Raw genomic sequence first — 72089 nt, forward strand, 5'->3', positions numbered from 1 at the left:
CATAGGGGTTGGCACACGTTCTTGACTCTCCGGTAGAAACTTTGGTGCACTCTTTGAAGTACTTTGTGTTGGTTGAATAGATGAATCTGAGATTGTGTGATGCATATCGTATAATCATGCCCACGGATACTTGAGGTGACAATGGAGTATCTAGGTGACATTAGGGTTTTGGTTGATTTGTGTCTTAAGGTGTTATTCTAGTACGGACTCTTGAATAGATTGATCCGAAAGAATAACTTTGAGGTGGTTTCGTACCCTACTGTAATCTCTTTGTTTGTTCTCCGCTATTAGTGGCTTTGGAGTGACTCTTTGTTGCATGTTGAGGGATTGTTATAAGATCTATCTATGTTATTATTGTTAAGAGAACTTGCACTAGTGAAAGTATGAACCTTAGGCCTTGTTTCCTACCATTGCAATACCGTTTACGCTCACTTTTATCATTAGTTACCTTGCTGTTTTTATAATTTCAGATTACAAATACCTTTATCTACCATCCATTTTGCACTTGTATCACCATCTCTTCGCCGAACTAGTGCACCTATACAATTTACCATTGTATTGGGTGTGTTGGGGACACAAGAGACTCTTTGTTATTTGGTTGCAGGGTTTTTTGAGAGAGACCATCTTCATCCTACGCCTCCCACGGATTGATAAACCTTAGGTCATCCACTTGAGGGAGATTTGCTACTGTCCTACAAACCTGTGCACTTGCAGGCCCAACAACGTCTACAAGAAGAAGGTTGTGTAGTAGACATCAAGCTCTTTTCTGGCGCCGTTGTCGGGGAGGCTAGGTAAACGGCACTCACACCCCGTCAACTAAGCTCTTTTTTGGCGCCGTTGCCGGGGAGGTGAGTGCTTGAAGGTATATCTTTAGATCTTGCAATCGAGTCTTTTAGTTTCTTCTTTTATCACTAGTTTAGTCTATAAAAGAAAACAACAACAAAAATGGAATTGAGTTTGTCTCATACGCTTCATCTTTTTAATATCTTTCGTGAGAATGATGGTAAGGAAAATTGTGCTCAAGTGCTAGAAGAAGAAATCTATAAAATGTTTGTCACTAAATCTTTGAATGATGAGCATGATTGCAATGTTGTTAGTATGAGTTCTTTGAATATCCATCATGCTAATGATATGCAAAGCCACAAGCTTGGGGAAGCTATGTTTGATGAATATGATATTTTTTGTCCCCCAAGTTTTGATGAGAATATTTATTATGATGAAAGCATGCCTCCTATTTATGATGATTATATTGATGAAAGTGGGTTTGGAAGAGTGTCAACTTTAGGTACTTTAGGTAGTATTGATCCCACTATTTTGGAGGATATTGAATCTTATTGTGATGAATACGAAAGTGGATTTGGAAGAGTGTCAAGTTTATTTAGTGATGATTCCACTATTTCGGAAGAGGTTCCAATTGATTATGAGAACGAAGTTGCTATCTATGATGATTATTGTGATGACTTGTATGCTATTAAGAATAATGGTAACCATGAAACTTGTCATCATGATTTTAGTTTTAAATTGGATTATGCCTCACATGATAGTTATTTTGTTGAGTTTGCTCCCACTAATACTCATGAGAAGAAATTTGCTTATGTGGAGAGTAGTAAATTTTCTATGCAAGTAGATCATGAAAAGAATGCTTTAGGTGCTGGTTATATTGTTAAATTCATTCATGATGCTACTGAAAATTATTATGAGGGGGGAATATATGCTTGTAGGAATTGCAATAATATCAAGTTTCCTCCTTATGTGCTTAAAATTTTGAAGTTATGCTTGTTTTGCCCTCCTATGCTAGTTGATTATTGTTCCCACAAGTTGTTTGCTCACAAAATCCCTATACATAGGAAGTGGGTTAGACTTAAATGTGCTAGTCATATTATTCATGATGCTCCTGTTATGTTCCAATTCTTATCCTTTATGTGAGAATCATTGAAATCATCATGCCTAGCTAGGAAGGCATTAAAGAAAAGCGCTTGTTGGGAGGCAACCCAATTTTAGTTTTGTTTCTTACTTTTTGTTCCTGCTTAGTAATAAATAATTAATCTAGCCTCTGGTTAGATGTGGTTTTATGTTTTATTTAGTGTTTGTGCCGAGTAGAACCTTTGGGAAGACTTGGGTGAAGTCTTTATGATCTTGTTGTAAAAAACAGAAACTTTTGCGCTCACGAGATTAGCTGCCATTTTTTTACTGGAGAGTTCTTTTAGGTTGATTCTTTTTGCAGATGATTAATAGACAAATTCCTCAGGTCCACCGTTTTATTTCATAATTTTTGGGGTTCCATAAGTATACGTTTGATACAGATTACTACAGGCTGTTCTGTTTTTAACAGATTCTGTTTTCATTGTGTTGTTTGCTTATTTTGATGAATCTATGGCTAGTATGTAAGGGTATGAACCATAGAAAAGTTAGAATACAGGACATATTACACCAATATGAATTTAGAATGAGTTCATTACAGTACCTAAGTGGTGATTTATTTTCTTATACTAACGGAGCTTACGAGTTTTGTGTTGAGTTTTGTGTGGTTGAAGTTTTCAAGTTTTGGGTAAGGATACGATGGACTATGGAATAAGGAGTGGCAGGAGCCTATGATTGGGGATTCCCAAGGCACCCCAAGGTAATATTCAAGGACAACCAAGCAACTAAGCTTGGGGATGCCCCGGAAGGCATCCCCTCTTTCGTCTTCGTTCATCGGTAACTTTACTTGGAGCTATATTTTTATTCACCACATGATATGTGTTTTGCTTGGAACATCAATTTATTTTGTTAGTATTTGCTTGCTGTTATTTATAAAAATGTTTTACTTCTATATTTTCAATAAAAATGTCAAGGATATCCTTTACCATGCTTATTTTGCTAGTATACATGTTGCTGTTTGAAAATAGAAAGTTTACCGCTGTTGCAAAAATTCCCTAGAAAAGTCAGAGAGTGATACAATGTTGAATCTTTTTTCATAATGAGCTCTGATAAATCTTTTACATCTTAGTATTTTTATTATAATTTTTGTAGTTAGGGAAGTATGATGAAACTTGCATTGTTTACAGACTATACTGTTTTGGCAGATTGCTGTTATCTTTGCATTGTTTGCCTATGCTTGCTTGTTTAATGATTCTATTTGAGGATAGGAGTATTAGATATGCAGAGACATTTAGTATTCAATGTTGAATAATAATGTTAGTAATTTGTTACAGTAGGAAATGATAAGGTTTTGCATTGTTTTATACTAACCTATCTCACGAGTTGTTGAGTTTGGTGTGGATGAAGCTTTTGATAAGAAGAGAAACCATGATATAAGACGAATTAAGGAGACACAAAAGTTCAAGCTTGGGGATGCCCAAGGCACCCCAAGATAATATTTCAAGAAGTATCAAGCATCTAGGCTTGGGGATGCCTCGGTAGGCATCCCACCTTTCTTGTTCAACAATTATCGGTTAGTATCGGTTGAGCCTAAGTTTTTGCTTCTTCACTTGAGTTGTGCTATCCTTGCAATGTAGTTTTATTTTGTTTTGCTTGCTGTTTGAATAAAATACCAAGATCTGAAATTCTTAAATGGGAGAAAGTCTTCACATAGTTGCATAATTATTTAGCTACTCATTGGTCTTCACTTATATCTTTTTGGAGTAGTTTTTCATTTACTCTTGTGCATCACTTATATCCTATGAGTAAATGGTTGAATGAGTTGAATGTCATAAATCTGAAATTATATATGTTTCATTTTCTTATCCCATGGGGAGTAATGACTTCACATCTAAGAAGTAGAGGTAGTAAATTTATCGAAGGTTAGCAAGCATTGTATTGGTCATTTGAACAATTCATGAAAGAATATTGAAGGAAGAGAGATTTCACATATAAATATACTATCATAGACATCTTTTATAATTGTGAGCACTCATTAAGTATGGCATGCTAAAGAGTTGATGTTGGACAAGGAAGACAACATAATGGGTTATGTTTTCTCGCATCTCAGTTAAAGTATATTGTCATGGATCATTCAAACATGTTGAGCTTGCCTTTCCCCCTCATGCTAGCCAAAATTCCTAGCACCAAGTAGAGATACTACTTGTGCTTCCAAATATCCTTAAACCCAGTTTTGTCATGAGAGTCCACCATACCTACCTATGGATTGAGTAAGATCCTTCAAGTAAGTTATCATCGGTGCAAGCAATAAAAATTGCTCTCTAAATATGCATGACTTATTAGTGCGGAGAAAATAAGCTTTGTACGATCTTGTTATGGAAGCAATAAAAGCGACAGACTGCATAATAAAGGTCCATATACAAGGGGCAATATAAAGTGACGTTCTTTCGCATTAAGATTTTGTGTATCCAACCCTAAAAGTGCATGACAACCTCTGCTTCCCTCTGCGAAGGGCCTATCTTTTGCTTTATGTCTTTTACTTTATGCAAGCGTCAAGGTGATCTTCACCTTTCCCTTTTTCATTTTATCCTTTGGCAAGCACTTTGTGTTAGGGTGATCCTGATATATATATCCAATTGGATGTACGTTAGCATGAACTATTATTGTTGACATCACCCAAAGGTGAATACGTTTGGAGGCAACATTATAAGCCCCTATCTTTCTCTGTGTCTGATTAAAACTCCATAACCACAAGTATTGCGTGAGTGTTAGCAATTGTAGAAGACTATATGATAGTTGAGTATGTGAAGTTTGCTAAATTAAAGCTCTCACATAGACCCTTCCTAAAAATAAGATGAATTGCAATTGTTTGATGACTAAGAATGAAGTTTGCTAGTTTTCAAGAAAGTTTATAGTCTATGCTTTAACATGTGAATTGTTAGTTACTTGATCGTGAGAAGTTTTATGAGATGAACTATTGTCATGACATATAATTATGCTAGAAAAGGTGATTGAAATTATCATTGATCAAACTTGTGCACCTTCTAGCATTCACACTTCATAAATTATTTCTTTTATCATTTACCTACTCGAGGACGAGCAGGAATTAAGCTTGGGGATGCTGATACGTCTCCAACGTATCTATAATTTATGATGCATTCATGCTATTTTATTATCTGTTTTGAATGATTACGGGCTTTGTTATACACTTTTATATTACTTTTGGGACTAAACTATTAACCGAAGGCCCTGCCCATATTGTTGTTTTATTGCCTGTTTCAGTATTTCGAAGAAAAGGAATATCAAACGGAGTCCAAACGTAATGAAACCTTCGGCAACGTGATTTTTGGAAAGATTATGATCCATGAGACTTGGAGTGCAAGCCGGGGGGCATTGAGGAAGCCACGAGACAGGGGGCGCGCCCACCCCCTAGGCCCGCCCTACCCTCTCGTGGGCCCCTCAAGGCTCCCCGACCGACTTCTTCCGCCTATATATTCCCTCGTACCCTAAAAACATCGAATATCAAGATAGATCGGGAGTTCCGCCGCCGCAAGCCTCTGTAGCCACCAGATACCTCTCGGGAGCCCTTCCCGGCACCCTGCCGGAGGGGGAACCCATCACCGGTGGCCATCTTCATCATCCCGGCGCTATCCATGACGAGGAGGGAGTAGTTCACCCTCGAGGCTGAGGGTATGTACCAGTAGCTATGTTTTGATCTCTCTCTCTCTCTCTCTCGTGTTCCCTCTATGGCACAATCTTGATGTATCCCGAGCTTTGCTATTGTAGTTGGATCTTATGATTTTCTCCCCCTCTACTCTCTTGTGATTAATTGAGTTTTCCCTTTGAAGTTATCTTATCGGATTGAGTCTTTTATGACAGCACTTGATGTATGTCTTGATGTGCTTATCTGTGATGACAATGGGATATCATGTGCCACTTGTTGTATGTTTTGGTGACCAACTTGCGGGTTCCGCCCATGAACCTATGCATAGGGGTTGGCACACGTTCTTGACTCTCCGGTAGAAACTTTGGGGCACTCTTTGAAGTACTTTGTGTTGGTTGAATAGATGAATCTGAGATTGTGTGATGCATATCGTATAATCATGCCCACGGATACTTGAGGTGACAATGGAGTATCTAGGTGACATTAGGGTTTTGGTTGATTTGTGTCTTAAGGTGTTATTCTAGTATGAACTCTTGAATACACTACAAGAAATATGTTAATCCATGACGGATTACTGTTGACGGTTTCAAAAACTATCATCGATGGCCCGGTGCAGCCCGCCAAGCCCGCTAAAGCCCGCCTAGTCACTCCCGTATAAAACCTAACCCTAAGATCTTGTTCCTCGGCCCGTGGCCAGACCCTCCTCCCGATTCCCCATCGTCTCCCACGCATCGCCGCCACCCACAACCTGTTCGCCTCCGTCCTCCCACAGCTCGCCACCGGCCCTCCCACTTCTCTTCTCCCACCTCGCAACTTTGGCAGCTGTCAGATCCGCTGGATCTCCCACCCAACCATCCCTTCGGCAACCCATCTGTCTCTCTCTCATGCGACTACTCACACCGCGACAAACGGCCGCCGATTCCAGCGACGTCGGCCACCACGTAACAGACTCACGACCTGGTCTCCGACCTCCGTCCTCCTGACCGGCTGGATCAACCGATCCTGGTCTCCAGTGCTCGCCCACGGTCCCTATCCCATGGCTAGGGTTTTGGCTGCGGCGTCGCATCCATCGACGGCGTGTCTCCGGCGGCTCCTCTCCGTCGCACACTGCACCCCCTAGCGCGCTCTCTGCCTCCTGGATGGTGCCCCTTAGCTCGGTATGCCCGCGCGTGTTGGGCTCGACGGCAGAGACCCCGGCCTCCTCTTTTGCGTCTCCTACGCGGCCGCGCATCCTACGACGACCTCCTCTTCCGCGCGACGCTGGTGGCTGACCTGCACTGCGACAGCTGCTTCATCTACAAGCCTCTTTGGTGAGCTGCGTCCCTCCTCTGTTTTGAGCCCGTGACTGGGCTATACTCTGTTACCTGTAGATTACTACATGTATGCGCCTGAATAATGGAATAAATTGGCTGGTAGGAATTCTAGTCTTTCTTGTAGGACTCGTTGGACCTCTAGTTGGTTCTACTATGTGTTGGATAGTGTGGAAAACCTGTTAATCTGATGGCTTGCATGATGTTTCGTAGGTGCTTTTTGCATAACCATTTGAGTGGATGCACTATCGTTGTTTTGTAGGTGCTTTTTGCATAATGAGTTGAGTGGATGTTCTATTTTCTAAGATCATCATTCAGGTATAGCTGATGTTGCTAAAGTTAATGGTTTGCATACTGTTTTTTATAGTGCACAACCAATTTTGTGCATGATTTGCTTCCTAATAAGTCCATGATGTATTCAATAACAACTCTTGGAAAACCAATACCATTAGAAGCTAGACACTTGAGAAGGTATGCTAATTTTTTCACAAATTCTGAATTAGTTATAACTTAACAATGACGTTGTGGCAGATTTTGAAATAAGGCTCTACAGTATCAATAATAGATTGTGTTTGGTGCAACGTACTACATGTGCAAAGAGCAAGCATTCTGGTTCTTATGATACTGTTAGATGCTTGCATTCATGTGTAGTGATTTTAATATATGAAAGTAAAATAAGATCAATGGAATGGATTGTAGTAAAAATATTTGCATCTTACACCCAATTAAGTTCAGAGATGAGCTGGCCTGGTCGCCTTATCTAGTTATATCGTGCACCTTCTCCTTTCCTTGAGATGCTCTTAATTGTCAGTGTATTTCTTCTGCCTTGTTTTTATCTTCTGAATTAGATGCAAGTACTGCCGCTTGTTCCTCCTCTATAGCTGGTGTGTGGACTAACAAAGCTAAGGAAAGATGGAATCTGTATGACATAATGGAAGAAATAAAATGAATAGATGGAGCAGTAACTCGAACAAATTCATGTATGCAATATAAACTAAGTAAGGATATATGAGGATAAACTGACAGAAGGATAATTATGTTGTGTACTAATTCCTGTATTTACATTATGCTACATAAGATAAACTGCCATAAGTATGCTAGTCTGAAGGGTCGATAACTCACATCTGTTTTTGAATTCGGTTGTTTTATCTATTTAGGGTCCTCAATGAATTAAATGAATCAATATATAAAATCAACAAATGTTCAACATTTCAGTTTTACCATGTTCAATCAACCTCCTTGATACCTTCATGTGTGTTTAGGCTCAAAGCATGTGTTGTCAGTGGCAGCAAATGTGCAGTTTAGCTACTGCTTGCTGGACCTGCAGAGGTTTATAGTGTGACAGCAAAAGGTATTTCATTTTAGTTGCCACATTTCAAGGACTAGTAATTTGGTGTCTGATATGCATATTTTTTGTCTCACCAATGCAAAGATGGAAAATATGTTACTTTTATTAGTATCCAAAGGATGGTTAGTGTTGCACAACTTCAGGTTTCTGATGCTAATTCATTAATTCCAAGTAATAAATAGATACTTGTTACTTTATGCATGACAAACCTCATGTACATCATGAAGAAAGGGAAAGTAATGTGCGGCTACCTATTTTTGATTGTTCCTTTTTAGTTCAGTTAGTATGCAATTAAATCAATTCTTTAAGAATTCAGTTAGTAAATTTAGACATTTGGGAAGGCATAGTTCTTTAAGAAGTCGGTTCAGTTGAGACAACATTTGCATTTCAGTAATAATGAAATGAAACCACATTCCAATTGTCACACTAATATCTTTGCTTTGTACATTATAGTCGGTACATCTCCCACCTGATCGACGCCGACGACACCATCCTCGAGCGGGGAGCTTGATACCCTTCCATTCTTCATGTGAATTATTCCAGCTGTAGATTTTGAGTTGTTCGAGGTGCGGACTGTTGTGAGTTGTTCAACATGTGGACTGTTGTGTGGTTCCGGTAAAGTTCTAACTGTGCAGATATTTCCGTGTGCATAAAATTTGCACTGGACAGTGTCCCTGATATCATGCATTGTATCCATACTATACTAGACTTTCCTAACTATTAGTTCACCGTTTATCAAGTATTTTCTTGTTTCATAGTTTACTAGAGTACACATTTAAATTTTTTCATGTAATAACAAGTACACAGCTTAGTACTCCACAAACAAACTATTTAGTGTGGGAGATCTCTTGATGAAACTGTATCATATTCTTTGTTAATATTTTGCATGCCATTTGAAGTTCACTTGGGAAGCAAGTATTTTTTAGTACTATATTTGTTAGGGCTTTGAGATGAACTTGCAGCATAAACATCGAGTTAGATGAAACATCCTTCGGTGCCAATTTTGATTTGAACATTGAGTAAGTATAGTCCAGAACATTCCATATTTTGATTTGAACTTGGCCTATTTTTATGCCCAGTTTGCGTTAATTATCTTCAAGTTAGTCTGTCACTTCTTTCCTATCATTCTTGTTTGTTAAGGAATGGTGTGGTACAGTGTCTATGCTGGCAGAATTTTCTTTACGTAATTTTCAGCTAATCTCTGTACAAAAAATTTTGATCCAGGTAATTTAAGTCCTTGTACAGGCGCACACAGCTTACTCTCACAAAAAAACTAAGTGCCTGTCTCTCTCACTTTTGTTTTCATTTCTTTTAGAGTACAGAAACGGTTGATCACGATAAACTAAATACATTTACAGGCGCACAACTTCCTCTTAGAAAAAAACTAATTTCATGTTTCTATCACATTTGTTTGCTTCTCTGAGAAATCTATGTTTGTTTGCTAGGCCAAAAAATAGACAGCTCCTAGCCTGGTTAGCTCTGTGCACTTACTGTCTGTTCGGTCCAGAACTGGTGACCGGGTCAACGGCTGCTTCTACTGTACTTTTAGTTCTGTGATGTGTGCTTGTTACTTGTCACTTGTAGTTTAACTTAGATTATACTTTCATTTGACACGCTTTTTTTGGGACTAATTTTTTGAACTTGTAACTAGTCTGATTGTTTTCACGTGTGTTGCCCACATTTGCTTGTACCATAATATTGTAGTGGCATTTCCAGGATGTTATTACTCTCTGTATTAATTTGGAAGCTCGCTTTTATAACTCATTATAATTTTGTATGTGTGTTGATTCTATGTAGGTTTGGAGATTGAAGTTTTTTAGCGGGAATTCCTTCGGCCTGGATAGTCGGCTTGAATTGGTGTACTGTGAAGATTAAAACCAGCTAGTAGTGCATTTTCTTTGAAGTCATGTTATCCAAATTTTTTAAAGGTGCTTCTAGCGCTTTCTAGATATGCTTGTGATTGATATTAAGCTTTATTTTTTCAAATCAGACTAGATTGTTGGAACTCTGTATTGTCATGTAAACAATTGCTATTTTTGAATGAATAAAATTTGGTTGTCCTGTTATAAACTGTGTTTCATCGTGAAAATCGGCTATGCAAAAAATAAATAGCTAATTGGTTGGATCATCCACCAAAATTATTGGGCCAAATCCCTAATTGGGCTGGTTACAACATGGGTTGTTATCCTCCACGTCAGATCCACGCAGACGACTTGTTAGGTCCACGTTGCATCCACGTCATGGAAATCGGTGACGGTTTGTTCCGTCACAGCCTAGTTTGGGCTTGGCGGGCCTAGGGTAGATCCATGACGGCCAAGATTCGTCACGGAAGGTACGGTGTAAAATTATGACGCGATATACGTGACGGATTTTAAATCTGTCATGCATTTGGACGCATGACATATTTTGGCTGGTCTGTGACGGACTAGGACTGTCATGTATTAACAAGTTTCTTGTAGTGATAGATTGATCCGAAAGAATAACTTTGAGGTGGTTTCGTACCCTACCATAATCTCTTCGTTTGTTCTCCGCTATTAGTGGCTTTAGAGTGACTCTTTATTGCATGTTGAGGGATTATTATATGATCTATCTATGTTATTATTGTTAAGAGAACTTGCACCAGTGAAAGTATGAACCTTAGGCCTTGTTTCCTACCATTGCAATACCGTTTACGCTCACTTTTATCATTAGTTACCTTGTTGTTTTTATAATTTCAGATTACAAATACCTTTATCTACCATCCATATTGCACTTGTATCACCATCTCTTTGCCGAACTAGTGCACCTATACAATTTACCATTGTATTGGGTGTGTTGGGGACACAAGAGACTCTTTGTTATTTGGTTGCAGGGTTGTTTGAGAGAGACCATCTTCATCCTACGCCTCCCACGGATTGATAAACCTTAGGTCATCCACTTGAGGGAAATTTGCTACTGTCTTACAAACCTGTGCACTTGCAGGCCCAACAACGTCTACAAGAAGAAGGTTGTGTAGTAGACATCAGGCATCGTTCTTGGAGTGGTCACCGGCTGGAGGGACCAATGGATGCGTGAGGATGTATGGAGTTGCTGTGGTGGTGGCCAGTGATGATGGTGTCGAGCCATTTGTGGCAACAACGGTGGTGGTGGGCGATGTCGGGGACGTGGCATTAGTTGGGGTAGTCGGCTCTTCTTCGGCGTGTCTGTGACGGCTGATTATTGCTCTGAAGTCGAAGTTGCGGCGATGGGCCACAGGTGGCGTACGATGACAGGCAACAGGTGGTCCGTTCGTTGATCTTTCGTGGGCCAGCTTGCCTCGTTCTCCTTCGTAGCTCTTTATCAGAGTTGGAGCTGCGTCATCTTGTCGTGCGTGGATGGCGATCCGCCATGAAGGTGTAGTGTTGATCTGCAGCCAAACAGGTCCACTGTTTTTTTTTCTTTGTATTCAATCTTCGGATCCTCCCCAAGTTGTTTTTTCGCTGCTTACTGCTAAATTGAAATCAAGCCGGCAACTTGTTGGATCTTTTAGAAGAAAAAAAAACATTTATACCGCATAGGTGAACTCACTACTCTGAAATAATTGTAAGCATGTCGTAGAACCAAAAATTACAGATTGACATTGGACAATGCACCCTCTCAAAAATGGAACATGTAGTGACAATCGAGTAGAACAACCTCCTCTCCATCTATCTTAGCTCTGCTCTTCAATGTCGTCCCGTTTTTGTGTATTGTGGGGGTGTCAGAACAAATGAAAAGTGTCATTGTTGCCTTTTGGAGAGCCCCCCTCACCCTCTCGTTGTACTTGGCAAAACCCACTATCGAACATGACTACCGGGTATGGTGTAGCGGTAGATGCCATAGCCGGCTCCTGATGTCTGCTAGGAGAACCAGCTGCTAGGGTGGCGACTCCCTAGTTGGTTGTCCTCTAGGAAGAAGACATTCACATTTGCTCATAACACCAGAAGTCGGCCATCGCACGACCTGCTTTCAAGATGACATGCGGTCAATTGTGTACACTTTATAAGCTTTCAAGATGACATGCGGTCAATTGTGTACACTTTAATGTTGTTAGTCATCGGCTACGACCGCAAGGAGAGAGCCATCAGCGCATCACATGATTGACTCAAGGTGTTTGGTTTATAAGCTTATTTCTGGCTTTTGCACTGAAAGCTTATAAGCCAAAAAAAAAATCATTTACGTGTACGGGCATGGTTGTTTTTTTCTCTTGACTTTTTGGTTGAGAGAGTTTATCTTTGTTGAATTCACTGGCCGAGCCAATGAAACCATTCAAAAATGGGAACGCCGGTGGAATTCATCAATTGCATTTTAAGTCTATGGAATCATTATCGAGTGTAAATGAATAAAATGCATTTCAAATTTACTGAATGATAGTTAGAATGCATCTTTTTAATGGACAAGTGCATTCGGAACTTATGACAGCTCTTACATGACTCCTCAGGCAGCCATCTCCTCCCCAAATAGGGTTCCTCTGCTTCCCCCCGGCGTCGGCACCGGTCTGTCTCTTCTCTGGTGGCCTTAGGATCATGAGAGCGCGGCAGATCCCGGTCCTTGTCGCTGGGAGGGCTCCGTTTTATTAGATGTGTCTTCGAAATCTGTTAGGGTTCGTGTCCTATTCAGGAAGGCGAGGCTGTGACGGCTCCTTGAAGATGGAATATGGTTCTCCCCGCCTAGCCCCCATTCTGGTGGTGCGTCTAGCATCCTCGGTGGGCGTGTGGATGTGTGTCTCCGATGGATCTGTACTTAGTGGATTTGCTCGGATCTGCTCGTCGTTCGTCTACATTCGTGTGTTTTCAGGTTAGGTTATTCTAATCTATGCTACTCTTCATCAGTGGTGGTTGTTGTTTTGGTGCGCTGGTCCTATGGGGCCTTAGCATGACAACTTTCGGACTGTCTATTACAACAAGTTTTGTCCGGCTCCAATGAGGAAGGGGCGATGACGGCAGCGCTCCTTCGACTCGCTTCAGTGCTTGTAGTCGTCGCTAGGTGGTCTATGAATCTGGATGTAATATTTATTATTTTTATTATTCGTTATATTGCCATGATTGAAAATGAATAGACAGATGTTTAAAAAAAAGTGCATTCGAAACTTTTGTAGCTATGCAGAAGTCGATGAGATATGGAGGCTGACGTAGCAGTAAAATCTCGACCGCGATGCAGACGTGCGCAGATTGGTTAGTCCGTTGCTTGACGTCTCTCTGCTCTTCTCTCCCCCGGAGCATATCTCTCTGCTCACTGCGTTGCGTTTCTCAGAGAGAGCTCATGGCGACGGCGTTGGTGGCGGGAGCGCTCCGGCGGGGGAGATCCGGCGCCCGCGGCGCGGCCGAGAGGACGCTGCGTAGGCTCGTGAGTCCCCTTAACCCCCTTCCCCCTCCCCCTTCTCCCCTCCCTACGCGCGCATTCGATCCGATCCGGTTCCGAGGTAGAGCCTCGTCCCCGTCCGAGAGCCGGCAACCGGGGTGATGACGGACGCACCGGTAGTGGTATCCATCCCGGCGACCGCGGCGAGGCGAGGGAAGGGGAGGGGGCGAACCAACTCTGAATCTCTGTCAGTCTTGGTGTCCTCGCTCTCGTCTCTTGGACAGTTTCAGTTCCATGCCTGCCTGCTAGCTGCTATCCGTCTGCTCCGGCTCCGCTTCAGAGTAGCATGTGAATGCTATAAGTAAAAGAAGACGAATTTGCGTCTTCATCTTTGTAAAGATTTCATAAGCGAATGGAATCAGCAGAGTTCAGCGGCAGCGTAAATTATTCCACTCCACGCCTTGGATTGGATTCAGGCTATTGCATTTGCCTCACTTGTGCTAGATTCAGGGTCCTTATGCCATTAGATCTGCTGAATTGTCGAATTTCAGTCTTGCCTCCGTATCATCACCTGAAAAAAGTTCAGTTTGCCCTGAGTCTCCTGGGATCCTTGATCCTCTGCCGCAGGCCTCGACCCTCGCAGCTTCACTCTCGTCTTGTCCTGCTTGTCTTGCTAGGTGAGCACTCTGGTCGTGGCGGAGCATGAAGGTGGGCTCGTGAAGCCCTCATCTCTGAGCGCATTGGCGGCTGCCGAGGCCATCGCCAAAGAGAACAAGGTGTCTCTTCTTCTCGGCGGATCCGGACCGACGCTGCACAAGGCTGCTGAGCATGCTGCGTCTAGCCACCCATTGGTCAATGAGGTATTGTTACTTACTGACTAGTCAGCTGGTATCTGTGTTTGCATAACTGCATCTTTCTTTTTATTTTGCCATGCTCTGCATCTCAGTTCTGACTTCTGAGAGGGTGAAAAGAACTTGCTGGTCAGAAAGGAAGCAGATGCTCATTTGTTTAACTGTCGGCTCTCTTGCGTTGCAGGTTCTTGTCGCGGATTCAGACGTGTTTGCGCATCCTTTAGCCGAGCCTTGGGCCGAGCTGCTCCGCTCCGTGCAGCAGAAAGGCGGATACTCTCATGTTATAGCCTCTTCGACATCGTTCGGGAAGAATTTGCTTCCGCGCGCTGCGGCTCTTCTAGATGTCTCCCCTGTCACGGACGTCACTGCAATCTCTGAGCCCCGGGTCTTTGTGAGGTACGATAGTCCACTCCACTGTTTTGTATTGTTTTATCAGTAGTGATTCATCAACAATACAAGATGGACAGCAACCTTTGCTTTTATTAGTAGGGTAATCATCATATGCCTTGATGTTTTAGCATAGCCAACTAGGTGATATATATCATACTTTGATTAATAATACATACTCTTTTCTTCAGGCCAATCTATGCTGGGAATGCACTCTGCACTGTACGATATACTGGGGAGTCTCCTTGTATGATGAGTATTAGATCAACATCATTTTCTCCAGCTACCGAGTCTGTGTCAGAAACTAAAGTTGCACCTATAACCCAGGTTGATCTCTCTTTCCTCAGTGAAGGTTTGTATAGTTTCCTCACCATATTCTTTTATTATCAACACCCTTTTATGACTTATAGAGTTGTTATTGTTAATTCTGCATTACCTTTCTTGGACCTTGGATCTATTAAGACAAAATTCTGACTTCCGCAATAAAAAGTTCAAGGTCTGATTTGAATAATATTACTGCATTTCCATTTCCAAGCGCTTGTTATGGTTTACAGTCCATAGTTCAGTCTTGAGCAGGCGCTCATGCTTGGTTGTGTGGGTGGTAGTGTCACTGCCGTGTGCGTGCATCTGTGGGTTGTATTTAGTGTTACAAAACATGCTTTTTACGGATCTATAAATCATGCCACGTGTTTGTTAAACTGTTTCCCTCGATGTGTAGCAAGCTCAAGGAAATCTTCATGGGTGAATCTTACATCCCAAGATACAGAACGGCCAGATCTTGCAAATGCACGCGTGGTAATCACTGGAGGCAGAGGTTTGAAGAGCGCCGAGAATTTCAAATTGTTGGAGCAGCTGGCAGAGAAACTTGGCGCGGCAGGTTTGCGCTTTTACTTGATTATCCATTTAACCTAGGTGGTACTGAACCTGTGAAGGCCAGGCCTCATGTAAAATCCATTCATGTGCACACGGTTTTACGTTTTTTTTCCCCTTGTGTAGTGGGTGCGACCAGAGCTGCCGTCGATGCAGGATATGTGCCGAATGAACTTCAAGTAAGCTCCTCAAGTCTATCAGAGTGGCATAACCAAATACTAGCAACTAAATGATTCATGTTCTGGTCTTGTCCCTAGCTTATGTACTCGGTTGGTTACAATCCCTTTGCGTTGGTTACCATCTGATGTATCATCGCAATGCCCTGATTTCTCCGCAGGTTGGGCAGACCGGGAAGATTGTTGCGCCTGAGCTCTACATTGCTTTCGGAGTTTCAGGGGCGATACAACACTTGGCAGGGATGAGAGATTCCAAGTACATCGTGGCGGTCAACAAAGACGCGGACGCCCCAATCTTTCAGGTTCAGCTCCGCTCCCCGCATGATGAGCTTCGAGCATCGAACCCCAAATATCGACCGCCGTTATTGAGCCTGCCCTGGTTTTTGTTTCTGCTGCCCAGGTCGCGGATTACGGGATCGTTGGCGATCTGTTCCAGGTCCTGGAGGAGCTCCTGGAGAAGATCCCAGACAAGAAATGAGTGTCCGGGCGCGTGTCGATCATCCATCGTGTTCCTTGTCAATACACTGAAGGACGTTCGCTGGAGAATTCGGAACGTGTTGTTGTATGGTTGGCCTGTTAATAAGCGCCTTGCTGGATAGGGGCCGGGTGCAAGCATAAGCGGAGAGGAATGTGTTGACAGTTGACATTTTCGAAAACTCGTGTCCCCACTCTATACATACATATATGCACCAGAATATTGACTGCATGCCCAGCAACTGCAATGCAACATACTCCCTCCGTTCCTAAATACGTAGTATTTGTCCTTATAGAGATTTCAACAAGTGACTATATACGGAGCAAAATGAGTGAATCTACACTCTAGAATATGTCTATATACATCCGTATGTGGTAGTCCATTTGAAATCTCTAGAAAGAAATCCACGGCACACTGTTAAGATCATGTTATTTCTATGTTTCCATGTAGCCCAAAGTATGGCTGAGCAAATGGTATTAGCATGGTCTAATGGTTTGCCTGCGACCCAAAGGGATGCACAAATTATTGCCTACACAGGTCTTTCCACTTTTAGCCCAGATTTCCATGGCTACGGCACATTCAAAAAAAGAGATGACCAGCTGCTTCTCTGTTCCGAGCAGAAAATACAGCCTTATGCCTTTTTCAAATTTCGTTTCAGCTGATTATCTCTAGTCATAAGTTTGTTGTACCGAAAAAGGCTTTCGCCACGCTTTATAAGTAAAGCAAACCACCGAACACAAGGTCCAACAAAGTACCGACAACCGAACACACACACACACACCGCCACCGCAGGCAAAGTCTTACAAACACCAACAGCCACATGCGAACACACCAACCACATAGCGTTCTGCTTTGGGCACAGTACAACAAGCCCAACACACAGGCACACACAGGAGCAGAACAGCACAACAAGCCCAACACACAGGCACACACAGGCCGAGCTGGATGTATATTGGCCAGAGGCCTCACCCTCACCAGAGAGTCACATTCTGAGGTGAGACTTGCAGCTCATACCATGCTAGCATCATTGATCGTTAAAAATCCTTGGAAAGGAAAATCATAAGTGTCTGCCCATCCCACACTTGATCAATGGTGCTACACTGCTCTCTACATATACAACAGTAGAGGTCCCAGAATTGGACCCATTTTGACCCCCTTCCAGAATTGCGATGCTCCCCCTACCTTCCCACACAAGATGTTCTTTGAGGTAGTTGTGATCTACTCCCTCCGTTCCGAATTACTTGTCGCAGGTATGGATGTATCTAGATGTATTTTAGTTCTAGATATATCCATTTCTGCGACGAGTAATTTGGAACGGAGGGAGTACAAACTTGTTCCAAATCTTCTCTTCCCCAGAGCCATATACCTTTTTAACCCAGGATCCTAACAGGCAAATATTTGATGTTCGTTTACCATGCCCATAGATGAAGGGAGATTTTGAACGCGTGAAACAGGAACGCGCTGGGATGTCGATAGGAGATTATGCAGAGAATAATAATTGAACGAGAGGAGATCTGCAGACCACGAATTCAACTAAAGCGTCCAGGTCCATGACCATAGGTAGAAAGAAAGTTAAGCTAACTGCTATGCAACGGATGCATCATCTATCATACCAGATAGAAAGTTGAGCTACATGACTAGTAGATACAGACGCTGAGAATTACATCGCTTCCCCCGTAGCAAGCAAGCACAAAAATGTTATTCACACGACTAGTTCGTTCAAAACACACGACTGATGCCTGGACACGCAGCAGCCGATTCTTGGACCAAAACCGAGTGATATGAGCACCAGCCACGCCAAAGGAAGGTCCGAGTTTACATCACCGCCCGCTCCTCCAGGGCGATATTCTGCAGCAGCCCAAAGGCACCCGTCCCCGTCTTGGCCGGTTTCCCCAGGGACACGGTCGCCGAAGGGCCGGTGAGGTTGTCCACCTCCCCGTGGTAGGCCGCCTCCATGATGAACCTCGTGGCCTGCTCAAAGCTCATCTTGCCAAACGGCGACGTGCAGAACCGGGCCATCCCGAGGCTGTTCATCGGTCGGTAGGAGCCTCCCGAGGTCATGAAATCAGCAGCCAGGCTCAGGTGCCTCGGGTCTACCTTGATGCCAAAGGGCTCAAACACGGCCTTCACCTCGTTAATGATGGTGGCCCTCGCAGCCTCCACCCCGTATGTCCTCAACATAGCATGTATGTCATTAGATGTAAGCTTGCGGACGTCCAGTAAGTCCTGCAGATCCCAGAATACCTCAAAGTCCAGTCCTGCCGTTTGCAGCCCTCGAAAGTCATCTTTCCTCTCCGTCTCTTTTTGTTTGCTTTCACTTTCACCTTTCTTTTCCTTCTCTGGCCAAATAACATTACATAGACCTATGTTTTTGTTATGGGATCCACTGACAAATAGGGACCTCAACGTCTTCTGGGCAATCTGGAAAGCAAAATTAAATGCATCTTCTATCAGATTTTCTTATGTCCAAAGTTTTATAATATATAAATGACATAAAATGCAAACCAACTTGTATGGGTCACAAGGGTCAGCTTTTAAAAACACCTGTTGTCAGATTATAAATCCCAGAGACTCACAGAGAGCCTGGTCCGACTTTTAACTCTCTCAAATACTGATTGAAATTGCCTACAAACTTTTAAGTCCAAAACATAACCATAATCCTAATCAATACTAATGCCCCTGTAAAATCATACAGTTTCCCTAGTTACAAATCAAATGCATGTATCACTTTTAAGACACATAGATGGATTACTGCAGTGCTTGCCGTGACACAATTGAACAGCACGAGAAAAGTTTAGACCATAAGCATACGATGGGCATGATACAAGTTCCTCATGGATTCATAGTATAGTCAGATCAACACATGTTCAGAGAGGAACTAACAAAAAAAAATTAGTTCCATCGTATTCAATTACTACCATCTGAAATAAAAGCAAAAATATAGTGTTCTGTTTATGATGAGGTACCTGGGATAGTAAAATATGTGGTTCCTTGTGCAAGATGTAGTGAACCTCAAAATTCAAATCTGCGCTTTCAACATGAACAGTCAGCTTTAACTTTTTGCTGCGTTTCCGGGTTATTTGTGCCTGCTTCTGCTCCTCCAAGTTTTCCACCGTTTCATTACTCTCCTTGAGTTTACTAGCTGCAAGCCTGCCTTCTAATTTTGCAGTCTTGTTACTGGAATCTGACAAATGTCCTTCGTTATTCTCTTCTGATTCTCCACCAGACTCAGCTGGATCATCCTCATTATCAAGTTCATGTTTTGTCTCTTCATCAGGGTCACTGTTCATGCCATCTTCATTTTCAATATCATCCTCATACTCCATCTCATCATTCTCTTGTCGTTTCCTCTTTTCTGCATCAGCTCCCAAGTCGTCCTCATTTTCATCGTCACCATCACTCGCATCAGACTCGTCACCGTCAGTAGGTCTGCCCTCGGATTCTTCAGGACCTTCTGATGGTAAACTCTCAGTGTCCTTTACCCTTGTTTCCTGGATTCCACTAACTTTGTGTAGCAAATTTAGGTGTTTTTCGATTGCATATTCCATAGCATCAACAAACACAGTTCTCAAGGATGCTTGACACTCATCTACTGTAAGTTCCGACTCAGGAGGGTAACAGTCTGGTGAGAATAGTTTTAGATGCAACTTATAGAGACTCGAAATATGCCCATTACTATTGTGAAAAGGAACTGTGCATACTTCAATTCCTTCCACAACATCAGCCAACGTAACACCCCTTAGTTTTTCAGCCAGACGTGCAGCATCCTTCCTAAATATCCACATGTAGAGAATTAGTGCAAGTATCATGTTGGGATTCTTGTTTACTTTTTATGGAGTTAAGTTTGATATTGCATCTTCAAAATATAAACAAATAAATCTCACCTCTTCTTGCCTTTATGCACAGGGCACTTCATATAAGGTGTGCCAATATTAGCTGATGCTTTCATTAGGATTTCCTGTATGCGAGGCATCCCAAGTGTGACATTCATGTCCCCTCTTCCAGCAAGATGGAAAGTGTTGAGCCTGCAGGGCATGACAAAAATGTATACAAGAATTTTGACTGGCTCCCCAGATAAGAAATGCAATATACCCCGAAACAGATAAAAAAATTGAGTCGATATCGAAGTAATGCACATAAACAGATGTACAGAAATGCTCTTACGTCATCTGCGTTGAAGGTTCTCCTAAGGACTGAGCAAGGATCACACCAACAGCTTCACCAGGATCTACAAGGCTAGCCATGTACTTGACTTTCAGTAACTTCATTAGTTCCTCCTCCTTGATGTTATAATGGCAGCGACACTTCTTTTTAAGCTTGCGGCAGCAACACTTGTTTTTATTGTGAAAATCCGTTGCGCTTTCGGTGAGCTCTTGAGGCAGTTTAGTAATGTATTTGGACTTGAATAACAGGGGATCGCCATTGTAGATCTCAAGCTCACCCTTGTACCTCGCAAGCCTGTCAGACACAGCTTTTCTATTCTGTGATTTGGAACAAATTGCAAACAATTAGCAGTCCAATCAAACAAATGCATAGAGCAAGGCATACTATAAGTCTAACTTGGGTAGTTTTATAATTGGGAGTGTGAATGTCTTACATCAGCGAGTTCTTTAAACTTTTTGAGGAAGCTACTTTTATGGACATCAACTCCATCTTCTCCATAGCAGAATTGTATGATTGATCCATCAACATTACGCACAGAGTGATCATATGAAACAAACAATGATTCAAGACTTTTGATAAGACAACGCTGAAGATATCCACTACGAGATGTTTTGACTGCTGTGTCAATCAACCTGCAATGAACATACACAAGCTAAACATCATAACAACAAAAGTCACTGCACATGTAATAATGGATGGCTCGAAGGAGATGATATATCTGATTATAATGGTGAGATGAGATTGGCAATTGAGGATATGAAAGTATCACTGTTATATGAGAAATATTCTTTTCCACCAAGAGAATAATAACTCTCCTTCGTTAATACTAAACGGGGATGCTGCAAACACACGAGAGAAAGCGATAACTGGAGGTAGATCAAATTTCTTGTGTTCCAACGGGCTTCACATCAACATATTATCAAATTTATCAACCACTCCATATCCAAACAGCATTGGTTCATCAAGAATACTTATGTCCACGGAGCAAGTTTAAAAGCTTGGCACGCCGATCCAGGCCAGAACTTAAGTATGATTTTGAGATGTCAACATTATTGTTTGCGAAGTGATTGATGCAAGAAAGAGTGTGCAATGTCGTGCGGAAGTAACATTGTTTTGTGTGTTTCCAATACTATGCCAAATAAGGGCAAACAGGCGAATGATTTATAATAGGAGGTAATTAGACCATTTGTCCAACTCACTTGTCTCCACTTCTAACAAATACGAACAGCCAAGTATGCCTGATATAAATCAATATACATTTAAAAACTAAAATCTGCTTAGAAACAAAGCTATAAATGTCAAACAACGCTGGGGAAGTGTATGCATTGATGCATAAAAAGGTAGTTTCTTAAGTATTAGAAAGAGCAAAGAAACCTTTACCCATTTCTGCCAGCCATACAGTGGAAATAGTACTCTTGAGGGCGGAGACCAGTTAAAAATCTGTCACTGACGTAACCACCAGCTCTTGAAGAACTATCCCATGGTGGAAAGCAAGGTAATGACTTCCCAGATATCATTCGTGGAACACGCGCTCCTTCTAAATCTTGTGAGCCTAGCAATGACGAGATTTGTGTCATGTTAACCTAGCAAGAGAAATGAAGTGGCAGGATATTAGGCCAAGTAGGTAAAGTAATTTGCGCTTCGAGTTTAGAATTATATCTTCCATGAAACAATTCACTTTCCCAGGTCATCCAATATATTTCGAGTTCAACACAGAATATTGCATTGTTCAGCAACCCTGAAAATAAACTTACATCGCCTCCTTTTGCTCCAGTTGCAGTCATAAGAGTGAGACAATTTTTAGGGAAGGGCTTTTGTAGACCATAGGGAAACATGTTCTTGTTGACCTTAGTTGTTAACCCATTTAGTTCGCTTAACATTGCTTTATCCAACGCAACGTTCGCAGATTCTCCTATTCTCCGAACAACCTTTTCGACCTTCATTTGCAATTTCACTAGATCTGCATAAAAATAGCAAATGTAATAAGGTTGCAGCTACAATTTGAGTACAAACAGAAAGGCTTCTGTTATGGGCTAAAGAGGTAGCCCAGCCCATTAATACCACAGATGGAAAGCAGTCTATTAGGATTATCAAAGCATCTTACGATTTTATGACTTCACCGGAGGCAAACAACACAAAAGTATCACAACATGACTTGTAAAATTGCTAGTACCACAAGAAAAATATGATTATATGTGATCCCACATTTGTAGCCCAGCCCAGATTAGATGTAGTCGCTGCAGATCAAAGAAACTTATAAAGTGGCTTATACCTTGTTGCTTGATGGATGTGGTACAAGGGATGCAGAGAAGTCTCTAAAGTAGTCACTTGCTCAGCTGTCCACGAGATGAGCTCTCTTGATCATGGGTGTATCATGGACTATGCTTTGTAAATGGTAGCACATCTAACATAATAACCTTTGAAAAAAATCTATAGAATGTTATGTTTTCCCAAACAGCTACATCGATAATCCATTAGAATTATATTTCTGTAATGTATAAACTTGTTATATTTTAAGAACTTATACTACGATCTGATCCTATGATCCAATAAAAAGTACTTTTGACTAGAATCCTGATACCGACAACATTGGTTATTAGGTAGACATAATCACATAGGTATGTAGGAAAGTGCTTTTGTATTAAACAATAAGACCACTTTAATTGGAGAAAAGTTTGTGTCTTGTGGTAAATCGAGTCAATCTTAACTAGCATGCAATCCTTTTTGTTCATGCAATAATAAATAAGAAGTTGTTAAGCGTGAGGGTTTCTTCGCGACAAGTATGAGCCCCGCCACCAGTGACATATTAACTGGTATCCAGACAATTGTCCAACCCTAATCAGCCTGTTGTGAATCAAGCACGCACACATCGGCTGCATTTAGCTAAGTTGCAATTTCAAAAAATGCAAATCATCACAGGTAAAACTTCCAATGTCGAAATATTTGTTATTCATTGCAATCACTAAGTGGAAGTGGCAACTCAGACAGCAAGCAGATGGATCTAGGATTTTCTTTAAATACTGGTCACATGCCGCAAAGGAACGAGAAATATATTGATAACACACACCAAACATCTGGTCAGTATTCTAAAAGGCACTATGTTCTATTTTGCGGCACCACTATGCTTTGATGGGCCACTGCAACCTCAGCCCTGGCCACCCTTTAAAGTGTTACGCAGCCCAGCAACGCCAGGCCTGCAAATTAGGCAGGTACCACAGCAAAAGCTACCTAGGTGCCCCCCTCATGCAGACTTCAGACTACTGTTCACAGACTGACAAGGTTTCTGTTTTCAGGACTAGTAACATCTCAAGAAAAGGACAGTTATTTTGGAGGAATTGCTATTTTGTTAGTTTATTTTGGAGGAATTGTCATTTTGTCAGTTAGCATCTTGTGAACGCAAGATGATTTGGGTCCTTAAGATCTGTGATTATTTTCTTCACTTCCTTCACTTGGACCCTTACTGTTCCCAAAAACCAAGCAAAAAAACTATTTTTGCTCATTAAACAATGGGATTGAGGATTTGATACTCCCATAGAGCATCTCAATGAGAGAGACTAGCTGTCCTCATAATCATTTACAAAATCGTTATGAATTCATGGCTTGCGCGCAAAGTATTTGCTGTCCAGATAATATTGAACAAACCTGTATCAACATCTTTCTCGCACAGAAATTTCTTATGGGCTTCTTCACTGTGTTCCTCACTTTTCGACAAAAAATCCGTCCTCTCGTTATTTGACTCTTGGGATAGTAACAGATCATCTATTCCACAAGTAAATCCATGAAACTGCAAGAATTTAATGTATCTTAGACCAACAGCAACATAATTGCAACTAAAAGTACTGTGCAGAAACAAGACAAAACCCGAAGACAGTATGCCAAAACCAAAGGAAGTTAAATTCATAATAATAGAACAACTTGGAATAAAGGTGACAACAAATAGGCCACAGCTTAGACACAAAGGGAAGTACATATTACTCCTGACCTTTGGCACTAGCCACTAGGGCTACTTAATCCCCTGACATTTGAAACCGAGTATTCCACCCTCAACCTTTGTAAAAGCGGTTAAGTAACCCACCTGAGCATAAACCGCTACACCGATATCCCACCGGCAAACAACTCACACCATCAGCGAGCCACTACCAGTACTATTATCACATTATTTTTCCCTCTATTCCCCTTCTGCACAGATGGCGCAAAGAACAGAACCACGACCAAACCTCAACTTTTGAGCTCTGTTCCATTCCTTCTATGATTTAGACCATGATCTGGCAAAATTTCTTTTAAAGAAAATATTTCATATCTACAGCATCATCAACGCTGTGAAAAATCCAGATCTTTATAGCTCAACTTTAGCTAAGCTATAACCTAGCACTAGTTTGCCTCTTGCGGCGCTATATGACTCAAATAGACAACTCAACAGTGGATTGGCCCATTCAAAGTAGTCCGGTATGAAGATCCAGATTAGATTTCCTTTTCATTTCTTTATTTGCTACATAGCACGTCTAGATGAATTTCCAAGGCAGATTATCTGGTTGCATTGCCAATATGTGCTGCATGCTGGTGAAGAGTATCAATGGAATTCTTTATTTGCTCCAGATAGCCATCATGCTGGTCATGACTCATGAGTATTAAAGGAATACAGTCTTCAGCTAAAAAAGAGTAACTAGAGATGACTAGAAAATGCTTCATTTTTGCCAAAACACTCAAGAAGCACGTCTAAGGTCTACGAATATTATTTGTTGCTACTTGCTACTAGAGTGTTTAATTGGTACAACTGTTTTAGTAGCATCAAATTCGAGGAAGACTAGACCATGCTACTGTCTATCACTACTAGCCTACCAGTCAGACACTCTACCTATAGTGAAAAGATACAAAAAATATGTTTTCAAAGTTACCTGCAAGAACAATGTAAACAAGCGGCTGAAAATCGAGAGCAATCTTCCAGCTGCATCTGCACCATAGAGTTCATGAACTGTATGTACTATCCCGTGATTCCCGAACTGGTTCTTGTCTATCATGCCCTTTAAGAGCTCATTATGGCGAATATATAAAACTAGTTCTTCAGGATCTCTAAGTTTTTCTCCTTCAGCAACATGGCGTACTTTAGCTGTTAGATATTGTACTGAAATTTTCCCTTTCATCTCCACAGTAAATGGTGGGTGGCCTTTCGTTAAATGGTTCAAGATGGTTGTTATGACCTGCACGCAAACCAAAAATGCAGCTGACTTCAAAGCATTGTCAAGATCAAGACCAACAGTCACACATGTTTCTTTGTATAAACATCTAACCTGTTTTCCCGTCCACCGCTCTGGCTTGACAAAAGCTGGAGGAAGAAGTTCCAATGTGTCATCATCATTCACAATGGATACCCTTTTACCAGATTGACAAGGACCACGAGTTGAGGACACACAAGACCCATAGACAAGCTGACTGTATTCCTCACGGCTCAAGAATGTGTCCACTTTTGTCAGGAGAACAGCACCAACAATGTGGTCCTACAAAAATACAGAAACAACTGTTATTGCTTGTCAATATCACAGGCATGGCGAGTTTGCTAGTTAGAATAGATGCATGTGGCAACTGACTATACAACAGTTGACATGGTGAAAGACACATCTGCATATACATAGTATTACCTGAATGAGACCTCTGACAGCCTCCCCACTCCTTGGACCAATGTACTGCTTATTTGCATCAACAATGTTGATGGCCTCAGCCCGAGATATTTCATCTTGTGGGAAGTGCACATTCATTTCATCCCCATCAAAATCAGCATTGTATGTACTAAAAAGAAACAAAATTATTTTATCATTTGATATAAGCAAAAGAAAATAACAGGGACATCTCCAAATACCTGCAATTGGCATAGTGCATTCGAATTGTCTTCTCTCCAGCCAACACACGAACAACATGGGCCATCATGCTGGGCTTGTGAAGAGTAGGCTTCAAATCACAAGCAGAGAGGGATTAGGGATGTAGACTAACAGTTCACTGTATCTACAAAAGCTAAGTGTTAATGCCGTCACAAAAATCCTAAAGCAGTATGATTGGCAGCAGAGTGTTGAGTGGTTGCAACTCCAGCCAAAAGTTCACTATTAGATTGTGATGTTCATGTTTTGACTTTATAGTGAAACACCTCCTGAAACTGGCAATGCCAAAATTATGAAGTTGGCCTGATAAGTAGGGCTACAAGTCATGGGCTCATGTCGTATGCATAACTGCAGTTGATCAGGGCATTTACCATCGTCTTAACATTCAAACGAAAGCATGAGATGAAAAAAATGTTTTGCATGTACCTCAATAGGCCCAATATAGATTTGTATGTTGAGCTCTATGTAAATAAAAGAATGAAGAAATTAACGCATCAAAAAACGTGCCTGTGGTGCCCGCCCGCACCTAATGATTACATAATGCTCCCTCTGTTCCAGGTTTGTCTTAAGTCAAACATCTTTTAAGTTTGACCAAGTATATATAGAAAAATATGACAAACCTACAACTCCGCATTTTGGATCGGAGGGAGTACATCTTTACAACAATTGTTGCAAATAAATTATAAATATGTGTATTTGTGTGGAAAAGGTTGCATAGAAGAGGTAATAACAACATTCAAAAATCCACATTGCTAAAACAACACCGAAATGAGATTGAAGAATGTTTTTCCTTTGTTTTCAACTATTGCTGCTGAAGAAAACGGAATGTTAAGCATACTAGCAAAATATTTATACCTGTCTGTTGACCAGTACAATGTCACCATCTTGAATATGTCGATATACAACTTTGCTTTCAAATTCACATTTAGGGTCCTTCCCTGGTTGAGAAATTGATCCTTTAGAAGCAGCCAACATCTTAGCAATGCCACGACGTTTGTTACGGTCATCCTGTAATTTATACATGTGATTGTTAACCTTCAAGCGTGTCGCACCAGGATGAATTTCCGAGCCATTACTTATAGCTCCTTGTAGCTTTTTGGCATTCCAGGGCGTCACTTTCTGCGCATGAAAAAAAATCATGATGAATCCTGTAAGTTACATACAAAACAAAAGAAGAGCTTGGATACAGGTTAAGATATCTACAAAAAGGGAAACATCTTCTGTATAATGGTGTGTTCTCTCTCTTCCCCGCATCACCCAAAAAGGTGGACGCAACTGCTAACTCAACAATAACAAGAAGTACCTATTTAATAACTAGCAACCAATCCAACTTCCATGTTCAAATTTCAAGAATAAAGGACACATCATAGTCAGGAGTCATGCGCTTTATTGGATAGGGTAACACTAGTAAGATAGCATGCAAGAATCTACAGCCATGAAGAAAAGGCTGGTGGATATTTCAAGTATGTTCAGAGCACAATCATAAACATAACCATAGAAATTTTAATTATATGTCAATACAGAAGAAGAAAATGCAGGTCAATCCATGAAGAAAGTACCTCAGGATAAGTCAGCTTTAAAGCAGCAGCAGGAGGAATCCCAATTTCGTTAACAGCTAAAAACGGATCCGGAGATATAACCGTACGGCAGGAATGATTAACTCTCTTGCCCATTATTTTCTGTCGAACAATCCCAGTTTTCTTATCCACCAATTGTCGTACACCATGACCATCTTTCCCGCTTTTTCCTGCCATCAGCATAAACATTTCACAAGAGTTGGGACTTCTTAGTGGAGGAAAAGAAAATGGGCATGATGTATAAATGCATGCAATACCAAGCCCATTAGCACAGGTAATGCTCTAGTAAACATAGGACTTCTATTAAAAACAATCATAGACATCATCAACGACAACAAATATATCCGCATGTGCATCATAATTCTTGAACGCAAGCACAAACAAATTTCTAAGCATTTCCTAAGTTGATACGCCCTCTGTTTTAAAATACAAGGTGTGTTAGTTTTTTGAAAAGTCAGCTTCTCTTATGTTTGACCAAGCTTATTGAGAAAAATATCTACATCTACAATACCAAATCAGTATCATTGGATTCATCGTGTAATCTATTAAATTTATTTGGTATTGTAGGTGTTAATATATTTTTACTATAACTTTGTCGAACATAAAAAGGTTTAACTTTTAGAAGAAATTAGTACACACTACATTTTGGAAGGGAGGGTGTAGTTCATAACAATGCAGCCAAATAAGCATGGGCTATGCATTCACGTTAATCACCGCCCATAAAAAGGGCGCATAATAATTCAATTGTATTTGATGCTACAAAATTCCTGTTCTGAACTAATATATATAACCCTGAAACTGAGGTGATCTAATTGATAATAGAGGCAAGAAACTCCAAGGCAGAAAGAACTCAAACAAATTATTGGAGCATAATCTGATTAGGTCGAAATTGTTGAAGCAAGAAGCAACCCAATCCATATTATCATGAATTGGCATATATGACCGCATCTAAACAACTGAGAACAAACTGGTAACAGCTTAGCCATGTATAGCATTCCAAAACTTGATTCAACCAGTTATCTAAGCAGAGGAATCCAGATATACATGTTTGCATCTTTTTTAGTTTTTGCTGAGTGTCAGAACAAAAAGGGATGATCTAACTCACTAAAGGAAAGAATGCATACTAACCAAGGCCTTTACTACTATCGTAAAATAAATTTACACTTGTTTGCAGATCCCTCCATCTTGTAAGAATATCCATGTGATTAGGATTGTCATGCTGTAGCGCAAGATTGGCCTCTTGCACTTTACTTAGCATAACATTTTGTGGATGTTCCATAATCTATACCCAAACAAATTAGCATGATTAGTTTAGAAGAAGACTCGGTGAATTACTACAACTATATGGTCTACTTACTCCAAGGCTAGAACTAGTTGAAGGACGGAATCTATTTGGTGGCACAAGCATACTCTTCAAGAAAAACATCTCATAGCCCCTCCTCTTTTCTGATACACATAAATTCTGCTGAAAGTCGCATAGTAACATGCAGAACCTGGCTTCCTTTTCCCACAGGTCTTTGAGAATAGATTCAACCTGACGAAGTTCAAAAAGAAAGAACTCAGTCATGTGCTGCCTGAAGAACATGCACAAGGCATCTCAATGTGACTTCAAAACCAAAAAGGAAACGAAAATGCAACCTCCGTAGTCAAGAGAGGTCTATCATCAGAAAGGTCTTTTGTTTGATTGCTTGATGCTTTAACTCTATCATCCGTAAGACCAGAAACACCAGTTCCATTTGGGTTGGAAATATGGCCATCTCCTTCAAGATTATAATCAGCGATTGCTTTTCTTCTTACAGCAGAACCATCTGTACCCTGCAAATCACGCACAATGAGGACAAAATTATGTCTACCTTTCATTGGTTAAATTGAACCTTTTGTGACCTTCTCTATTTAATAATTTTGTATTCCTTTTGGTTGGAGTAGTTCTTGTTGGGTTTCATCTGTTGAACAGGAGGAACAATAGCAATATACAGAGCCGCAGTTCATACGAAAAATTGGCCTATCCTCTGTCGTAATGTGCCTAACGTTATTAGTTGTATATATAGAAGGTAGGCAAGTACACCTAGTTTACTCGGGAACATTGAAATTCAACACATTGTAAGCAGAAGCAGGATGAAGTAGGTCCGGGTTTTCAGACAATGACAGTGATACAGCTCTAGACATACCTGAATGGTGAGCCAACCATATATCTGGCATTTGATAGGTGGGTTCTTCATGCCGCAGTTTGCACACTTGTTCACTCGCTTCTTCATCAGCTTGGAGAAGATAGAATGGGCCTCTTTCAACTGGATGGATGTCCAGGTTTTGTTCCCTCGGTGAGAAGGTTTATCAACCGAATCGTCGTCGCCATCGTCCATTTCAGCGCTTTCGTCCATTTCAACAGCGGAATCTTGCAAGTTCTTGGCCTGGACAAGATGGCCCCTCGCCAGCAGCTCAAGCTCGCGGGCGTACCTGTCGACCTGACAACCAACGGCCCGAAATCATACATACAATGAATCCATGGAACTTGCGGCAGGATGGATGGATGGGTAACGAGAGGCGTTACCAGCTGGGCGCTGAGGCGGAACTTGCGGCAGGTGAAGCAGGTGGAGCGGAGGAGGTCCCGGAGGGTGTCGAAGAGCAGCGGGTTGAAGAGCGGCTTGGAGAGCTCGATGTGGCCGAAGTGGCCCGGGCAGTCGCCGGGCTGCTGCGCGCAGGTCTTGCAGCTGCTCCGAGTCGAATCATCCATCAATCTAGCCTAGTATACCATACCAGGATTGGGAAGCACCGCGTGCAAGGAGAAGAGAGGATTGCTTACGTGTCGTTGGCGTTGACGGGGCCCATGGCGGGGTCGAGCAGGCCGCCGGGCACGGGGCAGTTCTTGGCGTCGAGGCGCTCGGACCTGGTGAGCCGCTTGACGCTGAGCCGCCGGACCTCGTCGTCGGTGTAGAAGCCGAAGAGGATGGAGTCCACCTCCACCGACGTCGCCTGCTCCTGCTCCTGGTGAGGGAAGACACACACGGACGGGGTTATTACGGCCTGAGAAATCGCCGGCGTGCGGCGGGGACGGAGGAGGGAGGGAGGGGGCAGGAACTCACCATGGCGCGCCGCCGCCCGCCGGCGTCGGAGAGGAGGGGGTGGGGAGGGGGGGGGTTCGCGGCGGCTAGGGTTTTTGCGAGAGGGAGGGAGAGAGGGAGAGGGTTTAACGCTCACCACCGCGGCAGGCCCATCGTAATGAGCCCATTTGGCTGCTCCCAGCAGCGTGCGCGCGCACGGGAGGCGGTGGCGGCAAGCGGGCTCGCTGTTCTGAAGAATAACCTGGCTTGGCCCGACAGACCGAATTGATCGGCCCGTCTGGCTGCATGATTTCCATTACGAGAAACTCGCCTTTTTTTTCCTCGGAAAAAAAAACGAGAAACTCACTCTTTTAACTTTGTGTGTGATGAGCTCTTTTTTTTCCACAGAAACTTCCAATCTATTCATTATCAATCATGATAGTACAATGAATACCAGAAACAAAAAAAATTACATCTAGATCCCTAGACCACATAGCGACGATTATAAGTACCGAAGCGAGCCGAAGGCGCACACTGACGCCGGGAAATCGCCATGCTAAGCCTTATAAACCAGCACATAAAACTTGGTGTGTGATGAATTTTGCTCGGTCGTTTAAAAACTTGGCGCCATGCCTTGTGAAAAAACAGCTGATTTTTTTCAAAATAACACATTTTTTAAATTAATTTTCAGAAATAATACACCGTTTTGATATTTTTGACAAATAATACGGCATCATCTTCCTGGAGGACGACTGGACCTAATCGTTTTCCTGGAGGACGATTAGTGCCCACCGTTTTGATATATGACAGGTGAGTCAAATCAACCTCAAAAGTAGAAAATTATGATATATTCATGTGAAAAACAGCTTCAGGATTCGATTTAGAGCGGGATTGATAAGTTTAGTGTGCCAACGACCGGGATTCCGAGTTGGTGGTTCGATTTAACTAAGCTCTGCAAGTTTAAGGTTCAAAATGGACTCTCTCACAACATTTAGCAAGTCATTCGGACTATTCCCTTCCTTATTACATGCGTGTCTGCAGATACAGATTTTTAATATAAATCAGAAAGCAAAGGTGGTAAAAAAAATCTCACTTAGTTCTTTCTTGTACAAACAAAGAAAATAAAAGATGAGCAGATTTTTTTATTAGACAAGGCGTTAAAAAAAAGAGAAGGGAACTAGTAGTACTTAATTGAGAAAAAATGTCCCCCTAAGGTGTTCCCGGGGGGTGGGTGGGAAGGTCCAGGCTTGATTCAGGTGGGACGGCGCGCCCGGCTGCGTAGACAGTTGTCAAGCGCCGTGGGCTCACGATGCTTACTTGGATTCAGAACAAACTGGTCGGTTCCGTTGGCAAATCTGTCGACCATGGCCTTTCGGCGTGGCCGTGGCGCCGGCGGTAGCGGGTCCGTGCCGCCGGGCGAACTCTCGATGAGGCGGTTGGTGACAGCCATGAGCGTCTCGAACTCATTGCCGCTCAATATGGCATCCGACGACTTCGGGGCACCGCCGACGCGGCAGTCCTCGCAGTTCCAAATCTTGAAGCAGGTCATGTCCTCTTTTTTAGAACGAAGGCTCAAGCAGAGCCCGATTTTGAATTAACAAAGTCATCAACCGGCCAGGAATTACAATCGCCCTTACAACGAGAAAGAAAACAAAGAAACTAAAAGCGGCAGATAAACGAGAAAGAAAACAAAGAAACTAAAAGCGGCAGATACAAGGTGCTACCAAAACAGCCTACAAGCACCACAACTGCTCAAGGTGCCCATCGACGCGAATGAAACACCGAAGCATGACAGCGAGAGAACTTCAAGAGGAAAACCCGCCAAGTGGAGATGAACACGCCCTCATCCACTCCGAAAGGAGACCACCATCTTTGGACCTTCCCTCTCCAATTCCGAAGGGGACCCCTGCCCCTCACCCTGGATCGAAGGGCGCCGGACCGTCGGAAATTGGAGCAACTCACCCTAGAGCAAAGGAACGGTATATATTCTGGAGCACCTTGGGAGACTCTCAGCATGACCAACCCACTGAGCAAAGATCGCCAGGAGAAGAGCCCAACCGCAGCTCATTGAGTCATACACGAAGAAACGAAGCTGCTGAAGGACGAGGACGCCGATGGAACAAAAAGCAGAGTTGATAAGCGAGCGAAGCTGAGATAAGATCAATGCTCAATGAATTAATGTCCAAACCGCCCACACCGTGTTGCTGCTCACTGGGAGAGGAACCATATCCCCTCCCCTACCATGGCAATGGCGCCGGCTCACCGGCAAGCACACACACACACACACACACGGCCGGTCTACAAGACAAATACAAGGAGCTAATCTTGTGAAAATTGGCTTCCCGACGCTACCTCCAACTGCCATGTCGCTGCTCGCCGGAAAACCACATCGAAACGCCAGTGCACACCCCCAACTCGCCCAAGATGACACCTTCAGCAAGGTGACGGCGCGGATGCCGCGCCGCTGCCGCCAAGCCCAGAACTGGCTAAGGTTTTCACCCGGGTATGAGAAGAGAGGGGGCGGGGATCGAACCTTGACGGCGCCTTCGAGAAGGGGAACGGCGCCAGCAGGCGTCGCCGCCGTCGTGACCAGAAAGTCGGCCAAAGATTTCTCTCGGACCGATCTCGCACCTCCGGCGTCCTCACCTTCCATGGATCCGGCGACCATCGACCGCCACAGACCACATCCAGTGGGGAAAAGGCGAATGAAGGGGGAGGAAGGACCTCCAGATCTGACTCGCAGCCAGGGGCACCAGGGCACCCACCGCGACCTGCACCCGACGCCTCCACCGCTCGCCGCCCGCACAACCAAGGGGAGGAGGAGCACCAGCGAGCGTCGCTTGCCGTAGAGCCGGCGCCGCCTCACCGCCCGAGGCCGCCGCCTCGGCTTCCGAAGCCCTCCGCGAGAAGACGAAGCAGCAAGGCCTCGCCGCCGCCTTCCTTGGCAGTCGCACAGCCTTCGCCGGCAACCCCTCTGGCGGCGGCGAGGAGTGGGAGGGAGGTGGAGGGGGTTCGGCGGCTAGGGTTGAGTCGCCGCCCACGTCGCCCGAGCGGAGCGAAGCGGGGGCAGGGGGGCGTCTGTGCCCTACGGTCATGTCCTCTTTCTGAAAGTATATGCGCGCCTCGAGGAACCTGGCAGCATCGTCGGCGGCATTCTTGGCCTGGAGGGCCGCGAGGGCGACCTCGATCCCTTCCGCGCATTTGCCACCTTCTTCTCGGCAAGCGCTGCGGCGTCCGCGGCGGCGGCCATCTTGGCGGCGGCGCGAATGGCGGTCAGGGCCAGCCCGAGCGCGTCGGCGGTCGTGCCATCGGGTGTCGCATGCAGGACCTTCAGGCACACGTCCCGGAAAGGCACGGTGGAGCAGGCCTTATCAACGTCGGCGAGGGAGATGGAGACACAGACACAGACGAGGAAGAAGAGGAGGAGGGCCGGTCCACGCATAGACGCCAACACCATGGTCGACGTGCGCCTTGCTTCTTCGATCCAACAAATTAACTCCAAAGATGTGTAGCACGGTCGATCAGTAGGGCAATTAATGGATCGAGGCAACAAGTATACACACACACACATGGCAATGGCATTGGCATTATAGCTGGCCAAACGGGCCGGCCCGGCCCGGCACGGCACGGCCCGTCCTAATCGTGACTGGCACGGCCCGCCCCGCCTAGGCACGATTATTATACGGGCCGTGCCGTGCCAGCCCGCGTGCTGCAGCCTGCAGCCCAGGCACGGTCCGTATGCTAATCGGGCCGGCCCACCGGCACGCCAGACCCATTAATCTACCTCCTATTTTGTGCACTGAGCGTTTTTAGCCTATTTTTACCTGTTGGCCCATATTATGATACATAAAAAAATATAAAAAAATTAATCGAGCCATGCCGTGCCGGCCCGCGTGCTCGCCCTTCAGGCCCAGGCACGGCCCATGGCGTGCCGCGTGCCGGGCCCGGCCCGTTTAGCACGTGCCGTGCCGTGCCGTGCCGGCCGTGCTACCGGGCCGGCCCAACTATCCCGGCCCGTTTGGCCAGCTATAATTGGCATTGGCGACTAGGGGGAGAGAGAGAGTGTGTGTGTCCGTCGCGCGAATGGTCCCACCTTCATGATCGTGGGCTGGCCGCTGGCACGGTAAATCTCATCCCCGCATTGTTCGTAGTACTATGAGCAAAGGATAGTACGCCCCACTTACAAATATAGATATACCCAAACAAGTAAGGATTCCTTCATTTTCAGCTACAGAGACCCTCTGCATGCACTAGAGTAGTTTTTGTCAGGGAAGAGAAAAAATGCAGGGAAATGACACTTGCATGCCATATGCATGCATGCTAAACATCGAAACTCTCCCCCTCCCAGCGCTTCTTTGTACATTGATGGATATATTTTGAATCAATGCTTAGCTTTGGTTTTATTTTCTATATATATTTGAATTCCTAGCTAGAACATCTTCAGAACCAGATCAATGATGAGTACTACTATGTTTTAACTAGACTAGGCAGTTGCATGTGTTTGCACCAGGTCGGGGGTATAATTATTCTCCCGTAATGCATGGTACGTCACTATGTCGCTGCGGTTCCCCGCCGCTACAAGCCAACGCTGTTGCACCCGGCCGGCCACCGTTACTGAAGCAAGGCTGAGAAAACACACCCGATGGGGCCACTGCCAACTGTAGAAAAATCAACAAAAAAATTGGGCGGGCGGGCGGTTGCCTTTTTTGGTGGGCGCTGGCTAGCGATCCCAGGGCGGCTTTATTTTCTATATATATTTGAATTCCTAGCTAGAACATCTTCAGAACCAGATCAATGATGAGTACTACTATGTTTTAACTAGACTAGGCAGTTGCATGTGTTTGCACCAGGTCGGGGGTATAATTATTCTCCCGTAATGCATGGTACGTCACTATGTCGCTGCGGTTCCCCGCCGCTACAAGCCAACGCTGTTGCACCCGGCCGGCCACCGTTACTGAAGCAAGGCTGAGAAAACACACTCGATGGGGCCACTGCCAACTGTAGAAAAATCAACAAAAAAATTGGGCGCGTCTAGCGGGCGGCCGGCCGCCCTGGGATCGCTAGCCAGCGCCCACCAAAAAAGGCAACCGCCCGCCCGCCCGCCCGCGCGAAAACCGCTTCAGACCCAACCCGCGCGCACGAAAACCGCCAGGACCCGCCGCACGAACATGTAAGCTCGAGAAAACAACCCCGCGAGGACAGCTGGCCGCGGGATCACATGCACCTGCCTCCGAACCCCACCCTCCTCACCAAACCGCGCGAGACCAACTGCCCCCAGACCATCTTCTTCTTCCCCACGAAAAAAGGATCTGCCCAGGGGGCAAAATCCTCCTTCATCGCCAGGAGAGAAGAACGACCATGGCGGCTCCTAGGGACAAATAAGAGAAGAGAAAGAAAAGAGGGCTTAGAAATCGGAAAAAAAGATCAAGAGAAAAGCATATCAAAAGGAGGAGGGCGAAAAAAGAACCTACCTGGAGATCCACGGGTGAGAAAACTTGCCCATCTTCTTCCTGATTCTCTCTTGTCTACTTGCCCTTGTAATGATTTCCTTGCACACATCTTTTACTCGTGTATTGCGGAAAAACTGTGCACACAGTAGTTTCTTTTTCGTGCAACTAAGTCAAGTGAAGTAGCCAACTGAAGGAGTGCTGAGTGCCAACTCAGCAGATTATGGAGCTCTAAATTGTGCAATTAACCCAATTGTGGCATCCAACTATAAGCACAAACTATGCAACTGGAAAAATTGTGCAAAAATATAGGTCTTAGTAAAAGACTGTGCAACCAGTAGGTTACTTTCCTGCAACTAAGCCAAATAAAATAGGCAACTGAAGAAGTGTTGTGTGCCAACTCAGTAGCCAACTGAGGTAGGCAACTCTGAAACTATTTTGTGCAACTAACCCAGTTGTAGCATCCAACTATACCCCACAAACTGTGCAACTAGGGAAATATAAAAAAGGCACAAAATTGTCCAATCTTGGCAGGAACTTCAAAATATATGGAAAAAAACAACCAATATACGATGACGAGCAAATATACGATATGTTCTGATAAAAAACAGTTTGCAAATATAGGTCTTAGGAAATAGCTTTCACACGCTGCCATCACAAAATCTAAAAAACACATCCATCAAACCGTTGTTCTAGCTGTGCAAATCTAACTAAAATAGTTATAGACAAATATAGTTCAAATCTGATTTTACTTTTATCTTTGAAGTTGTTGTAGCAGACCTTGCTTGATATGTTCACTTGCATTGACCTGCAGTAAATCATGCCCTCCCTTTCATGTCAGACCTGCACATTGTAGATACAAAAAATGGTCAATAAAAATGTAGCTACTACCTGAAACATGTTCTTATATTGTCCAACTACTATGATGCTTGTTCCAACTTTGATATTACTTGTGTGCAACTGGTATGCTACATTTTTATTCAGTTTGTATCATTAAAAAATGTCAGAAAAAATGTGTTTGTGTGACTGGAACTGCACAACAATTTGACCAACTGGTATGGAAAAATTGTGCAATTATATGACACTTTTGTGCAAATGTTGTGCTGCCTTTGTGCAACTACTATCAAAAAAACTGTATCTGGAGAAAAACTTACTAAGTTCTTTTACTAAACCACTTGCATTCATCTGAACAAAACCATGCCCTCCCTTTCTTCTTAGAATTGCACACTGTAAATACAAAAAACAAAAAAGATGGTCAATAAAAATGTAACTACTGCCTGAATATTCTTATATTGTCCAACTAGAATGATGCTTGTTCCAACTTTTAAAGTACTTGTGTGCAACTGGTATGCTACATTTTTATCCAGCTTGTATCATAAAAAAATGTCAAAAAGCTGTGTTTGTGTGACTGGAAATGCTCACAATTTATGCCAACTAGTATGAAAAAATTGTGCAATTCTATGACACCTTTGTGCAACTACTATGGAAAAATCTGTATCTGGAGAAAAAAAGCTATGTAAAAACTGACTACTTGCAGTTTTCAAAACAATGAAAATGATTGTAACGGTGTTAAATTCATGCCTTCAAATTGCTAGCAACTATGCCCCAATACAGCTTGTTAATGACTTTTTTGTTGAAACAAAATGCAGGTTGAAGCAGCTTTCAAGGATGATAGACCTCAATGTGTTGCCTCCCGATCTCAATGAGTTGCCAAATGATGATGTCGAGTTTGTACATTCAGGGGTTTTCACACAGCCTCATCAAGATCATGGCTTCATGAATGATGTTGATGTCAACATGCAATCAGAAAGCCATACACTCGAGGAAACAAACACCACAGTTGCAGGACCTACTGAAACAGAACTAAGGGCAGGGCCAGCTGATGTTGATCGAAATGATATGGATGAATATGAGGTTAGTTCTCAGCCAATGGAGCCATTTGTTGGGATGAGATTTGACACTCTGCAGGGTGCTAAGGATCACTACAATGATTATGCCCTAAAAATCGGTTTCTCTATTAAGATGAACACTTCAAGGAGGAATTCTTCAACATATTGGAGAAACAGCAATTTGCATGTAACAAGTTTAGGAAGCCAAAAGAGGATGATGCAGAAGCTGAATTGCCACCTATGCTAGATCCTATACCAGACCCCAAACCTTTGGGTGAAGAAGAAGAAATGGAAGAAGTGCCAATATTCGATGGAGAGGATAGTGGAAAAAAGAAGAATAAGAAGAAGCGCAAGAGAGAAAGGATAAAGCAAACACAATGTAAGGCAAAAATGCTGGTTAAATTGAAGGATGGGCGGTGGGAAGTAACCCACTTTGTCCGTGATCATAATCATCCTTTGGTCCCCAAGACTTCGCTCTCCAAATACTTGCGATCTCACATGGGTATACCGCCGGAGGAAAAGAAGTTCCTAGAGATACTCTACAACTGCAACCTGACTTCAGGTGTGTTCGTCGTTCACCTCCCCAAAACTCCAAACTTCAAACTACATTGTTGTTTAAATCTGATATGTCAAGTGTGCAACTAGCAGCAGGGGGGTTGTGCAAATACATACACTGTGTTGTGCAACCAGGATTGAGTATTTATGAAAAAAGCACCACCACAAAACAAAACAAACAAGTTGGAACTACTTCCTGATTGAATAATGTACAGATTTACAAAATGGTCATAGTTTTGATGGCAACTCCATTTGTATTTGTTCTGCAAACTAGTGTTCCTTATCGATGCAATTGAACCTTGTTTCCTACGACTAGTGTTCATATTCTGCAATTGATGCTAGACAAAAAAAATCTAAATTGTTTTGCATCATGCCATAAAAAGGGGAGAAACAAAATGAAAAAAATAAGTTCTATGGCAACCACATGTCAACAGTTGTGCAACTATTGTTCTTTACTATGCAACTGTTGTTTGTAAAGTGTGCAACTATCTAACATCAACTTTCTTCCCCTGCAGGCCGTATGATGACTATCATGTCAGAGTTTTACGGCTCGGAGCTAAATGTACCATATAGACCTAAAGCAATAACAAACTTATGTGCTGGCTTCTCCAAAGACTCAACGAAAGAGGGGGACATTATTGAGACAATTGAACATTTTAAAGAGTTGCAAAAAGATGATCCATACTTTTTCTATAAGATAAAATATGATCTCGAAGTAAGGACAGAAAACATTTTTTGGGTGGATGGATTGGCACGGAAAGCTTATACAGAGGCATATCATGATTGTGTCTCCTTTTTGACACAACCTACATGACCAATATGTACAACATGCCTTTTGCTCCATTCATTGTAATCAACCGTCATGGGCAATCTTTCATGTTGGGCTGCACGTTTGTAAGGCAAGAAATGGAGACTAGCTTTGATTGGGTTTTTGGAGCTTTCCTAGAGGCTATGAATGGAAGGGCACCAGATAACATAATTACTAATGATGATGTGGCAATGAAAGTGTCCATAAAGAACATATTCCCCACAAGTGTGCACCGATGTTGTCAGTGGCACATCATGAAAAAAGCTCAACAGAAAGTTGGATGGTTGCTAGGCCGGAACCCGAGATTGTCTGAAGATTTCAACCTTTGCGTTGATTTCAGTTTCACACCAGATGAGTTTGAACAAAATTGGGCTGTGTTGATGATGAAATATGAGGCAATTACACACACCCATTTTGAGAAGCTATATGAATATAGGAACACTTGGGTGCCATGTTACTTCAAGCATATATTTTTCCTGTTCTTGCAATCTACACAATGAAGTGAGGGGTTCAATGCAGTCTTGAAGCGGTATGTCAACCCTCACAAATTAGTTCTGAACTTTGTCAAGCAGTACCACAAAATACAAACGCACATCCTCGTCAAGGAAGGATGCAATGACTACAGGACAGAACATCTGCATCTTGACATGTGGTCACAATTCCCAATAGAGAAGCAGACATACAAGACATATACTAGAGATCTTTACTGCAAGTTCCGTGATGAGTTTTCGATGATTGGACGGTACAATGCATTCCAAATTGGTGTGGAAACGTTTGAGCTGAGACCAAATACGGAATGGGTTGTGAAGTATGGTTCCAGGAACTACTTGGTGATGGCAAAAATACCCGAGGGACAATTTTCGTGTGAGTGTACCAAAATGGAGAGGGATGGCATCCTTTGTTGTCACATACTGAAAGTGTTCACACATATTGGGCTTGATGTCATCTCGGAGCAGTACATGTTGACGCATTGGATGCCAATTGCTGTGCCAAGTGTGCCAAGTGCCACTAGCCAGCAACCTGATGTAATGCCTCCAGCCTCTTTAAAGGAAATTAGGCATGCTAACATGACCTCAGACTTCCAAAAACTAGCAAAGTTTGCTTGTGGTTCTGATGCAGCAAAAGGCATTGTTGATAAACACATGCGTGCAGCGCGGACAGAGATTGTGCAGCTGAACAAGTCTAGAAGGAAAAAAGGGCTGCAAGAGAGGCAGGTCCATCCGCTGGTGATAACAACCAGGATCCTCCCGTGCCGCCTACATCTATAGGGCCTACTCCAGCAACTACCCCTACTGGACGTGCTGCACCGCCTACTCCCATGGGCCGTGGTGGACCACCTCCTCCCATGGAACGTGCTGGTCGTGGTCCACCATGTCCTCCCATGGGTCGTGCTACTCATGCTCCAGTGCCTCCTCCCATGGGTCATGTTGAACAGAATCCTCCGATGGGTCATGGTGGGCCACATGTGAGTAATGCTTCGGCATCTCTTCCTATGGGTAACACAACACAGGGCCATACTAACTGCACTGAGCGGATGTCGCCTACGAGCAACGACAATGAGGTTGCAACTCCTAGGGATCCACCAAAGTCAACTACAAAAGGGAGGGCAAGGAGTAGTCGCTATCATTCAGCTCTTAAACTGCACCCGAAAAGGAAAAACAGGTGCAGCTACTACAACTCAGATAAGCACAATGTTGATGGCTGCCCTACGAAGTTGGCGTGACAACTTGGTGACATATAAGTAGTAGATAAAATGGAGGAAGCATCAAAAAAAAGTTCTGGCTTTGCACTGTTAGGACATGGATGGAACTATGAAGATCCAGCAACAAAAAACTGCTTTGGAAACTTCTTCTTTATGTTGTTTAAACTTAGCATCTGGCCCATTTGTATTTCATGTTAAAAAAGTCGTGTATGCAATCACTTTGCTATGTGTGAGGCTACCTATTTACCCATTTATGCCTCTGTTAGCAAATTTACACATTTAGGCATGCAACATAGTAAAAATAAAAAATGTTACTATGTGTGTTGTCCTTTACTGATTGATTGTTTGATGGTTTACCAGAACCGAAAAGGGCTGTGCAAGTTAATTAGTATCAATGTGCAAGTATCTTCCCTGTATGTGCAAGCGTAACATCTCCAAGTACTATGCCATGTAAAATAGAAAAAAGGAAAAGGAATAAAACTGTGTCATTCTTAGGGTTAGAAAAAAACACCATCAAAACAACAGTACAAAGAAAACAGAATGTGCAACCTGGGGCAAAAAAAACCCAGATGAAATTGTGCAACTGAACTTGTGCTAGGTGTGCAACTGTATGAGTACCATTGTGCAACTATCATGCAGACTGATGGTAGCGGATAAAAGAAGGAGCAAAAACAAAACTTACTCATTGTACCGTAGAACGTCCTTCCATGGGGCTTTGTTGAGAGTAGAGTCAACCATCTTGTAGGTCATTATCCTCCTCATGCTTAGGCACTCTTTTGGTTCGTAGTTTAGCAATTGTCTCCCATTCCAAATGCTAGTATTGAACAACATGAACACACCAGATTCATTGTTGTGCGAGAAAAAGAAAAGAAAAAAGACATTTGTTATTCGACGTGAGTTGGGGACATAATCCTAAAAAGAAAACTAACAGCCTTGCTTTTGCAAGACCGTGTTCTTGACCATGCAACTTTGTCCCCCTAAAAATGTGGAACTACCCATTGATCTATGTGCAACTGTATGAATACTTTGTGCAACTATATGACTTGGTTGGTGCTAAAAAATGTGCAACTACCCATTGATTTGTGTGCAACTGTATGAATACTTTGTGCAAGTTGATGGTTTGGGTTGGTGCCAAAAAATGTGCAACTACCCATTAATCTGTGTGCAACTGTATGACTACTTTGTGCAACTAGATGGGTTGGAAGGAGCAGTAACCAACTATAAAAAAACGAAAAGAGAGGAAAATGGCATGAATGCATGACTTACTTCCCGAGTTGCTTGGGTACATCAATGTCGACGACCTAAAAGTGACTGATGTTATGCTTTGGGTAGTGCTGCTTCCATAAACACCTCACCGCCCCCGCTATAATTGAAGCACAGTGTATTAAGTCGGGGTAGTCTAGCTTCCTCCAAGAATCTAGCACCTCGAAATGCTGATCCCTTAAGTTGATGTTAAACACCCAATAGTGTCTGCCTCCTTGATCATTGGGATCAGCGAACTCGAGCACAGGGAGCATCACCTGCACATATTGACAGCACAGGAAAAAAGAAGGTAAAAAAGTTGTCCAGAACTGACCAGTGAAAATCCAAGAGTTATTATGCAACACGAAAAAGTTCAAAAACACAAAGTTGTGTGGCCAAAAAAATTGACCATATATTGACAGTCTAGGTGATTAATCTTCTCAAATTTAGAATGTATCTCAGCAGCGTTGTATATCCCTTGCTGCAAGCGTGTCTGCATTTGAAGAAATGAGTCTTAGGAAACACATTGTAAAAAAGGAAGGGACAAAAAGGAACTTACAATGAACAAGAACAACAGTTCTCATTAAACTTACAGCAACCCTCAGTGGCATGATGACCTTATTTGAGTCCTTAGGTAAGTTTACCCTGATTTGGATAAGTCCAGCTTCGACAACACCATTAGATAGCCATTTGGTTGGCTTCATTGAGTCAGCCAACTCCTTTAGGCTCAGAAAGAACCCATCACAGTTAATGATTTCAGGGCTGTTTTGGAAAACAATGCGAGGGCAAAGGAAAAAGAACAAAAAACAAGATTAACTGGTTGCCGTAAAACGTGTGAAAAAGTGAATAAAAAATGAGTAACTGTTGTTAAGGTGTGCAGGGCATGATGTGCCAACTGTATAACTACTGTTGTGCAAGTGATGTTGAATGGAACTGCAAGTACAAAAGATGACTTCTGCAACTGCAAAAAAATTGAATTAGTACTGTAGTGCTACTATTACATATGTCTGTGACAAGATAATAAAAGATGTTCAACTGTATTACCATTTTTGTGCAAGAAAGCAATAAAAACATGAAGATGCAAACGTAACAGACTGATTTACCACAAAATGCATTAGTTTTACCTTGTTTGTGTGACGTTTGCTCCAGGTATATTCCTTACATAATAGAGAACTGCCGCATAAAGCCTGTTCACTTGTTCAGTGCAAGTGAACGTCTTTGTTTTATTGTAGTCGATGTAGGGAGACCTCTGGACAGCAGTTGGCTTGATTATCCTCCTTGTGCATTTTTGCATTGGTGGGCCGGATGTGGTACTGCCGGACCCACTTGCACCTTCTAGAACACCTGTCACATCTGGGGTGTGAAACTCGTCTGGAGAATCCGAAATGATGATATGAATTGGTGCCTTCCCAGTGACCACCTTATCTGCAACAACACAAACCTCTCTCACATTTCCGAATCCCAATCATCTAGCTCGCTACTCTTAGATAACCCTGCCTCTTGTGGTGTCACTTGTGATTTGTTAGGCTCGTCCACTGTGGCAACTGGTGGGTCATCATCAAGATCCGAACCCAAGTCAAATGGTGGAGCATCACAGAACCCATTGCCGTGATATGATCTTGCCGATGATGCTCTACAAATGGGATGCACCCTATTATTCTCTCCTTGGACATCCTTGGGTGCATCACCTGCTGACTTGGTTCGTGCAATTATGCTTGGCGGCGGTCTTGGCGGTATACACCTCGAAACAAGGTCGTAAACATGCTCTTGTGTAAGGGTATCCTGTTGATCAAGAGCACGAAAAGTAGGCAAATGTTGTTTCTGAGCCTGCACAACATTACTGACAGCTGAGTGTTTCATGGTGACCAAATGAGTTGGGGTTGGAGTTGGCACACTGACTGTTGTGGTTGGCACAGTGACTGCTTGAGTTGGCAATGCAGTCCCTGAGATTGGCACACTGACAGCTTGGGGTTTTGTGGTGACTGATGGGGGCAGGTCAGACACAACTCCAGATGCCTCACTTCCTCTTGCTATTGGCACAATGGTGGTTTCACTTTCCTTGATTGCTGGTGTACTGTGTGCAGTTGATGCTGTAGTTGGCTTATTTGGACAAATAGTTGGCTCACTTGAAGCTGGAGTTGCCACATCAACTGTTGGGGTTGCCGACTTCCTACACTGCATACTAACAACTTTCTCTTGACTGTTTGATCCACTCTTAATAGCATGGCTTGGCGACTCTATTCCCATTTCTGCAAACTTTGTGTCCTTGGTAAAAGACACTGTTTTGTTGCTTTTTTTACCAGGGAGTTTGCATGTTGTAGAGATGAGCTTGGCATCTACATGCGCAACGGTTGGCACTTGTATAACAGTGCTTGCCTTCTTGGGCTCTGGAGTTGGCACCTCCTTTCCCTTTTATTTACTTCCGTTCTTCAAATTTTTCTCTCCCATACCAGCAACCTTATCTTTTGGTTGACCCAACACCAGGTTCTTGCTAAGTGCCACGAGCTTCTTGCGCTTTGGGACAGTGGGTGGGCGTGGTGGGGATGCTGCCATCCTCTGGCTACCACCTGACGATGAAGCATCTTCAGATGCAACACCTTCCTTAAATATCTTGTCAACCATGGTTTTTGAGCCAATCCAGTCCAAACCCTTTGCTGCCTCTTCCATTTCTTCCTTAGTGCTTTCTACTCCATCATTTATGATTTTTTCAAAGGTATTATCCTTCTCTTTCAAGTCAAAGATTGCATGAGTTTCCATCAAAGGGATGTCAAATCTGTTGGGAATTGCTGGCTCTGATCTACACAAGTCAAACAATGAGAAACTTTCCTCTGGCACAACTGCTTTGGTTCCAACTGATTCCGGATCTTCACCCTTCCGACGCATGTCCTTTTGGATGAAAAACTGTAGAGTTACACTATCATCAATTGAGTTGCTGCTATTGATGTTTCCTCCATCTCCAGAAGTGTTTGCCCTCTTTAAATTGCTGACACCGCCACCTTTACCATCATGATCATCATCATCCTTCCCACTGTCACTACCTCCATCAAAGGCCCCCCTATCATCGTCGTGTGTTTCCTCGCTGTCATCATCACTGCCCCCATGCTTTCCTTGCTCATCTATGTCAACGTTCTTGACATCCTCACCTTCCCCCTTGCCTATACCATCTTTTTCCTCTTCCTCTTCCACTTCATCAATACCGGATTCTTTATTGTTGTCAGCATCATCGTCGCTGTCATCATCATCATCATTGTTGTCACTGTCATCATCACGTTCTTCATCATCCCTTCGCTCTTGATCCTCCTCTTCTTCTTCTTCAGAATCATCACTTTCTTCAGAATCATTGCCAACTCGAGGGTGAACATCTTCTTCCTCTGACTCACTTTTCTCTAAAAATTCTTCTTCTTCGCTTCCCTCCACCTCTTCTGATTTCTTGGCAGTAGATTGACGCTTCCGTCGCCTAGTGTGTGAGCTTTGACCCTTTGTTTGATCACTTAGCGGGCCCTTGAGAGGAGACAAATCTGGTTCCTCTTCATCAAGCTTGGCAAGACCTTTGTTGAAGTTGCCAAGATTATCTGATATTGCTTTACATAGATCATGAACCATACCTGCTAACTTGAACTTCTTCTGTATAACATTAGAAGATAAAACAAAAATTAAAATTAAAACAAAAAAATTAAGATAATGAAAAGTGAAAGATCGTGGATGTCGCCTAGAGGGGGGGGGGGTGAATAGGCGCTTTAAAATAATTACTGTTGAGGCTTGAACAAATGCGGAATAAACCTAGCGGTTAATTTGTCAAGCACAAAACCTACAACAACTAGGCTCACCTATGTGCACCAACAACTTATGCTAAGCAAGAAAAACTACTTAGGTGATAGCAAGATATATGACAAGAAACAATATGGCTATCACAAAGTAAAGTGCATAAGTAAAGGGCTTGGGTAAGAGATAACCGAGGCACACGGAGACGACGATGTATCCCGAAGTTCACACCCTTGCAGATGCTAATCTCCATTTGGAGCGGTGTGGAGGCACAATGCTCCCAAGAAGCCACTAGGGCTACCGTAATCTCCTCACGCCCTCGCACAATGCAAGATGCCGTGATTCCACTAAGGGACCCTTGAGGGCGGTCACCGAACCCGTACAAATGGCGACCCTTGGGGGCGGTCACCGAATCCGTACACTTTGGCAACCCTTGGGGGCGGTCACCGGTACCCGTCAAATTGCTCAGGGCGATCTCCACAACCTAATTGGAGACCCCGACCCTTGCCCAGAGCTTTACACCACAATGATTGAGCTCCGAGCAACACCAACCGTCTAGGGCGCCAAGGCACCCAAAAGGAACAAGCTCTAGGGTGTCCAAGACCCAAGAGTAACAAGCTCAAGGGTACCAAGCACCCAAGAGTAATAAGCTTCTCAACTTGTAACTTCCACGTATCATGTGGAAAACTCAAACCGATGCACCAAATGCAATGGCAAGGGCACACGGAGTGCCCAAGTCCTTCTCTCTCAAATCCCACCGAAGCCACTAATGCTAGGGAGGAAAAAGAGAGGAAGAACAAGAAGGATAACACCAAGAACTCCAAGATCTAGATCCAAGGGGTTCCCCTCACATAGAGGAGAAAGTGATTGGTGGAAATGTGGATCTAGATCTCCTCTCTCTTTTCCCTAAAAAACTAGCAAGAATCCATGGAGGGATTGAGAGTTAGCAAGCTCGAAGAAGGTCAACAATGGGGGAAGAACACGAGCTCAAAAGATAAGGTTCATTGGGGAAGAAGATCCCCTTTTATAGGTGGGAAAAAATCCAACCGTTATGCACACAGCCCGCACCGAGCGGTACTACCGCTCCAAGGAGCGGTACTACTGCTAGGGCGGTAGTAGCCCTTTGAAACACAACAGTGAGGAGGCAAAAAAGCCAGAAGAACCGTCAGAGCGGTAGTACCGCTTGACCTCACGGTACTACCGCTAGGGGTAACGGTACTACTGCTAAGGGTAGCGGTACTACTGCTTGTGAGCGGTACTAAAAAATTACATCCGTGCCTACCACCACTGGACTTGTGATGAGTTTTTGGTCCCGAGCGGAAGTAGCCATGGAAGTAGTCGCGGTAGTACCGCTCCCAAGAGCGGTACTAAAAAATTACATCCTCAGCAGCCCCTTTTAAGGACACCAAAACTGACACAACTTCTGCAAACGGACTCCGAATTCGACGAAACCAAGTTTGTTGGAAAGCTAGCGACAAGGGCTAACACAATCTTGAAAGAAATACCAATAAGAAGAAAATTAGAAAAGTCCCAAAAGAAAATAGTGAGAACCCTTCCTCGGATAAGACCGGTAAAAACCTCCAACACCGAAAACATCATAGAAGACGCATGCAAACTCCGTTTTCGATGAACTCAAGCTTGTTATCAAGATGACCATAAGCTCTAAGACTCACAAAGAGAACCAAACAAGAACCAAGAAACATGATGCAAGGATGCAATGGTTTGAGCTCTCGACGAACGATACGATCAAGCTACTCACTTGAGAGCCCCCCTTGATAGTACGGCTATCGATCCTATAACCCGGTCTCCCAACTACCACCATGAGACCGGTAAAATAGAAAACCTATCAAGGGCAAACCTTTGCGTTGCACGAAGTCCACTTGAGCTAGATGATGACGAACTTGACTCCCTCAAGTTGGACCACCTTTCTTGATTGCGTTTCCTCGATGAAGACTAGTTGATTGCTCCCCCATACTCCACTATGGGTGAGCCACTCTTTGGAACATCTTCACAAGTCCATTGATACCATAATGGACGGCAAGCTTCAAGCACTTGATCTCTTCGTGATGCTCCACTTGAACTTGCACACGGCAATCTTGTAGACGACCACCACTTGATGTCATCCTCTCCATGGGTTGAGTGATATCTTCCTCTTTACGCATGCCCATGAACACGTACCTAACCCCACATAGAACTCTCACATAGACCATGGGTTAGTATGCAAAGAACAATGGACAATGCTTACCATACCATGGGATCACTTGATCCCTCTTGGTACATCTTCTAAGCTTTTTGAGTTGATCAACTTGATTCACTCTTGACTTAGTCTTGATCAACCTTGAATCTTTCCAACGCTCTTCATTTGGATGATGTCTTGAAGTTAAACATGAATGATTACACAATCTTCTTCTTCAAGACATGCTTGCAATAAGCTCAACACTCACATGACCAATCTTTGGATAGTTCCTTAATAGCACCTTGGTCAACTCATAAACTCCTTGAAACCAACACATGGACTTCAAGAAAAGCCTATGGACAAATCCTTCAAATATAACTCAAGACAACCATTAGTCCATAGAGATTGTCATCAATTACCAAAACCAAACATGGGGGCACCGCATTTTCTTTCAATCTCCCCCATTTTGGTAATTGATGACAATCACTTTCAAGAGAGTTTATACAAGGAGTTATGCATCACAATGCAATGCCACAACCAATGATGCAGGAGAATGAGATGCAAATGCTTAGGAACAAAACCAAAGCAAGGAGAAAACTTTGAAACCTTCTCCACAAAACTCTCTGAAACTTCTCCCCCATTGGCATCGATTGCCAAAATGGGCAAAAAGCTTAGAAGGCCAATATAAAACGTGTTCCTCTATAAATTGTGTATTTCTCAACAAGATAGTGGAATGCCATAGACACATCCAAAGGTAAATACTTGGAGGAATACAAACTATATTAAGGCACAAAGATTGCTAACGAATGATATGCCACAAGGACATAACAAAGAGAGACACAAGCAATCAAGCAATCAAAAGATACCAATTGAAGCAAGCAACCAAAGGATATCATTTGAACCAACTAGACAAAGATCCTACGAGCCACATGAATAAAGGATAATATGATAGGAGCGAAGGAGTGTTCTAAAGAAACTAGAGAAGCTCCCCATGATTTGTGCATGCATAAGAATTTTTGTATTTGAATACAAAGTGCACAAATAGGATCATAGCTCCCCCAAAATCAATAGAAACATACAACAAGTGCAAGTGAGCATAAAGGAAACTAAGCCTAGCACTTGCAACAAACACATGGTCGAGCATCATGTAGAAGAGGCAACTTAAGAATAGGCTCAACCAAAATGATGTGTGTGAGTCATGGCAAAGCACATGAGAAGACTAATATACGGATGAGCATAAGCATCAACATAGTCTCGAATGAATGAGATACACGGTGCAAAGCCTTTCATTCCCACACACAACTAAGCAAATGGGTTCACAAGAACACTAAATATGCAGAATGAATAACCAACACTTGTGACAACCCAAGGTGAAGATAGAAAGCATAAGCATCATCAAGACAGGGGATACCAATTAAGATGGCAAAAGCCTCGTCAAGACAAGCATGAGGGAAATAATCTTCACCACACAAGAGTGCATCAAGATGCAACGAGGTAAGACACGCACTCAAGGCAAAAGCTTTCACGAAGCCACCAAAGAAATAACATAAGAAAGACAAGGTGGGCGTGAAAAGAAAGGATATCATCTAGAGATGTAATTTCTCTCAAGTGTATAAGGTTCTAGGTAGACGAAATCATGATGATATATATCTACAAAGAAGGGTGTACACCCGAAATAGTTACAACACGAAGGAACAAGATATCCAAAAGGAAGCCATACATATACCAATAAGATATTTGCTCGGAAGCATAGCACATGGATATATATGGTCTTATTATATATAAATAAATTCCTACCACACAACCATCAAAGACATCACAACTAGCAACATGAGATCATCGTTGAGATGCTTTGAGAAAGGAAGCAAGTATCACAAGATGGAATGAATATCATGCTAAGATGCAACCTACACAAGGTTGAATGCAAGAAAGGAATGCATGAATAGATACTTGTTACCGAGATATCATTGGAAGGATGAAGTAGATACCAATTAGAGGTACAAGGTAGCTCATTGATCATCCTAGCTTGACTCCAAAAAGCACATGGTGACAACACCTTCCTTCTGAGTGAGCCGAGCATCCAATGCATCTCCAATTGTTCCTAGAACAACAACACAAACAAAATGGTACCCAAACTCATTGGGACCAAAGAGTTAGAAACACCAATATACATAGGACAAACTCCACATAAATATGTGCATATAGAGAAGGAAATGAATTTCATGCACATCTCATCCAATTTGAGACTTGGTGGAGTTTCCCTATATATTGGGTCAAATAAAGAAGGCATGCCACAGAGACTACATGAAGTAAATATGCATGCTCAAGACCTTCAAGAACCGATACCAAAAGACAAAGAAAGACCAAGTGAAGAAAATATACCAAATGAATAAAACATCACTTGGAGGATATCCATAAAAGATACATCAAGGAATGAGATATCCATTGATACACTCAAAATAAAAGATATCAAACTCCCAAAAGAGAGGATGGTTCCAAACAAACCAAGCTCTCTACAAAGTTTCATGATGGCACAAAGTACCAAAACGAAAACGGCTTGCCTTCCACCAACACACACTTGATAAGGATCGCAAGATGAGTGTTTTATAGAAAATATGATAGCTCCCCCAAGACTAGTGCATTATAGAGAATTTGCATTTGAATACAAAATGCACAAGGTGGGATCACCACTTTCACCATATCTAGAAAACACTAGACAAGATCAAGAAATAAACAAGATCCACAAGTGGTATGGAAGACAAAGGGAGTTGATACATTCCTTGGCAAGAGAAAAGGCAAATAAAAGCAAAAGCCAATGTAAAGATGCTCAATAAATTCTACCACACAAGTGAGTACCAATAGTCAAAAGACAAGAAGTAAATCGAAATAATTCCCGGTGGTAGATAGCAAGGATATCCGACATCATATTCACACCAAACAAAAAGCAAATTGCAACTTTTAGAGCTAACATGCCACCTAGGAACAAGATAATTTACAATATCAACTCTAGGTGACAATATCTCAAATGTACACATTTTCTAGGCTAGTAATATACACATAGCATATTACTCCCCCATAATGTGATACCAATTAAGGATAGACAAGAGGCAAATAAAAGGATCCAACAAGAGATAATTAATGGACTATTTAGAATTTGAATTCTCATGAGAAGACATACCACATAGCGACTAGATAATCTTGAAATATCAATACTAGATGGTATTACTCATGTACACACATTTATAGGATTATGAGGTGCACAAAGCACATCACTTCCCCATGATGGGATATTCCATTAATCTCTCACAAGATCCAACTAAGAAATAAACAAGATGTGCAAAGGCTCAACGCACTACACACACGTATATAATGTGCAAACCAACACACACATACTTGATTACTCAAGATAAGAAAATTGGAGGCACAACATATACAACCACATACAAGGAACAAAACCAAAACATGCAAAGGGGCAAGTAACTTTCAATGTAAACAATTTAAGTACAAGTTACCGGAAGGAGGCACATTGGATATAGTATAGAAACTTGATAACCCAATTGACTTGGCTTGAGACAATAAGAATGATGAAGTCTCCTTAAATCTTCATAATGTAGCCAAGTCTCCAATGCCCTCCAACAACACCTATTGATCAAGTTTGGGCTAGTTGGTCCCCAACCAAGTTGGGTCCTAAGAGGTTAGTCACAATAGGCTTGGCTACCCAAATGGTTCTTTTCTTGACACCACTTTGAGTACCAACAACTTTGGCAAACACATGGCCAACATTATCCTTCCCAAGAGAATAGATATCATCAATAATAATTGGGTTGGATAAGTTACCACTAGTGCATGAAGAGGCGAGGTGACCTTTCTCATGATATAAGTAGCAACGTCTACTCTTCACTTTCTTCTCGCTTGATTTCTCAACTTGAGAAGCATTAGCTTGAGGATTCTTGGGAAGAGGCCTTTCTTCAACTTGTGGTTGAGCATGAGATCGAACTTGTCGCCGCTTCCCTTGTTGCTTGTCAATAATGGCCTTCTTCTTCAATGGGCAGGATCTAACATGATGCCCTTCTACTTTGCACTTGAAGCAAACAATCTTGGCCGAATTCTTGACTTGTTCTTGGCCCTTCTTTTTGTTTATATTGGACTTCTTCTTCTTGTTGGAGTTGAATCCAAGTCCACCTTTGTCATTGGGGGATTTTTGCACACTCAAGATATTGTTGAGTGTGAATTTTCCTTCATGACTCTTTTCCAAGTCTTTCTTCAAAGAAGTGACTTGGGCCTTGAGCTCTTTGATTTCCTCTACATGGTTAGTCTCAACACAAGTACTAGAGGAAGTATAAGCTTCATCGTTAGAGCAACAAGGCAAGGAAAGCAATTCATCACAAGATGTACCAACATTGTGAGTAGAAAATTACAAGGACTAGCACATGACAACATAGCATTTTGACTAGAAGTAGTGCTAATATCCACATGAGGCTCACTAGATGTTACCTTAGCAATCATGGCCTCATGAGCTATCTTTAGCACATTATGGGATACTAGAAGATCATCATGAGAGCTTGAGAGCTTTTCATGACTTTCTTCCAATTTCCCATAATTGCTAGATAGCAACTCAAGTTGAGCCCGTAGCTCAATATTCTCCTTCAAAATGGATGCTTCACAAGTAATAGAGTTAGTAGCACAAGCATCATCATTAACAACACGAGGAGAGGACAACTTGGAAAGCTCTTTTAAATAAGAAGCTTCAAGTTGAGCATGAGACTCCATGAGTTTGATGAGCTCACCCTTAATGACCCTTGAGCCATTTTTGAGGTGCTCAAAATCCTCAAGGAGTCTAGCATGAGCAACTTCAAGCTTAGCATTTTTAGTTACAAAATCATTGGCCACCACAAGAGCTCTATCACGAGATTCTCTCACTCTAGATAATTCTAGAGCAAAAGTCTCCTCAAGAGATTCCTTGGTGGTTTGTTCAAGTTCAAGAGCTTGAGAGAGGTCCGCAATCTCATTAGCGTAATCACGCTCATGACCTTCCATTTTATCAATGGTGACCTCATGCTCCTCAAGACGAGATTCCAACTCATCAATATATTTCTTGCCCTCAATAGCAATAGACATGATTTCCGTGAAGTTGGAGCGAGCAATTTTATTCTTAAGAAGAGCTTTAAAAATCATTTCCAACTTAATTTTTAAGGAGGCAACATCATCATTCTCTTCATCATAATCAACATCATCATCACTCTTGCCATCATCAATATCATCACAAGTTATATTGGGATTCAAAGTGGGAGATACCTTTGAAGCCTTGGCCATAAGGCAAAATGCAATAGATGATGATTTAGGATCCCTTGAAGCACCATCCAAGACCACATCTTGTTCCATGGAGTGTTGGGTTTCCTCTACATTGTTAGCACAACAACTCGAGGAAATACATGCATTTTCATCATGGCAACAAGATATAGCAAGCATATCATCATGAGATTTAGTCAATTAATTTCTACATGATATGCAAGGACTATCAACACAAGCATGTGAAACATTTGTAGTGCTCGAAGTGCTAAAGTCCAAAGATGAAGCATTGCAATGAGAAAGTGATGAAGGATTATCAACAATGAGTCCACTATCATCATTGCAATGAACACCACTACTCACCATGTCATTACCTTGTGGCAATCCACATGTAGGTGAAGTAGAAGAAGTTGAGAAAGCAACACAGTCGGAGGTGGAAGGAGAACAATCATCCCCACAAAACTTGGACACGCCATATTTATCTTGAAGATTTGTCCACAACTCATGAGCATCCCGAAACGGCATGAGTTGAAAAATAACTACATTGCTCAAAGCATCGAAAAGCACATTAGAAGCTTGAGCATTGAGATAAGAGTTTTTCTCATCCTCTAAAGATAATCTTTGGGGATCCTTTGGAGGAGAAAAACCCATATCTAAAATAATTACGGTTGAGGCTTGAACAAATGCGGAATAAACATAGCGAAATTTGTCAAGCACAAAACCTACAACAACTAGGCTCACCTATGTGCACCAACAACTTATGCTAAGCAAGAAAAACTACTTAGGTGATAGCAAGATATATGACAAGAAACAATATGGCTATCACAAAGTAAAGTGCATAAGTAAAGGGCTTGGGTAAGAGATAACCGAGGCACACGGAGACGACGATGTATCCCGAAGTTCACACCCTTGCAGATGCTAATCTCCATTTGGAGCGGTGTGGAGGCACAATGCTCCCAAGAAGCCACTAGGGCTACCGTAATCTCCTCACGCCCTCGCACAATGCAAGATGCCGTGATTCCACTAAGGGACCCTTGAGGGCGGTCACCGAACCCGTACAAATGGCGACCCTTGGGGGCGGTCACCGAATCCGTACACTTTGGCAACCCTTGGGGGCGGTCACCGGTACCCGTCAAATTGCTCAGGGCGATCTCCACAACCTAATTGGAGACCCCGACCCTTGCTCGGAGCTTTACACCACAATGATTGAGCTCCGAGCAACACCAACCGTCTAGGGCGCTAAGGCACCCAAAAGGAACAAGCTCTAGGGTGTCCAAGACCCAAGAGTAACAAGCTCAAGGGTACCAAGCACCCAAGAGTAATAAGCTTCTCAACTTGTAACTTCCACGTATCACGTGGAAAACTCAAACCGATGCACCAAATGCAATGGCAAGGGCACACGGAGTGCCCAAGTCCTTCTCTCTCAAATCCCACCGAAGCCACTAATGCTAGGGAGGAAAAAGAGAGGAAGAACAAGAAGGATAACACCAAGAACTCCAAGATCTAGATCCAAGGGGTTCCCCTCACATAGAGGAGAAAGTGATTGGTGGAAATGTGGATCTAGATCTCCTCTCTCTTTTCCCTAAAAAACTAGCAAGAATCCATGGAGGGATTGAGAGTTAGCAAGCTCGAAGAAGGTCAACAATGGGGGAAGAACACGAGCTCAAAAGATAAGGTTCATTGGGGAAGAAGACCCCCTTTTATAGGTGGGAAAAAATCCAACCGTTATGCTCACAGCCCGCACCGAGCGGTACTACCGCTCCAAGGAGCGGTACTACTGCTAGGGCGGTAGTAGCCCTTTGAAACACAACAGTGAGGAGGCAAAAAAGCCAGAAGAACCGTCAGAGCGGTAGTACCGCTTGACCTCACGGTACTACCGCTAGGGGTAACGATACTACTGCTAAGGGTAGCGGTACTACTGCTTGCGAGCGGTACTAAAAAATTACATCCGTGCCTACCACCACTGGACTTGTGATGAGTTTTTGGTCCCGAGCGGAAGTAGCCATGGAAGTAGTCGCGGTAGTACCGCTCCCAAGAGCGGTACTAAAAAATTACATCCTCAGCAGCCCCTTTTAAGGACACCAAAACTGACACAACTTCTGCAAACGGACTCCGAATTCGACGAAACCAAGTTTGTTGGAAAGCTAGCGACAAGGGCTAACACAATCTTGAAAGAAATACCAATAAGAAGAAAATTAGAAAAGTCCCAAAAGAAAATAGTGAGAACCCTTCCTCGGATAAGACCGGTAAAAACCTCCAACACCGAAAACATCATAGAAGACGCATGCAAACTCCGTTTTCGATGAACTCAAGCTTGTTATCAAGATGACCATAAGCTCTAAGACTCACAAAGAGAACCAAACAAGAACCAAGAAACATGATGCAAGGATGCAATGGTTTGTGCTCTCGACGAACGATACGATCAAGCTACTCACTTGAGAGCCCCCCTTGATAGTACGGCTATCGATCCTATAACCCGGTCTCCCAACTACCACCATGAGACCGGTAAAATAGAAAACCTATCAAGGGCAAACCTTTGCGTTGCACGAAGTCCACTTGAGCTAGATGATGACGAACTTGACTCCCTCAAGTTGGACCACCTTTCTTGATTGCGTTTCCTCGATGAAGACTAGTTGATTGCTCCCCCATACTCCACTATGGGTGAGCCACTCTTTGGAACATCTTCACAAGTCCATTGATACCATAATGGACGGCAAGCTTCAAGCACTTGATCTCTTCGTGATGCTCCACTTGAACTTGCACACGGCAATCTTGTAGACGACCACCACTTGATGTCATCCTCTCCATGGGTTGAGTGATATCTTCCTCTTTACGCATGCCCATGAACACGTACCTAACCCCACATAGAACTCTCACATAGACCATGGGTTAGTACGCAAAGAACAATGGACAATGCTTACCATACCATGGGATCACTTGATCCCTCTTGGTACATCTTCTAAGCTTTTTGAGTTGATCAACTTGATTCACTCTTGACTTAGTCTTGATCAACCTTGAATCTTTCCAACGCTCTTCATTTGGATGATGTCTTGAAGTTAAACATGAATGATCACACAATCTTCTTCTTCAAGACATGCTTGCAATAAGCTCAACACTCACATGACCAATCTTTGGATAATTCCTTAATAGCACCTTGGTCAACTCATAAACTCCTTGAAACCAACACATGGACTTCAAGAAAAGCCTATGGACAAATCCTTCAAATATAACTCAAGACAACCATTAGTCCATAGAGATTGTCATCAATTATCAAATCAAACATGGGGGAACCACATGTTCTTTCAAAAAGTATATCAAAGTATATTTCTGCGCAAAACTGCAAACCTAAGTTTGGTGCAAGTACATGCAAGTAGTGTGCAACTGAGATGCTGAAAGTGTGCAACTGAAGAGGGGTAAGTTAGTAGGAAGTAAAAAAAGAAGCATATTTTGTAGCTAGGAGTTATGGAATCTGTGTAAGTTAAAACATAAGTTTGATTTCAATTAGGAAAAAAGGTGAGATAATAATTCTGTGCAACTCATGCATGCATTGGGCACGGAAAAAGTAAAACCAACAAAAAAACATGATTTTTGTTCTAATAAAAAAGTGTGGGTGAGCAAAAAAGGATAACTCACATGATGATTGTAACTCATTGGAACCTTTGATGCCACAAACGCTTCTGCCTGCAGTAATCCTCCGAAGAGTGTTGAATCCTGTTTGGTTCTATACTGCTCCTTGAGCTATTCACTGAAAGAAAGGATCATTTTACAACAATGTTTTCAACAATAACAAGTCTATATTGTCTGGATCTAAAAAGGGAAAAAGACTTTATATATGGGCAACTACCACATGCCCTAGAAGCAAAAAAGGTAAGTGAAAAATACTATGTGAAGTCACAAATGAGAACTGGGACTTTAAAGGGAAATATGAAACAAGTATGTGTGCAACTGTCACAAGCATGTGTGCCAACTATCAACGTAGACTTGTGCAACTACCACATGCCGAAGCAAAAAAAGTAACTAAAAAAATACCATGTGAAGTCACAAATAAGAAGTGGGACTTCAAAGGGAAATATGAAAACAAGCATGTGTGCAAACTGTTCATGAAGTCAGTGTGCTAACTATCAACATCAACTTGTGCAACTACCACATGCCCTCAGAAGCAAAAAAAAACTGACTGAAATTACAATGAAAAGTACAACTGGAAGTGGTTACTGTAAAGAGGAAATATGAAACAAGCATGTGTGCAACTCTATTCAGTCTGTGTGCCAACTATATAGACTTGTGCAACTACTTACAGGTATGTGAAAGAATCGTGTGCAAAAATACATACTTTGAGCAGAATTTCCAACTCACTTGAAGTTTCCCAAAGACACCGGGAGAAATCAAGTCCTTTTTCATTATCTTATTGAATAGATTCTTATCATAGGCATTGGCTCGAACTTCGAAGTGGCTTATTCGCAAATCAACCCCAAGTGCGTCAATGTAGAGAATCTGTACATGCACCAGACCCCAAGAGACAAACAAAAAAAAGGGAAAATAAACATATAAGAACATTGGTGATAAAAAGCACAAAAAACATCTAGGAAAAGGTGTGTCTAACAGAATACAATTAATTAGAGCTCACCATCAAATGATACATGCAGCAACAGACTGTTTGCTTGTCCTCACCCATGTCTAATAGAATACAATTAATTAGACACATTGCTCTTCAACAGAACATCGGGTTCTAACACAGCGCTGTAGCAACATGGGCTCAGAGAGAGACTAGTTGTAGGAGCTAAAAAGGTGCTGAAAGCAACTGCAAGCCACACAGTGAGGAACTTGTTATCAGTTGTGCCCTTCATAGCTTTCATTGTCTTGGTGAATTCGGTAACCGTGGGGTGTTTAGGTGGCCCGGTTTGGTTGAACATCTCATTGAAAGCCTTAACAGACTCCTTTTCAACAATATATTTCAGCCGCGGCCCTCTGTTTGGTAAACCAAAGTTCCTGTGCACACTAGCAGCATCTATTGGAATAGTTCCCCTGCCTGGGAATACCAAAGCTGAACTGGCTGGGTTGTATGACTAGACTAGGAACTTCGTCAAGTCGGAAGGCAGTGTGTCTGCTAAGTTTACCAAACCTCCTAACATCTTCTCATATAAGAAAGATCTCTGAACAGGTGCCAAATCATTGTTCACCTTCACAAATCTCCCTGGTGATGCACTAATCCTTCCAGCTTGTGAATGCCACCGACGTTCCTTTCAACTCCAACTTCACCCAACTGAGACAAAAAAAGGGAAATGAATACAGACATATTGTGCTCCCACCGCGCACATACGTCTTCAACTGACCACGTAGTTGGTTGTTGTGCAACCACAGGTTGATTGTTGTGCAACTATTATACCTTATTGTGCAACTGACATGTACACTCTCTAAAATTAAAAAAATTGTCCAAAAATGTATCATGATTTTGTGCAGCTGTGTGCTCAATTGGTGCCAACTTTCAAAAATGACAATGTAGGTAAGAAGATTCCAAAATCTATCATAAAAGAAAGACTAAAAACACTAAACAACGCTTTCAGATTTGACATGGTAGTATACAACACTTTCAAATTTGCACCACGAAAAATGTAAGCAAAAAAAAATGCTGGTTAAACACAACAGCCAAGTATATGCTTTTTCATATGCGACACTGAACAGCACAGGTGCCAATTAGTACCAACATACTGTGTAACTGAAAAAAGAAAATGTACAAAAAAAAGGTACCTCATCAGCTTCTGCAGAGGTTGGGCCACCCCCATCAGATGACTTGCCTTTCCCTTTTGTTTTGGCTCACTTTGCAGCACGGGATGCAGTAGCATCCTCCACCTACAAAATAACCAAAATGATGCCTCATCTTAAAAAATCAATGAAAAAAATAGAGAAAACAAAAAATAAAAAATTGAATTTCTTTTACATAAACTCAAAATTATTCATTGCGTATTCAAAACTTACCCCTACTTCATTACCATCATCGGGGTCGGTACGAGGACCCCGCTGAGCAGGCCTTTTCCTGTTCCGCCGCATATAATTTGATGCAATCCTCTGCATGGCTCAACAGAAACAAAAACCAAAATTCAATAACAGAAAAGGAAAAAGAGAAAAGAAAACAAGCACATATATTCGATCATATTTGCTCCCTTTTGAGCTTATAGAAAATAACCTCTTCCCCACTTCCACCGGCATCTCCCTCTTCGACCATTGTCACTCAAAAAAAATCGAGACAAAATCATTCTAATTGCACACACACACACAAAATGTAGCTCAAAAGCACTAACAAAACTTGTTAAACAAATGCATAAAAAACCAGCATCCCACCACTAAGACATTTCAAAAAGAATCCTGTGCCAACTAGACCCTGGTTTTGCCAAACATTGACCCTGGTTCTGCCAACTCAAATATGGTAATGCCGAGTCAAAAATTCAAGAACACATATCCCAGCTGTGTCCAACTATTGAATCTAGATCTACCAGCTGGAAACTGGTTCAATGCCAAGTATAAAACCTGCAGAACATAGATACCTGAATATGTGCAACTATTGTACCTATAACTGCTAAAAATGTGTTTATGGCAGCTGATGTGTGCAACTGATGCAGCTGATGTGTGCAACTGATGCACCTGATGTGTGCAACTGATGCACCTGATATGTGCAACTGATGTAGTTGGAACTGCAAATTGGTGAAGATGTTAGATCTTTGCACGAGTGCCCACGTACCTTGGTGTAGAGCGGACATTGTCATACTTGGAAGTGCTGCTTGGACGGTGTGCTCCCATCAGCCCACATAGCAGGGGCCACCGCTTGCTCCACACTCTCGGACACTACTCTGCCGCTGCCGCAACCACCAGCCACAAGCCTCGCTGCGAGCAGCCAACCGAGATGCTGAATCTTTCCATTAGTGCTGCGTTCAGTGTGCAGTTCATCTAGTAAATTAAAGACATGGTATAAATTATCATTGAGCAATGCGTGGGCAAAAAACATCAGTTCGTGTACTTGCAATGAAGATTCTGAATTTACAAACTATCTTGCTACTTCACACTCACGACTGGCTTATCTTATTCTTATCACTCATTACTCCTGAATAATATATTGGCAGAAAACAATGAAATAGAAAGTCATTTGATCAGTAGATAGAAGCAGGAGCACATCTGTAAAAACACCTCTAAAGCATGTTCATTTCAAATAAGGAACAACCTTGCACGTTTTCTTACAATATTGTCTCGATCTGAGGACCCCAAATTATACAAAGTGCACCAATGCAACTTTCCTAGCTATTTCACGACATAAAGAGTTCTAGAACAACAACAGCAAAGCTACTGAACTCTTGCCCCAGTTTTGGTCCATAGGTTCCAGTCTGCCCGAGATCTCCTATACGTAAAAATTGTCCTAATGGCCCCTCCTCGCGTTTCTGTCAAACATATCTGGCCAAATATACATCGGACATGACATACCTTTGGTGGCAAGTGATTGGATAGCAGGGCATTCGTTCGTCTCAATATAACTGAATATCATTGAGAAGCCATCAGAAGAATTCAGAAGGTAATTAAGCTAGAGCCCATAAAATTGGAAGAAAATGCATCCAAACAATTCTAGAGGAGATTATTATAACATAAATGTGGACAATACAGTTGTAAAAAATTATGTAGTGCAGAGTACGTTGAAGGGCCTGATGATGCCGAGAGCGCCGGCTCCACGGAGGACGCAGCTACTGACGCACTTGGAGGTGCACCGAGCCGCCTCAGGCGACCCCGGGTGCTTGATCTGCTCCGCTTTTCAGTTGCCTTCTGCTGCTTCGGGCTGGGATGGGCGTCCTCCGGCCACCGCCGGACCACCACGCCAGCGCACCAATGCCCATGTCGTCAGGCCTCCATCCCCCTGGGGTCTTGCCGCTTGAGGAAGAGGGTGAGAGGGGCAGGCTTGGGAAGAGAGAGGGGATCTACCAGATTCGCCGCTGCCGCCCGCCAACGATGTCTTCGCCCGTCATTGCCATCCTTCTCATCCGCCCCAACACGGCGCCACCGCTGCCCCTACTTCTCCACCCAAGCGGTGACGCCCCAGCCGGTCCAACCCTTAGCGACGCAGCTGCCCCGCTCCCATCCTCAGTGCCCGCAACACGAGTTGGCGGCTAGGGTTAGCCGTAGGGGCGCGCGCAGGGAGAGAAAGGCGAGGAGGTGCTGTGCATCGATTAGAGAGACAAGGGTGAACCGCGCTGGTGGCGGCCGACGCGTGAGCCGGATGGCGTCGACCAGAATCAGAGGGGCAGCGACGGCGGATCTCAGAGGCGGCGAAGGGCTCAGCGGCTGGGGGAGTCTTGACAATAGAACGAGGAAATAGATCGAGGGGAGTCTCGAGGCTGTTTTTGTACGATCGAGGCGGAGAGACGAAAGAAAAACCAGAGGACGGTGGGAGGAGGGATGAGAAAAAACCAGCGAAAAAAAAACCTACGAAAAAAACCAGCGAAGGTGGGAGGTGGGATCGAGGACAAAAAGAACCCGTTTATGGTGGGACAAAAATTGACCGGCGGAAACTACCAACTGCTCCATTAGGAGTAGAGATGAACGCACACACGCACACCTTACCCGTATGAGCACCTTCGAAGAGACTGGGCGGCATATCATCTTGAGATTTACGAAGTCACCATAGGCGCCTCGTCGTCGACAAGAACGTCTCCTCCCAATGAATGCGCATCACCGGAAATCCTGAAATAAATCTAGGAACAATACGAGCACGAGGACTTGAACCCTGGTAGGCTGGGAGCCTGGCAGTGGCAAATCAACTGGGCAGGCATTAATAGGCTTGAGCCTGCCCTCCAGCATGCAAAAGAAAATTTTAGTATTAGTTAATAGTACATGTTCCTAGTAGTATTCTAGCAAATTTTAACCTTGTTTGCACAAAAGAGCTAGGAGTTGGTGACTTTTTTTTCACATCATTAACTTTGAGCCTACCCTTGATTTTCTTACAAGATTCGCCACTGAAGTCCGGGATACCACTGTCCCTCTAGGTTGTGTTTGATTGCTGGGCTATCCTACCGTGGGACAGGGAGAGCCATTTTTTTCTAGATGCCAGTTGTTTGGTTCATGGGCGAGAAGGGATAAGGCTAGCCAGATCCTGAGAATATTTCTTCAGAAAGAGGCTCCGCCTGTCCGCGACAATCTCACGGACCTGGGTATCCAGCGTGCACCAGACGCGAAGGCAACTGCAAACCGTTTTTTGCGACACCTTTTCTTGTTGACCTATCCCCAACCCTGTCCCCTCCCTCTTCCATTTTTGTTCAATTCTATGGCGGCGGCAGCAGAAATTGAAGCACGACTATAGAGGTGATTGCGCGGTGGAATGGATCTCCTCTTCCTTATCTTCTAATTATCGTGCCCTCTCTCCTTCGTCTATCATTTCTTCTTGCAGATGGAGGCGCATCTCTCCGGCTGGGTGTGCTACGCGCGTTGCGCGCTGGGCGGGTGTGTGGGATGTGCACCGGGCGGGCGTGTCGGCCGCGCGCTTGGCGTGCTTCCGGCGTGCCTGCTGCGTTCGTTGTACGCTGGGCGTTGCTTGCCGACCGGTGGTGTGTGCTGCCTTTGCCATTATTGCGTGTGTGTGTGTGTGTCATATACTAATGTGTGCATGATGTACTGTGGTTCTTCCCTTGATTATCTCCCATACCGATCCATTGATTAATTCCTGCAACAACTGAAAGGGGAAATGTCGGCGTTCTGGGAACGGGGGTCCCCAGAGTTGCCTGCCTGCAGCCCATGGCGTGGCTATGCTGGCAGGCCTATACGACCCATCTTCATCAACAAGGCATTCAAGACCCTTGCGAGGGGCCAAGCCTCGCGAGGCGGACGACGCAAGACCTCCTCCGGAGCTGCTTCGCCAGGCAGGCTCGCGAGGAGTGGAGATATCAAGGCGGGGCAAACCTCGCGAGACTCTCGTGATGTGAGCCATGATGATCAGGATCAGGCGAGCGCCCGTGCACGCAGAGTCCTTGTTTCCTCTTTGGTGCTAAGGCGGCAAGTGCAGGCGCGGAGTACCGAGGCATCAGGCGAAGGTTGCCATATTGGTGCAACGGGACCAGGACCGGAAGGACGATGGGATGGAGGTCACCATGGAGCCCAAGGCAGCGTCACCACCAAGGCCTTTTGCAGGCGAAGACCACTTTTGTCAGGATAGCTTGTACTAGCTGTCCCCTTTCAAATTGCCCGCCATTGTTGGCTCCCTTCCCGCTCAATATTTGGGAAGAGGACCAGGGCCTATATAAGTAGGGCTAGCCACCACAGTAGGGGGCATGGGAGAGAGACCAGAGCCAACCCACGCTCACACAAGAACACCTCAACCTCGCAAGGCTGTTCTTCCCTTGTACTGTTCCTCACCAACCCAAGAGGTAGTCCATCCACCACACACTGGAGTAGGGTATTACACCACATCGGTGGCACGAACCAGTATAAATCTCGTGTCTTTCTGTGTTGCGAGTTCGTCGAGTTCGTCCACGAGATCAAGCGAGCTAGGGCGTAGATCGGTAGGAGGGAAAGACTTCGCGTGCACCCCAGAGTTCAAACCTTAAGGGTTTTGCCGGAACCCGTAATCCGACATTTGGCGCGCCAGGTAGGGGTGCGCCGGAGCTTCTTCTCCGCCAACCGACTTGCTGACGCTCCGTAGCCGCGATGTCCGGTGACCCAAGGGCTGACTCCGACCGTTGGGCGGCCTGGCCAGCCCGGGCGGTAACTTCCGCCCAAGAAGACCCGACCCTACGCTCCAGGCGGCACGAGCGCCGCCCAATGCTGCAGGGCGCGGGCGGCGCCGCCAGGCGTCGTCCGCTCCCACTCCACGGCAAGTACGAGCCGCTGCAAGGGCAGCAAGCCATGCCGCAGCAACAACGCCCCACTCGCGGCGGGAGCAAGCAAACATGCGGGCAGCGCTCATGGTGGCACGAGAGCTACTGTGGTGCCGGCTGATGGAGAGCGGCCGAGACACACTGCTGGAACGCGTTGCGGAGTTACTGGATGCAGCGGCGTCGGGAGTGCCACCTTTCTGCTATCAACTTCCTCTTCAGGCTGCTACGGGGTCCCACGGTGGGCCTCGGCGTAACTACACGCCATCAAGGGTGCCCGGGGGCTTCGTCAACACCAACACGGCCGGCGGCACCAGGGGCTCCACCGCCCCCATGCTGCCAGCAATGAACGTGGGCGCGAGCACCACCACCTATGGCCCCGGCGAGATGCCGCGCGACCATCTTCGGGACGCAGCGCTGGGCCGGGCAATGTGGAGCGTGGGGCACTATGGCGAGGTGTTCGGGGTAACAGCCCCGGAGGCCTACGCACCCCGCATGATGGACCAGGAGTACGCGCCAGAGGATGACCCTGACTCATTCCTCGGAGAAGATTGGGAAGAAGGGATGCTAGAAGTTAAAGCCTTCCAAGAACCGGCGGAGAACCGCAACACCAACAACGACGACTACAGGGTACCACTAACCTCTCAGGAGCAGGCTTATGCTAACCATGGGCTACAAGTGAATCAGGTCATGACGTCGGCCAACGACCCGGCGCAGCAGCATCCCTTCTGTCGTGGAAATATCACGTCAGATGTCCTCGTGAAAGGATTTAGTCGTGGAGCCATCGCGACGGGTTAGCTTAAAGGGGTTAAACCGGACAAAGGACACGAGGATTTTTATACTAGTTCGGCCCCTTCGATGAAGGTGAAAGCCTACGTCTAGTTGTGTTGGGATTATTGGGGTCTCGATAGCCAAGGAGCAAAACACGCTATGCCTGGCTCTCGAGTTGTTCTTTCCTCTCCCTGAACCACCGCCGGGTCGTCCCCTTATATACACGGGTTGACACTCGACCGGTTTACAGAGTCCTGAGGCCGGCTCATACAAGTGTCCGGCTCGGTCTCTCCTTTCTAGCTTACAATACAAGTTACATGAATATGGCGGTTTATCACTATGGGCCCTAATCCGCCTTTGGGCTCCGGGCTTCTAAGCTTCATTAGTAAGTGCCATCTTTTCGGTCTTCATGGGCTTTAATATAGTTGATGGTGAACCGGCCCTGTAACGCCCCGGATTCGATGCGTCAGGTGTCTTCCAGTGATTCGCCGTTGTTTTCCATGTCGTTTGCTTGCGTGTTGCATTTTGTCTTGTCATCATGTGCATCTCATTTTGCATACGTGTTCGTCTCATGCATCCGAGCATTTTCCCCGTTGTCCGTTTTGCAATCCGACACTCCTATGTCCTCCGGCGGCCCCCTTTTGTCTCCTGTTGTGAGCGGGTGTTAAACTTTCTCGGAATGGCCCGTGGTTTGCCAAGCGGCCTTGGTATAGCACCGGTAGACCGCCTGTCAAGTTTCGTGCCATTTGGAGGCCGTTTGATACTCCAACGGTTAACCGGGGAACTGTAAAGGCCTCTTTTGTGTGCAGCCCAACACCCCTCCAAAGTGGCCCACTAACCCAGCAAACTCCCCTCCATGCTCTCGGTTGTTTGATCACGATCGTGTGGGCGAAAACCGCACCTCATTTGGAGTCCCCTAGCTCCCTCTACGTATAAATATGTGCACCCCCCTGGATTTTCGCGCAGACCAAACCCTAGCCTTCCTCCCTCTCGCCCACCGGACATGTCCAATCCCACTGGACACGTCCGCGCCGCCCGCCGCAGCGAATCCCGTGCCGACACGTGTCCTCCCACACCGTCCCCACCGCCGCGGCCCGGAGAGCCCGGGATCAGGCCCTCCCGGCCCGCGCACCGCTCGCCGCCGCCCGGGCGCCTCGCCCCGTGCCCCGCCCGGCCGGAGCTCCTCCGCCCCGCCCGGATTCCCGCGCCGGCCGCCAGCCTCCCCGCCGTGGCCCGCCTCTGCCGTCCGCCGCCTGTCGCGGCCTCCGCCTCCACACGCCCTCCGTCGCCGCCGTGCCGGATCTGGCCGGATCCGGCCGGGCCAACCCGTCCCCGACCCTCTCCGACCGCCTCCCTCCTCTCCGGCGTGTTCTCCGGCGAGAACCGCCTCGCCTCGAAATCCATGCAGATCCGAGGTTGACCCTGTTTTCTTCCGAGTCCCCGATTTATTTCATCTAATGTGTGCTACTTTGACCTGTCATATCTCCTTGCATACTGCTCCGTTTTGTGCGTGCAATATATCAAAATGTTCATTGTGAGACGCTCTTCATTTATGTTCCATTGTGCCATGCTTGTTTGAGTTCATCTTGATGCCCTAATCATCGTTCCAAGAGTGCTATATGATGTTAACTGCTGTCTGTTAACAGAACTTGCTGATTTGTCATTTTCGTTGCATTTTGTGTGTGCATCCTATGAGCTTGATGTCTACATGTGTTTTGTACTACATCATGCCATCTTTACAGTGGTGCCATCCATGTATTTGTGTGAGTCTTGTAGTGAGTGCAGTGAGCTCGTGAAGTAGGGTACTTGCTGTTACTGTTTTGCTAGGCTGAATCTGTTATTTCTTGATGCCATGTAAACCTGCTGCTACAAGTCATTCTATGCATAATCTGGAGATGTTCACTAAGGATGTTTTGTTATAAATGTCATGCTATACCCATCCATGCCCCTGGTTGAATTTATAGCCTGCTGTAGCTTGTTGTTATCTTGATCCAAACTTGCTAACTAATGTTGCTGTCAGCTTGTTAACATTAAGTTCAGTTTTGCCATGAGCTTTGCTAGTGATACATGCACCCTATGAACTTGTTCTTGCCATGCTTAGCTTCATAAGCATGTCTTCTTACTGTTGGTTACCTTGTCATGCCATGTATTGCTCTGTGGTGAGTGGTACAAGCTCACCAACATGCCTAATTATTGTTGTTCCTGCCATGTCTGAATCTGTCATATCAATTGCCATGTTTGCATGTATGCTACCATCTTTTTTGTTGATATTTGGAATTAGTTCAGTAATGGAGTTGTGTTCTTTGTTTTTAGTACTAACATGCCATGCTTAAGTTTGCCTTGATAACTTGCTGTAACATGTTGTTTGATAGTTCTAAACATTGCAACCTGATGTTATTTCTGCTAAGTCTGAAACTGTTATTGTTTGCAATCTTGCCATGTGTTTTTGAGCATGTTATAGTGTTTTCTGGAGATAGCTCAGTGTTCATGTTTTGTCATGCTTTACCTACACATCATGTCCATGTCTTTTGTTTTCATGTTGAGATGCTGTAGCATATTGTTTTGATGCTTGCTAGATGCCTAGTTGCTGTTTCGGGCAGATTGTTGTTATATCATGTTTGGAGTGTATGTGTTGAACCGTTGCTCCGTTTTGAGTGTGCTCTATATGAAACTTGCTTAGAATTGCATATAGTTTCATATTACCTTGTTGCATCCATGTTTTGAGTGTGTTTGCTTGATGTTTGTATGCATTTTGCATCAATGCCATGTTTAACTTGCTTTGCTCGTATCTTCTAGGCCGTAGCTCCAAATCTAATGAACTTTATATGTATCTTGACTAGAATCTCATGTAGATCATCTTGGTGCATCTTAACTTGTTGTTTAACAACTTGAACATAAGGTTTATTCAGATCTGGACCAATTTCGAAATTTGCATATGAGGACTTACCGGAATTGTTATATGTTGTTTCCGGCCTTATTTAAACTTGCTTTGATGTGTTGCTCTTGTATGCATCATCTCTTACCATGAGTAGCTTCATGTAGCCTTGTCATGCATCATGCTTGGTTGTGCATCATGTCTTGTATATGTGTGGTGTGTTTACCATGTTGTGTGCTTCTCTCGATAGTTCCCGTTTCGTTGCGATCGTGAGGATTCGTTCGTCTATGCTTGGTTCGTCTTTGTGGCTTTGTCTTCTTCATGGACTCGTTCTTCTTCATAGCGGGATTTCAGGCAAGATGACCGTCACCTTGGATCTCACTACTATCATTGCTATGCTAGTTGCTTCGTTCTATCGCTTTGCTGCGCTACCTAGCACTTGTTCTTCAAGCCTCCCAAATTGCCATGTCAGCCTCTAACCTTTTCACCCTTCCTAGCAAACCGTTGCTTGGCTATGTTACTACTTTTGCTCAGCCCCTCTTATAGCGTTGCTAGTTGCAGGTGAAGTTGAAGATTGCTCCATGGTGGACAGGGTTATGGTTGGGATATCACAATATCTCTTATTTAATTAACGCATCTATATACTTGGTAAAGGGTGGAAGACTCGGCCTTATGCCTGGTGTTTTGTTCCACTCTTGCCGCCCTAGTTTCCGTCATATGGTATTATGTTTCCGGATTTTGCGTCCCTAACACGGTTGGGTGATTTATGGGACCCCCTCGACAGTTCGCTTTGAATAAAACTCCTCCAGCAAGGCCCAACCTTGGTTTTACCATTTGCCTCACCACCACCTACATTTCCCTTGGGAGTAATTAACCCGAGGGTCATCTTTATTTTAGCCCCCCCGGGCCAGTGCTTCTCTAAGTGCTGGTCCGAACCGAGCCGCCTGCGGGGCCACCTCGGGGAAACTCGAAGTCTGGTTTTACTCGTAGCCTGTCTCATCCGGTGTTGCCCTGAGAACGAGATATGTGCAGCTCCTATCGGGATTGTCGGCGCATCGGGCGGCTTTGCTGGTCTTGTTTTACCATTGTCGAAATGTCTTGTAACCGGGATTCCGAGACTGATCAGGTCTTCCCGGGAGAAGGAATATCCTTCGTTGACCGCGAGAGCTTATCATGGGCTAAGTTAGGACAGCCCTGCAGGGTATAAACTTTCGAGAGCCGTGCCCGCGGTTATGTGGCAGATGGGAATTTGTTAATGTCCGGTTGTAGATAACTTGAAACGCATCAACCGCGTGTGTAGCCGTGATGGTCTCTTTTCGGCGGAGTCCGGGAAGTGAACACGGTTTTGTGTTATCTTTGACGTAAGTAGGAGTTCAGGATCACTTCTTGATCATTGCTAGCTTCACGACCGTTCCGTTTGCTCTCTTTTCGATCTTATTTGCGTATGTTAGCCACCATATCATGCTTAGTCGCTGCTGCAACCTCACCACTTTACCCCTTCCTTACCCATTTAGCTTTGCTAGTCTTGATACCCATGGTAATGGGATTGCTGAGTCCTCGTGGCTCACAAATTACTACAACAACAGTTGCAGGTACAGGTTATGCAATGATCATGACGTGAGAGCGATGTTTGCTTGTTTTGGAGTTCTTCTTCTGCTTCATCTTTGATCAGGGGATAGGTTCCAGGTCGGCAGCCTGGGCTAGCAGGGTGGATGTCATTTGAGTTTCTGTTTGTGGTTCATCTGTAGTCGGATGGTGCTCTTATGTAAGATGATGTTGTATTCGTGTGGCATTGGATGCCTTTTGTATGTATCCCCATCTATTATGTAATGTTGATGTAATTATATCCACGTTGCAAAAGCATTTCAATATGTGGTTCTATCCTTGGTGGGACCTTCGAGTCTCTTTAGGATAGTATCGCATATTGGGCGTGACAAGTTGGTATCAAAGCCTCGACCGACCTTAGGAGCCCCCCTTGATTGATTGTGTAGTTTGGCCGTTGTCGAGTCTAGAAGAAAACTATTTTCTGAGTCTAGTGATATCGGAGAGTAGGAATTCTTTTTACTCCTCAGCCCCTTCGTCGCTCTGGTGAGGATCTTGACGTAGGTGTTTTGAATTACTCCTCTTCCCCTTCAAATTTTCTTTAGGATCACGCATTTGGTTTTTCGGTCGTTGTTTCTCTCCTCTTTTTCATCCGGTGCATTTCTCGTCAAGTCGACTCGAGCCTCTTCATCTTTGCAAGATCAATCCTCAGTTCTTTCTCAACGAAGTTGTCTTTCCGTCCTCAGTTGTTCTCTTTTCCCACCCGTCCACCCTTTTTCATCTCGGAGCCGGAGTCCGTAATCGAGTATCCATCCTACTCGTGCGAAGTCTTTGCTTTCTTTCCTTAATGATTTCAACCGGTGTTTTCTCTTCAAGATATTCATCGGTTCCCCCTTCCAAGTTGCCTTTGTTTTTCCCGCCCTCCCACCCTTTTTCTTCCCGAAGTTTGAGTCTCTTTTGACCATCAATTTCATTCGTGTGGAGCATTTTCAGTTTTTTTTCGTCAATTGTTTCAACCGGTGAATTCTTGTCTCGTTCGTCATTCTTCAACTCTTTCTTCCCCGGTGGATTCAATTCAAGTTTTTCGGGTTGTTCACATTCTTTTCCTTGGATCAAGTGTTCTCCTTGCTCGTTTTCCTCTCGCCAATCAATCATTCCGGAGTTCGGAAGACATCTCAGGAGATTCGTCTGTGTTCAAATTAATTCGAGGTTGTTACCTCATTCAAATATTTCAATTGTTCCAGTGCATCATCTATCTGTTCAATAACCCTTTCCAATGGTGTTATCTCTTCAGTGGGCCCTAACCCACAGGTCTTTTCCCAGGATCTTACCTGACTCTTCTAATTTCCCCGGTGCTATTCTCAATTCTTTTCAAGTGTGACGTAAGAATGGATCCCATCGGTCACATGCCTTCTCCAAGATTGTTTTCAAATTCTTTTATTGTTGGCTCAACCTCTTCGCTTTTCATTCTCCCAGAGTATCTCAGTAATTTTGGTGGTGTTTCTCGTCATCTTTTGAAGATAGAAGAAGAGTTTTTCCTCATAATCTTGTCTGTCTTATCGAATTTTCGTGGTTCTAACTTCATGTTATCCTCGCGAATTATTCCATTTGTCAGATATTCTTTTCTTACCCATCCGGAGTTTGTTAGGAGTTGTTTTCCCGTTTCTTTTCACCGGAGGCCATTGTTCCAGAAGAATTCTTCATCCTCACATTTCAGCTACCGTTATCCAATTATCCCGGTGCTTCGTTCAAGTGTTCTTTAATCAGCTCATGATCTCTTTGTTCGTTTGCATCTAAATCCCTTCTAGCTTATTGGTTCTTCTAATTCTTCCCGGTGATTCTTTCTCTTTCATCAGTCATTTTTGAATTCTTACGGTGGTTCGTTCAAGATTCTTTTTCCTTGATTATCATTGTAATCCATTCGTTCTTTCCAATCCTACCAGTGGTTCATGAAGTCTCTCTCAAGTTTTGTGCTATACCCCCCCTCAATCCTGTTCAAGAAGAATAAGTAGTATGCAAAAATCCATTGCTTGCCATCTATCTAATTTGATAAAGGATAAGCATACAATAAATCTTATTCTTATTTCATCCAAGTGAGTAATCCCTTCCTTCGGAGTTTGTTCTTGAGGAATAAATTCTAGTTCCAAGTGTTTTCATCTTTTCTTTTCTGGAGTTCAAATTTCCTCAGCCATTTTGTCGAAAGCTCCACCTGAATCATCACAAGGCTTTAATCTTATTCTTTCATCCTTCAATTTTATCTTGTCATTCTTTTGTTAGCGGAGTTCTTACGGTGGTTCATCAGGAT

General features: G+C 43.8%; 2 protein-coding genes across 2 annotated transcripts; one reads left to right on the forward strand and one right to left on the reverse strand.

Annotated features, from left to right (window-relative positions):
* The first annotated feature begins 13324 nt into the window (after nucleotides 1–13324).
* On the forward strand, nucleotides 13325–16470 carry LOC123114166 (electron transfer flavoprotein subunit alpha, mitochondrial). The gene is made up of 8 exons (XM_044535545.1): nucleotides 13325–13525; nucleotides 14158–14340; nucleotides 14516–14727; nucleotides 14910–15070; nucleotides 15437–15595; nucleotides 15715–15767; nucleotides 15926–16066; nucleotides 16165–16470. Exons 1-8 carry the CDS (start codon nucleotides 13334–13336, stop codon nucleotides 16240–16242), a joined length of 1179 nt encoding a protein of 392 aa, XP_044391480.1. The 5' UTR covers nucleotides 13325–13333; the 3' UTR covers nucleotides 16243–16470.
* A 1297-nt stretch (nucleotides 16471–17767) lies between these two features.
* On the reverse strand, nucleotides 17768–30989 carry LOC123114167 (DNA-directed RNA polymerase I subunit 1). The gene is made up of 21 exons (XM_044535546.1): nucleotides 30931–30989; nucleotides 30651–30832; nucleotides 30399–30558; nucleotides 30019–30312; nucleotides 29489–29665; nucleotides 29208–29384; nucleotides 28979–29132; nucleotides 27833–28020; nucleotides 27129–27392; nucleotides 26258–26346; nucleotides 26040–26187; nucleotides 25692–25898; nucleotides 25299–25601; nucleotides 24046–24187; nucleotides 22158–22363; nucleotides 21784–21986; nucleotides 20837–21035; nucleotides 20404–20720; nucleotides 20124–20264; nucleotides 19206–20010; nucleotides 17768–18660 (listed from the first exon to the last, which is right to left on the reverse strand). Exons 1-21 carry the CDS (start codon nucleotides 30931–30933, stop codon nucleotides 18055–18057), a joined length of 4965 nt encoding a protein of 1654 aa, XP_044391481.1. The 5' UTR covers nucleotides 30934–30989; the 3' UTR covers nucleotides 17768–18054.
* Between the last annotated feature and the right edge of the window lie 41100 nt (nucleotides 30990–72089).

Source organism: Triticum aestivum, chromosome 5B (assembly GCF_018294505.1).
Source record: "Triticum aestivum cultivar Chinese Spring chromosome 5B, IWGSC CS RefSeq v2.1, whole genome shotgun sequence".
NCBI lineage: Eukaryota > Viridiplantae > Streptophyta > Magnoliopsida > Poales > Poaceae > Triticum > Triticum aestivum.

Coding starts and splice junctions, on each gene's coding strand:
- LOC123114166 (XM_044535545.1), top strand. CDS start 13,334: ATGCAGACGTGCGCAGATTGGTTAGTCCGTTGCTTGACGTCTCTCTGC. Junction 13,526..14,157: donor AGAGGACGCTGCGTAGGCTC/GTGAGTCCCCTT, acceptor TTGTCTTGCTAG/GTGAGCACTCTGGTCGTGGC. Junction 14,341..14,515: donor GCCACCCATTGGTCAATGAG/GTATTGTTACTT, acceptor CTTGCGTTGCAG/GTTCTTGTCGCGGATTCAGA.
- LOC123114167 (XM_044535546.1), bottom strand. Junction 30,313..30,398: donor TCCGCCTCAGCGCCCAGCTG/GTAACGCCTCTC, acceptor GTTGGTTGTCAG/GTCGACAGGTACGCCCGCGA. Junction 21,987..22,157: donor CTGGAGCAAAAGGAGGCGAT/GTAAGTTTATTT, acceptor TTCTCTTGCTAG/GTTAACATGACACAAATCTC.